The sequence below is a fragment of the Corvus cornix genome, chromosome Z (genome assembly GCF_000738735.6).
Source record: "Corvus cornix cornix isolate S_Up_H32 chromosome Z, ASM73873v5, whole genome shotgun sequence".
NCBI classification, from domain to species: Eukaryota; Metazoa; Chordata; class Aves; order Passeriformes; family Corvidae; genus Corvus; species Corvus cornix.
Genome location: NC_046357.1, coordinates 22,347,319 through 22,418,889, shown reverse-complemented (window position 1 = coordinate 22,418,889; position 71,571 = coordinate 22,347,319). Strand labels below are relative to the sequence as shown.

The 71,571-nt window shown below is 41.3% G+C and overlaps 1 protein-coding gene across 6 annotated transcripts; it reads left to right on the top strand.

The window, feature by feature from the left end:
• The first annotated feature begins 16,023 nt into the window (after positions 1-16,023).
• SMAD2 (SMAD family member 2) lies at positions 16,024-66,474 on the top strand. Of its 6 annotated transcripts, none has more exons than XM_039567196.1 (12): positions 16,024-16,158; positions 27,022-27,314; positions 49,344-49,433; positions 50,573-50,766; positions 51,252-51,386; positions 54,925-54,999; positions 55,922-55,984; positions 56,568-56,621; positions 57,694-57,906; positions 59,656-59,793; positions 59,950-60,094; positions 64,462-66,474. In XM_039567196.1, the coding sequence occupies exons 2-12, from the start codon at positions 27,079-27,081 to the stop codon at positions 64,583-64,585; spliced, it is 1,467 nt and encodes a 488-aa protein (XP_039423130.1). In that variant the 5' UTR covers positions 16,024-16,158; positions 27,022-27,078; the 3' UTR covers positions 64,586-66,474. The 6 variants fall into 6 exon arrangements, with proteins under 6 accessions (XP_039423130.1, XP_039423132.1, XP_039423133.1 ...); XM_019292005.2 differs by lacking the exon at positions 16,024-16,158 and adding an exon at positions 16,528-16,594; XM_039567198.1 differs by lacking the exon at positions 49,344-49,433.
• The last annotated feature ends 5,097 nt before the right edge of the window (positions 66,475-71,571 follow it).

The window sequence follows — 71,571 nt, the reverse complement described above, 5'->3', positions numbered from 1 at the left end:
TCTGTGCTGTGGGACTGCACTGAGTGAGGGGCAGAGCTGCAGCCCCTGACACCACTGGCCAACAAGGTGCCACACTGTGCTGGTGGGCTGCAAGAAAACCCCAGAGGGCCTCATGACCCTCTTCACAGAATTACAGAGTGGTTTGGCTTGGAAGGCACCTTAGAGATCATCTCATTCCACCTCCTGCCATGGGCAGGGACACCTTCCAATAGACCAGGGTGCTCCAAGCCCTGTCCAACCTGGCCTGGAACACTCCCAGGGAAGGGGCATCTTCAGATATGCTCTGATTCCCCTTCTTCTGATTACTCCAGAAGTTGGTCTATGTTTGTGCCCAGGCATAAGCAAGCTCAGCCTTGTGCTTAGCCGCTAGCAAAGTATCTCCCACTTTCACTGTGTGTATTGGCCCTCAGATGGAATTCTCAAGTGCTGCCTTGCTGGAATGGCTTTAACAGCATCTCTGGACTATGTAAGATCAGATTCAAGGTGTCCATCGGAAAGCTGGCTGCTACAGCCTCCACCACAACTCATCTGTGTCCCTTCAAAACTTAGTTGCCACCTGGAATTCTCTGAAGCAGCCAAGTTGGCAAATTCAAGGACAGAGCTCTAGTAAAGGAGCAGCTGGGGTTACATTAGCACCAGGCTGTACAGGAGGAAGTTCCATTTCGGTCAACCAAGAGAACAGATATTTAAAATTCAATAGTTAAAATCATTGCAATGTAAAGTAATGTTCCAATGAAAGCTCATGAAATATATTTATTCTGAATGATATGAAGGAAAAAAGGGAGTAATTACTTAGCTAAGATATAATTTCATTCATTGTTATTAAGTGGGTTTAGATTACTTGCTCACTTGAGATTAGAGATTTGAAATACGTGGCTGAAATCCTCTTTCTAATCCAGAATTGCTAAATCCTTGGGTATTTCTCCACGATACTTTGATTTGCATCTCTGTTGATGTTCAGGACATAATTTCAGTTCTCTGCCAATTATTTGTTCCTTTATTCTCCCCTAAACACAGTCCTTGGCTTTCCTGATAACAAACACTGTAGACAAACCAACAGCACCAAGGTTCCACAAGGCTCTCACCATTCCAGGCCTCAGCAGGGTCTTGTAATTATAAACTAAAAGCAAAAGAGAACAAAAAGTTGAAACAAAAAGTGACAACAACATGAAAATACTTGAAAATGTGATTTTATTTTCTTTTTTTAAATTTTAACAAATCTGTAGGATCATAGATTGGGTTGAGTTGGAAGGGACCTTAAGGATCATCTCATTCCAAACACCCTGCCATGGGCAGGGACACCTTCCATGGTCCCAGGCTGCTCCAGGCCCCATCCAGCCTGGCCTTGGACACTGCCAGGGATCCAGGGGCAGCCACAGCTGCTCTGGGCACCCTGTGCCAGGGCCTGCCCACCCTCACAGACAGCAATTCCTTCCCAATATCCCATCCAGCCCTGCCCTCTGGCAGTGGGAAGCCATTCCCTGTGTCCTGTCCCTCCATGCCTTGTCCCCAGTCCCTCTGCAGCTCTCCTGGAGCCCCTTTAGGCCCTGCCAGGGGCTCTGAGCTCTCCCTGGAGCCTTCTCTTGTGCAGCTGAACACCCCCAGCTGTCCCAGGCTGGCTGCAGAGCAGAGGGGCTCCAGCCCTGGAGCATCTTGGTGCCTCCTCTGGACTGGCTGCAGCAGCTCCAGGTCCTTGTGCTGTTGCAGTACACAGACTTGACAAACCTTTCTTGGAGTGCAGCCACCAGAATTCCAAACCCTGTCTCCAGTTGCTGGGTCCCTTTGGCTCTGCCTGCCCAAGAACTGTTGCTGGGCATGGGGATGTGTCAAAGGAAGGAGAAAGCAGACAGAGCTGGTGCTCCAAGAAAAAGGAGATAAACCTCAGCTGGATGACTGGGGTGGCTCCCATAGTGGCAACAGGGTTATGCCAAGTTATGGTAGGGAAGGTTTCTTTGGTCCTTCATCTTTTTGGAAGGGGATTTCTAGACCCTACTGGCTCTCATTAAGCCATTTCTCTTGGTGTTAAAGTACTTGGGGAACTCCACGACGTGCTGCCTGTCTCCCTTGTCTTTGTTAGGGGAAGAGGTGATTATTTCTGGGTGCTTGTGTGATGTGAATCCTTGGTGAGGTGGAGTAGATGGTGATTTCAGGCTGCACAGTCAAGGGGGAAAGGCATCCTATCCCATGACTCTGCTCACTGAAGATTCACCCATGGATTACTTTGGGACAGTAGGATGTCACTTCATGTTCACTGCCAAGTCCTAGCAACTGAACCTCACATCAAGATAGGGAGCAAGGAGTGGTGCTCAGGGACCAGCTCTGAGGGACACTGGTTAGGCAGCTCCTGAGCTGTGGCACTCACCAGCCTGCTCATTAGTACTGCTGGAAAAGGCATCCATATTTTCCTATGTAAAATAAAATAAAATAAAACCAAGAATTGTATGAGGAGGGGAAAAAAACCCAACCACATTTTGTCAGGAAAAAAACCCAAACCACCAGAAAACCAGTCTGATGGAGATCTACCTCCAGCCCTTTTGGTTTTTAATCAGCCTAAATAAATGCTTAGGGTGTGAGTTTGGGTGCTGCCCAGAGCTGTAACCACACTGGCTGATGTTTCAGTCACGTCTGGTTTCTAGCTGTTACCTTTTCTCACTCAACTGATTTTTAACTCGCTCGGCATTTTCCATGCGTGCAAGATGTTTGATTAGATCCCTTATGTTGCGTGTGTGGAAATAAAAGGCCAGCTAAGAACAGACAACTGATTAGGCATTAGGTGAGGTATAATCCTCCCTAATCACATTTCTAAACGTGGTAGTTGGAGGTGGGATTAGAGTTATTAACATGCGGACAATAAAGCATATAATTTATTTAACAATTACTGGCTCTTTGTGAAGGGGGTCTATGCGAGATGCAGCCACACACCAGCTCCTTCAACTCATGCAGGACAGATCTGCTGTCAGTGGCAAACTGGCAGATATGGATGGCTGTCCACTGACAGGAAGGGCAGAAAAATAATCAGAAATCCCCTCACAGAACCCCTAGGCAGTCCCACAGGAGAACACCTGACATCTAGATATTAAACTGTACAAAAATGGAAAAAAAAGAAAATCAAAAGGTGAAAAAAATTCTACAGAAGTTTCTTAGTCTTCTCTTCCTGAACACACTGGAATGCAAACATACAATAATCTAAAAAGCTGCTTAAAAACTTGTAGGATGAAGAACAGGAAGCAAAGGCAACAGCTGGCAGGCAGTCATGTTGTGCAAGGTCAGCAAGGAAGGGAATTCCAGAGCTCCCAGATCAATCCCTGTCCCGACCTTGTCATACAGTTTTCCCAGCTATGCTGGGCACTATGGTGTTACACCAGAGATTTACATGCCAGATAGAAATTCTGGCAGTCAACAAATCTGTATTTTAATTCTTGAGTTTATCATGCCTGCCTTTGGCAAACTGAGACTACATCTTGTGATTGTGCTCAGGATTTTTGGGACAGCAAGGTTTTTTCTCAGTACGTTAAAAAAAATCAAAACAAAAAAATCCCAAACCTAACAAAACAAACAAATAAACCAAAGCTTGAAACCTTTAGAAACACCAAAAACCCCAACTCTGCACCCCAGCCTGTTGCCTAGTATATGTGTTATCCTACTGAAGGGTAATTTCAAGTTGGTCCAAGAAGGATGTCAGGTCTGCTCTGCAGCAGGACAGGATGCCAAAGCCTGGGGACAGCTCAGTCTGACCGCAGCACCAAGAAGAAGCAGATGAGAAAGCCCAGCACACAGAGCTCCACTGTCCATGCTCTCTGATTGCTGCAGTCCTGGCAAAGGCTAGGCCCTGGGCCAGTTGCTCTCTACAGACAAGTTTTGGGCATGGTTTGGGATGTAGGTCAGGCCAGGGACCATTTGCAGCAACGTCTTCCTCGTGCCCGCCCTGTTTGGAAAGTGGAAAATCTGGCTCTCTCTGGGTGTTGCTGGTTCCACACTGGCTGCAGTACCTACACCATGCTCTGCTGATCTGCTCACACTGCTGCAGGAGGGGGAAAATGAGACTGCTGTGGCCAGCTTCAGACCTGGTTCCAGGTTTAGACCCTGCAGGTTTAGACCCTTCATGCTCTGCTGTGTGTCTGGAGCCAGGCTTGCAGACTTGAAGCAGCCAGAGGTATCTAAAAATTAAGAGGCTGCTTTTAAAGCCAGGGCAGAAAGAGAGAGGGAATTCCTATAAATATTCATCTCATCCTAAAATCGGCCAGATGAACTGCCCTCTAGAAACTCCAGGGTGAGTAACTTGGACCTTGATGTCTAACTTCTAACGTTTGGCGAAGTGCATCCAGCCATCTGTCCGCTAAGATTTGGTGTTGGATATAGCCTCAAGGTACCCTCAAAAGCCAGCACAGACCGGGGCTGTAAATCCCACAAATGCACTTATTTTTGGTATATATTATAGAGCAAAACCATGTTACAAATATTCTTTCATGGAATGAGGTTGGCCCTGTTCCCCTGATCTTCCTTCTCAAGGCTTTGTTCTTGCCACAGACAGCGGCCGTGCAATGCAGCTCCTGGCTCAGAGCACGGAGATCTTCCACGTAAAGCATTCTGTGAGTGACCTGGCAGCCCCACCAACAGCTGAGGCTGTAGCTGGGTCATGTCACAGATTTGAGCCATATCAGACGCCAGTAAGTCTTTGTGCTCAGAAAAGGGCAAAAAGACAGGAGAGGGGAACGGCAGGATTCATTCATGGGGACAATCTTATCTACCTGAATCATAAATGATGCAGGGATAACTCTCTCACTCTTCTCTGCTCCTCACCCTTTTGCTGGGGAGCAAGCTAAGAAGAGATACTGATGTTCTGTTTAAAGACAGATTTTTTTTTTCCAAGCCATTAGCCTTAATTTTTAAATGTATGCAGAGTGTAAATTGTCACGGATTTTCTTCTGGCTTTATCTAGCAGCAGGAGACCACTATCTACTGACATTAGCTGTTAAGTAAGTGCAAACTACCTGTAACTGCAGCATTGCATGTGCCTGGGGAATTTGTGTAAGCCTGAGCTGATGACAGGGATGGACTTTGGAAAAAAAGCCCTAAACCCTAGAACATCTTAAAGAGGCAGAGTTGATTCATCAAATTGTATCTTCATCTGAAAATGTTGTACTTGCCACTGACACAAATAACCTCTGAGATCATGACTGAAAGAGGATTCACGGGGAAAATATTCTCCCCTATCATTTTGTTAACTCTGTGCATTTGACAGCACATCACTGCGTCTAGACAGTTCCACGGGTAGGCTGACAATCAGCTGTCTGGCACTGACACGTGGTAGGTGAGACACTGCAGGTGCTTTGCCTCCCGATCAACTACAGGAGAACTAGCAGGAGCATCAGCTGAAGGATGAGAAGGTAGCATCCAGGAATGGATGATCAGAAAGAAGCCCAAGTGACTGGCTGTCACTTGTCTAAGCATTTTCAGGAGAGGGCAGTTCTCACACGGAGCATTGTGACTGCCAGTGCCCATCAGCAGAATCATTAGAGCTTGTGCCGGGCACTTTCCTTGGGCAGAATGACTGCTGGACTCAAACCCGCTCCAGGCATGTCTCCACGGTATTTCTTAAGAATGGACAGAGTTCAAACTGACATTCCCTGACTCTCTTCCTCCCCAAACAATGTAATCATCTGCCAAGCTTGGTGCATTGCAAAATCCACCAGGGCCTGGGTAGCCAGCCAGCCCTGAACTCCACACTGCGCTGGTTACAGAGCTCACAAACCTTGAGATACTGAGCTCGATCAAGAGGTTTTCAACTCTCATTAAACTACAGATGAATCCTGAAAATGGCTTTCCAGATGATTCTTCTGTTTTCTTTAACTTCTAAGGGGCTTTTTTCTCACTGGTGGGCCAGAGTTCAGCTCAGCTTCATACACTAAACTGAACAGGAACAACTGCACCTAATTCAAGGTCCTCCAAAGCATTGCACTGTGATAAAATCACCCACCAGGAGTGCTTGGGCCAAAATTCTTAGCCTCTGCCCTGCAAACCACAAACATCTATCCCCTTTGTTATCAAAGGAGAAGTCTGTGGTTACACTGAACACAGTTAATGTCAAAACTACACACAGAGGACAACGTGGATCCTTGAGTCCAAAAATTAAAAACTTGCCTTAAATCTTCACTTAATCTTTAATTTAGCTTTTAAGTTTTTGAAAGACACTTGCATTCATTCTGCAAACGAAGACATAATGTCCTTGGAACATTTCTCATATAATGCCTAATAATGCTTGAGGTGCAAACTGGTTTTTTGTTTTGGTTGGTTGGGTTGGACTTTTTTGCTTTAATCTTCAAGCCAGTGGATGAGACCAAGATGCTCCTTCTGAATGCTGTTACTGTTTTTCTTCTGTTGCTGTAGACTCCAAATTGCTGCAGATTGCTCTTTGTGCAGGCTTGGAAAGCAATGTATCTTGGAATGAACACATAAAGCAGGATTATTGAATATTAGCCTCTTCCATTTGTTTCTTGCCCTTTGCAGACCACTGTTTCTATTTCAGATGCTGCTTCTTTTTATTGTCCATGGTGTCATCTCCCATGTTTTCCAAGGTTTTCATCTTTTGTAGCTTGTTCTTGCCCCGCTCCCTGCCATGACACATATCAACAGGCTGATTAATCCTGAATCTGACTTTTGCAGTCTGTATGCAGTGATTTCCTTATCTCTGCTGTGTAAAACTATATGACCTGTAATCTGTTTGCCTGCAGCCATGTCAAACTTGCATGAAGGATCTAACTCAGCCAGACTGCAGTTCCAGGTTTCGTTTGGTCACACCTACCAGAAGACATACCTCTCCATTTCCATTTCCATTTCCACCAGCAATACCACTCTAAAGCATTTAAGTTCTCATTTTTGTCTGACCTTTCCTCACCTGTAAAGCGTGGATGTCTGAAAAATCAAAAGATGTCCTTGCCTGTGGCTGGAAGCAGGGAGTCTCTTCTTACTGCCATGTCTCATAAATATTGACAAACTACTTTTACAGACCAATCTACACAGTGCAGTAAATGTAGTCACTCAGATTAGTGTTTTTAAGACAGCTGTCTGAAGGAATAAGGGCTGCACATCTCAACTTGAAGAGCAGGGACTGCATTTGGGAAAGCAGTGGCTTTAAAAAAGGATTTACAGGTCACTGTATCTATTCCCAGTTTTACATAGTAGCCTAGAGTGCAAAGCGGCCTTTGAATGCATAAACAGAAGACAACTGAATAAAGGCAGAGAACTGTTATACCACTGTAAATGAATTAAAGGGCTGTTCACGGCTTCAATGTCCATACTTTAAAAAGAAAATTAAGGAGGTAAAGGGACTTTGGGATAAACATGGAAGTTTGGAAATCCTCCGTGCAGGGAAAGACCAAAGAAACTTGGTTTAGATGTTTATTTAAGAAAAAAAACCACTGAGGTGTTTCACTCCCAGTTGCCAAATACTTACATGGGATAAAGATTTCTATGTGAAGACATCAGTGTAACAAAACAAAACCAACAAAAAGGTATAATGAGATCTAATGGCACGAAGATAAAAGAGAGAGGGCCCCATTTTCACCACACCAACGTACCAGGCAGATAGAGGATCCTTCTCAACCCAAGTTTGTAATTGAAGCCAAGCTGCCTTTTCTGCCACAGCTCAAAGCTGCAAAGGTTGTGGACCCTAAAAGGGATTGTTTGGGGGAAGTTATCTGGTCTTTGAAGTGAGTAACATACAGTAGATGGTCATAATGATCCATCTTAGTCATAAATTTGAAGACTCTGGTAAAATGTTAATTTTTAACCTCTGGGTGCCTTGCAGCCAGAACACAGCATGAGGACAATGACTGCCCACATATTGGTGAGATCTGGTGTGTGTTGCCAGCAAAGTACTTCCTAAGGGTAAAACAGGGCAAAATTTACTTTTGCAGAGTGGAGTTTGCTGTGCTGAGAGAGGACACATGCCCAGCACCAGCTTCTTGCACCAGCTCGATCCTACACTGAGGGAGGACACAGCCAGCTGACTCTTACACCGACCAGCAGAGCCAGGGATAACAACTCCAGTTCTCCCCATCATCCTCATAAACACAGCTGCAGTCACAGCATTGCTCCAGGGCTGTCCACAGCAAAGAGCTCCTTCTCCTGCCACCCCAGCCGAGTAAACCAGCCCCTGGTAATGTGGAGTGCCAGGGATGGAGGCTCTGACACAGGCTTCCCTGGGGATTACAAAGTAAAAGCTATCAGTTGGCTGCAAGCACTGCAAGAAGGATAGACTTTTTTTTTGCATCAGTTATTCATCATGATAAATGCCAAGAGCTAAAATAAACAACATGACAGCTTTGTAGTGATAAAATCCCACTATATTTTTTAGGCCTAATTTTTTATTATGGCAACATTTTTATTTTGTGTTATCTTCACCTGCTTAACAGTAATATATGTTTTAAATCTCTAAATAAATCTAAGCAAAAAAGGATTTGTCAGGTCCCTTAAAGTCCTGCTTGATTTATTTGGTCCATCAGAATAAATCTTTTAAGATTATAACTTTTAATCAAAACTTTTAAATTGATATTGTCATAAATCACTAGTTTTTGAAAACACAAGGAGAATGGCCAAAATCTCTTAAGTAAAGGTCTGGTAGACCAACAATAACAAAAAGAAAACTTCTACCTCAAAGTGTTCTAAACACTTCTTCAACTAGTACAAACAATATATACAGAGATCACTTCCAACTCGGCTACCAATCTTGCACAGATGGTGTAGAAAACTGGGGTAAATCTCATTGAGACTAATCTATACAAACATATGCTTAATTAGCATAGTGCATCTTACACGGTGTAAAACAGAAACAGACTGTATTGCAATAACTGATCACAGCATAAATTGGTTTATTTTGATCCTTCCTACGGAGGCACAAACTATTTTTTCTTGATTATTTTCCAGATTTCAGCATAATGAATTAATGTCAGCTTCCTGGAAAAAGCACACAGAAAAAAGAAATGAAGATGATCAAAAAATTAATCATACCAGGTTTGCATTTATGCTGAATTTCGTTTCTATGACTGGTCCCACTGGCTTATTCACTGCACAGATTTAAGCACATACCCAAATCCTTCCTGGACCAAGGCCTACCATTAATTCAGAAACAAAGCTATTGTCCCCCAGGCCTACCCACAAATTACACTTGTTTATTTAAGTCAATAAACTTGTGTAAATCTCTTTGTAAACAAGGCTATTTCACTTTAATGATGGCTTATCTGGGGTTAGCATAAATGTGTTTCTAATCAACTAATCCAAAATAAAGGATGTAGGCAGATGAATGGTGCAGTATTTGGAAGAATAAAAAAGGACAAAGGAATAATCTGAGGAAAAACAGAAATGCTGGCAACATGAAAGGTTTCTAAGCAATAAAAAACAGAATTGGGGAAGGAAAAGCCAGTTTCAGTGCACGAAAGTTTCCTGTCAATTTCAGCACAAAATCAAGCAAGTTATTGCAGCAAAGGAATTAAAAATTCGAGTGTCTGATCGTGCCAAAGTCGTCTGTCAATTCATCATGCTTTTGGTTACTCACGGCAACTGGGTTTACGTGCACAAAGGCACTAGGAATTAAGGTAAGTTAAGGCAGTTAAATAATTTACTCATCAAAATTACACAGTGTAAATTAAGAACAGATATGTAAGTCTTCTCATTGTGCTGTGAATGTCTCAAGGGGGATGTCACTTCTAAGGACTATGTCTGACTCCATTCCATCTGATAAAAGCCATGTACTTTATATCACAAACACCAACCGGTTCATGCGATGATGGGTCAGAAAGGCAGAACTTTGCTTTTAGAGTATTATTTTGAATAGTGGTTATTTCTTAAGTCTGCTTTGCCAACAGGATAGGACAGACACAGCAGGCTTACATCAAGAGCTGTCAAGTTTTATTTTTTGTCAATATTTTTTTCACTGTGGAACTGATTCCTCTTTTTTTTTGGCTTTGTTTTGAAATCTCCCAACAGCCCAGTCTGAAGTGACAGTGATTTGTGTAATATTGGAAACATACTTCTGCATTTCAGAAGAGGTAGTGAACAGATCTGAGTTTCAAGGTTTCAGAAGTTATTAATTTCATTACTGAAATAATGAATAATTTCATTATTGAAAAGATAAGAGTAACAGAAATATGCAATGCCTTTTTTATGTATTTTGCTGTTATTCTCAGCCCTAGGTCAAAGCATTTTTTTTTAAGTTTAAGAAGTTTTGTGAGTATTTAATTTGTGCTGGTATGACTGAGTTAAGTTGATGTTTATTTTGGAGATTTTTATCCCTCATGCAATGGCTTTATTTAAATTTATGATGCTAAAGCTCTTCTCTAGTCACTTTTTAATGCAGTGCCTGTTTTGATGGTATGCCAGACATTACTTGTCTTGAAAATCAACTGACATGTTCCTCATGATGTGATGGGGAAAGCAGAGTGTGGTTTTCTCTTTAACCCTCTTTGTGCTGCCAGAACTGATACAGCGTGAAGCTGTGTGCAAGCTTGATGAGATACAAGGAAAAGGGGTTTAAATCCATATTTAACCCTCTGAGGGAGACACAATCTAAGTCCCCCAGGAGTTTTTTTATGCTGGTACCAACAACAGGGGCAGTTTTTGCCAGTGTTGTACTGTTTCCCCCACGGCAGGCCGTCCTGCAATGGCATGGACAGGCTGTTTCCATGTTTGGCCGTGAAGTAATGCAGAGCCAAAGGGAATCTGTCCCTTTCACAGCTTCCAGACTCAGCACCATTCCCTCTTTCATAATCTTTTGCAGATTTGTGCAAGGGGAAAGTTACTTCCATGTAAGTTTGGAGAGAAAATAATGTGCTCGGATGGCATTTAGAGAAAGCAGGGAAGCAACACTGCAGCCAGTGATGCAAGAGACAAAGCACCTACTGAATTACAGGACAGTTCTTTAATAGGATGAGCTAAGAAATCTAGGAACATTCAACAGTGGTTTTCCATGGATTTGTGGTTGTTTTTATACAAAGAAGTAAACAGTATACCGTGACTTGGATGGGAACCACAAGGATCATGAGTCCAGCTCCTGGCCCTGCACACACACCCCAACAATCCCACTCTGGGCATCCCTGAGAGCATTTTCCAAACACTCCTGGAGCTCTGGCAACCTCAGGGCTGTGACCATTCCTTGGGGAGCCTGGGCAGTGCCCAGCACCCTCTGGGGGAAGAACCTTCTCCTGATATCCATCCCAAACTTTCCCTGACACAGCTCCAGCCATTTCCTTGGGTCCTGTTCCTGGTCACCAGAGAGCAGAGATCAGTGCCTGGCGCTTCAGCTCCCCTCATGAAGAAGCTGCAGACCAGGGTGAGGATTCCCTCAGTCATATACTGTTTCCTGTCTTGAACATGCTGGCTGATCCTTATGTATCACAACTCTGCTCAAAGCTCTTCCATTTTTTTCAGTTTAACCCATCACTTTGACATGTTGGTAATAATGACTTCTACACACAAACTATCTGCTCTGCCGCCAAGACCTGTCTCCCTGGCATTGCACTTCACACTTGTCTCCACCTCCATGCAGTGATATCTCCTAGTGTTGGGTCATTCAGAAATCCTAGGTGTCTTTGAAGTTATCTGATATTGATGTTGTATTTCTTTTACCTCTTACAGGATTTGGTCACAGGCTTTGGAAAGTCAATGTGTGTCCTCTGTAGAATAGCACAGCCAGCTACTGCTTCATCATGTTTTTTTAGGTCCTAGGTTATTTCATACAATCACAGAATGGTTTGGGTTTGAAGGGACCTTGCAGATCATCTTGTTCCAGGGGCAGGGACACCTTCCACTAGACTAAGTTGCTCAACCTCCTTTGTTCTTTCTAGCAGACAGATGACAGATACCACTGACCTGTTGCTGTCTCTGCACATGAACGTCCTTTGTGAGGATGTTGAACCCCTCACACACATTCAGAGACCTTGAGGGAGATGTTCTTGCACTGAAGCCTCAAATCCGCACGGGGCTGACAGCCATTTGTACCTAACTGCTAATGTCCAAAATATGCTGAGCTATGTGGTTTGAGAAACTTGTGGACCTGGAGTGAGTCCAGAGGCAGCCACGGAGATGCTCCCAGGGCTGGAGCCCCTCTGCTCTGCAGCCAGCCTGGGACAGCTGGGGGTGTTCAGCTGCACAAGAGAAGGCTCCAGGGAGACCTCACTGAGGGCTTTCTGTACCTAAAGGGATCTTATAAAAGAGATGGAGAGCCACTTTTTACACAGCAGATAGTGGAAGAACAAAGGGGAATGGTTTTAAACTAAAAAACGAAAGATTTAGATTAGATTTTTAGGAAGAAATTCCTCCCTTTGAGGGTGGGGAGGCCCTGGCACAGGGTGCCCAGAGCAGCTGTGGCTGCGCCTGGATCCCTGAAGTGTCCAAGGCCAGGCTGGACGGGGCTTGGAGCAACCTGGGATAGTGGAAGGTGTCCCTGCCCATGGCAGGGGGTGGAATGAGATGAACTTCCAACCTTCCAACCCAAATGACTCTAGGATTCCGTGATTAATTAATAGGATCTAGCAATATCCAGCTTTGGAGTCAGGGATTGAGTTTTGCAGCCTGTTTTACTACATCAAGTACTATTTCACAGAATTATAGAACAATTTGGATTTGGATTTGGAAGAGACCTTTAAAGGTCACCCAGTCTAACTCCCCTGCCAAAGGCAGGGATATCTTCAATGAGATCAGGTGTCTGAAAGCTCTGTCAAACCTGACCTTGAATGTTTCCAGGGATGGGGCATCCACCACCTCTCTGGCTAACCTGTGCCAGTGCTTTATCACCCTCATCAAAAAAACTTCTTTCTAATATCCAGCATAAATCAATGCTCTTCCTGGAGGTGCAGGTGTGTGGCTGGGAGTTCTTTTTAGAGCAGATACACATCCTGCCTGGCTGCCTTCTCCACAGCCACCCTGCTTCTCAGGTAACTTCTGGGCTCTGGGATTTGCAGCCCAGATGTTGCCTTCTTCCATTTGCTTTCTTCCTCTTGCTGCTTGCAATTTCCTTTCCTAGAGAAAGGTTTATGCAATGTTGGATTTGTGGGGGTGCGTGTGTGTGTGTGTGTGTGTGTTAGGGGCCCCTGGAGGAACTTGCCAACTTTTTGACTGATTTCAACCACACCTGAAAGAGAAGTAGAGCTTCTGGAAATACAAAGTCTATCGAGTTTCATGGCAAACAGCGGCTGCATTAGGAAAGACACATGTTGTTAAGTGCTCTGCCGGGGAGAAAGGCAGGGAGAGCTCAGCCCTTATCAGCACTGCTTGGCTTCCTTGGCAGTAGATAATGGCCAGGCAGCTGGCCAGCCAGAGCACACACATCCCTGAACCAGGCACGGCATGTGCTGCTCCAGACAGAAGGCCAACACAAGCAGGCTGCGGACATAGAAGGGAAATTTGGATGTATCAGGAATCAGCCTTGGAGATAGGAGGAGAAGGAGCCATGAATCTGTTGCAGAGGAGAGGTGAAGGGAATGTCTGACGCAAATCCATATGAAAACTGAGCTTAATTAACTTGCTGTTCATAGAAAAAAAAATTTCTCTCTGAATGCAGTGAAACCTCCACAAAGCAAGTGCTGTGCTGGCTGAATAGCCTGTGCCTGTTTCCAGGCACAACATGACTGGAACACCTTATCTTTCAAAAACATGATGGCAATCTCTCAGATGCTCTGCTTTGTCTGCAGCAGGGGATCTTCTCCATTTCACTTCGCTGTTAATTTCACGACCAGCTTGAATCTCAAACGTTTGCAACTGGGTGAAAATGCTACAAAAAAATTAAGCCACATTTCTGCTTCAAGCTGGAAAGATCCAAACACAAAAGAGGCAAGAGGTGGATTTTTGTGAGTCCACATGTACCATTCTGTAGAAGGGCTAAATACTGTGAGGTGTCTCACCTGGCTCCCGGGAATACCAGCCCTGTTGAGATGGGACCTGTGCCCAAGACACTGAATCATAACACCTACATCACTCAGTGCAGAAACCCTTCCAGTCTAGAAGATGAGCATGACTATGGGGAGACAACTGCTATGTTAGGGAGATGTGACCTCAGGTGTACAGGAAGAGGCTTGAAGTGGAGATATATAATAAGGAAAAGTATCAAAAAGGGAAAAGCAATAAACCAGAGGATCTCCAACAGACTTACAGCAAACCTTCTCACCCCCAAAAAAACCCATTAAACTCCCACCTTGTGGCTTCCCACTCACAGAATCATAGAATGTTAAGGGGTTGGAAGTGACCTTAAAGTTCATCTAGTCCTGACCCCCACTGCCATGGGCAGGGACACATTCCACTAGAGACCAGGTTGTCCCAAGCCCCATCCAACCTGGCTTTGAGCACTTCCAGGTTTGGGACATCCACAGCCTCCTTGGGCATCCCGTCCCAGTGCCTCACCATCCTCACAGCAAACAATTTCTCTCTAATATCTACCCTAAATTTCCCCTCTTTCAATTTCTACCCATTCCCCTTTGTTCTGTCACTGCAGTTCCTGACAGAGAGTCCCTCTCTGGCTTCCTTGTGGGCCCTTTTGGATACTAGAAGGTGCTGTGAGGTCGCCATGCAAACTTCTCTTCGCTGGGTTGAACAGCCCCAGGGAACCTGCTGGGCATCACTGCAAGGGTCTCTGCACACAGAACAGCCATGGGTTTCACAGACTGACGGGTGCCCAGACATGCACTGGCAGGCAACAGGCTCTGATTCCTTTGTGGTAACCCTAGGCCCCTGCTTAGGCACAGGTATTTGGTAACCTTTCACCATCACCACAGGATGGGTGGTTAAAGCTTTGCAGAGTCTACTGAAGGCAGCAGCTAAAAGAAAAAAAAACAACATGTGAGGGGAAACTGCTGTGTTAAGACTTACTGAGTTTGGGGGGCAGCCCGGCGTGGGTGCAGGCAGCAGAGGGAGGTTGGGAAGGCTCCAGGGCTGCCTCATGTCCGTCTCACACCTCGGGACCCCTGGCCTGGAATGTTGTGCCATTGCGGGAGATGGAGCTTTGGGCAGTTTGAATCTATTTAGAACCACAGAATCGTTTAAGGTGGAAAAGCTTTCCAAGACCAGCGAGTCCAACTGTGACACCGGCACTGCCAAGGCCACCACTAGCCCATGTCCTCAAGTGCCACACGTGGCTTTAAACCCTTCCAGGGATGGGGATGCCACCAGTGCCCTGGGCAGCTGTGCCAGGGATGGACAACCCTTTCTACGGCGGAATTTTCCTCATTATCTCCAACCTCAACTTCACCTGAGGCTGTTCCCTCTCATCCTGTCCCTGTTCCCTGGGAGCAGAGCCCGACCCCCCCGGCTGCCTCCTCCTGTCAGGGACTTGTGCAGAGCCACAAGGTCCCCCCTGAGCCTCCTTTGCTCCAGCCTGAGCCCCTTTCCCAGCTCCCTCAGCCGCTCCTGGGGCTCCAGCCCCTTCCCAGCTCCGTTCCCTTCCCTGGACATGCTCCAGCCCCTCCATGTCTCTCTTGTCCTGAGGGACCCAGAGCTGTCCCCAGCACTGGAGGTGCCTCAGCAGTGCCGGCAAACGGGGGCGATCGCTGCCCTGGTCATGGTGTCACACTACTGCTGGTATAAGCCAGGTGCCATTGCCCACCCGGGCAGGCCCCAGGCGGTGTCCAGCGGCAGTTCCTGCCGGGAATCGATGCACTTTTTCCCGGCTCGCACCGTGCCCGCCGCGGAAGGATACGGCTCCGGGGCGCCGCACTGCGGTTGCGCTGCTGCAGCTCACCCAAACCTCCGATGCTCCCCGATCAACCTCCCGCAGCGAGCGCGCGGGGCTGTGATTGGCAGCCCATCCAACCAATGAGTGCCGCGACCTCGACCAGCCTCCCTTCCCCTCACGCCTGTTTCTTCCACGCCCCTTCCCTTATCTCTTTTTTTTTACGCTGCGGGCATTCCATTGGTGATTTTAACTGCCAATCAAAGACTTGGACCAATTGCCGCCCGGCTCCTTAAAGAGAGGATAAGCGAGGCCAATGGGCGACTTCTCCGCCCAGCGGCGGGGGCGGGGCGGCGTGGGGGGCGGGCCCTCAGAGGAGGTAACGCTGAGGGAAGAGGCGGCGGCCGCACAGCACTCGGGGAGACGGAGGAGGAGAAGGAAGGGGAGAGGAGGAAGAAGGAGAGGAAGGAGCGGTGGCTCTTGGCGGATCCTGGTGGCTCCCGGTAGGTGCTAGTGGGTGCCGGGTCCGGGTCCCTGCTCCACGGGCAGGGTCGCTCCGCTGGCGCTGCGCGGGCCGTGGGGAACCGTCCGGGCCTGGTCCTGGCGGGGCCGGGGGCACCTCCCTACGCCCTCGTCCCTTTTGTTGTGTTGGGACCCGAGCTGGGTTACCCCGCTCCCGCCGGCATAACCCCCGGGCTGGGGTGGGAGGGCCGCGCTGTGCCGCCCGTGTGTATGTGTGGGTGAGGGGAGGGGGGAATAAAGAAGTTGTGCTGCTCCTTCTTCTCTCCCCCGCTCCTTCTCTCCGTTCCCGGTGTGTTCTCCTTGCAGGGGTCTGCAGAATATTTCGAACTGGAAGGGACCCGCGAGGATCATCGCGTCCAGCTCTTAGCCCTGCACAGGACACCCCCATGTGCCTCCTGGACGTGCAGTCAGGGTTAGGTGTGCCAAACTCCGTGGAGTTCTGGAGGAGAAAGTTAGGAGCAATGTGGGGTGAGGAGTTGTGTTTGGAGCTAGGAGTTTGCGTTTGGGATTGCGAGGCTTCTCCTTAGCCTTTTGTCTGTCCCCTCTCCTTGTCTGCAGAGCCGCGGGTGTAAAATACACACAGCCCGCCTGAGATAGGACTTGAGATTACTGGTTTTATTCACGCCTTTAATGCTGCAGCAACCTGTGTGTTGTCAGAGGGCACGGTTAGGTGGGATACTGGGGAGAAATTCCTCCCTGTGACGGTGGTGAGGCACTGAAACAGGTTGCCCAGAGAAGCTGTGGCTGCTCCCTCCATCCCTGGGTGTTGTTTGTAAACAAACATAACCTGGTTGGTGTCTCATCTGTCTCGATAAGTGCACGGGGCAAGTTGTGTCGTGATAAGGGCAAGTAGTTGGTGTTGTTGCTGTAGAGTTGTGGAGTTCCTGTTTGTAGTTTGGTTTTTTTTCATTTTGTGGAGAGTCGAGGGGAAGAGAAGTGCAATACAGCGTGGTCTTTTAGTCTTCACTCTGCGGAAATAAAAGAAGGCAAAAAAGTGTGTGAATGAGTGAAGAGCTCTTGTGATGATTGTGGAGAGCTGTTGAACAGCTGGGATTCAGGCTGCAGGCTGGTCTTGTCTTTTTGGTTGTCCATCACAGTTTCTGACTGAAAAGAACCCAACATGTGTGTTGTGCTTTTTTCAAATGCTTTGCGAGCAGGATAACATTAGGGAAAATTTTACTTACTGGGCTTACCAAAACAAGTATCCCCGAAAAACTGCAACCTCTGTGTATTGTGTGTGGAGCTCATGCTATCACAGTCCACAGGCATAAACGAGTTAGATTCCATGGGTAGCAAGAGGTTTATAATAACAGCGTGTTAGGAGACCGCAGGTAACAGCAGGATTGTCTTTTCTGAAGTGTTCTCTCTTAGCCCGGAGAGCAGTACTTTCAGGCTGATTCATGACATTATTTCTGTGGGGGCTGGACTCTGTAGCGCGGGACTGATTAGTCCTTGCTCTGTTCTCTAGGCTGGAGAAGAAACACCCTCTGGTTGAGGTGAGAGGCCAGCAGAGCGAGGTTGCTTGTTTAGCTTTTCTCGTGCTTTGTCAAGGTGTTGGCGTGTGAGCAGGTTGTTTGTGTGCTTGTTCTGAGGCGCAGCTTTCAAATTTCTAATGTTTACAAGCTCCAGCGAATTCGAGGGGCATGAGAATGTGAGTAAAGGAGGTGTTTGTGAAGTCCCTTCCCCCCTTTGCTTAGCACTATCATGATGAAAGATAACATTAGTTACAAATGCCTTTAAGAAGGGGAAGGGGAGGGTCTTTTTTAAGGTGGCTTCTACTTAAAGATGAGTCTGAGCACATATTGAACATCATATTGGGGTGTTGAGAAGAGTAACCTGGCAGCTGATTGTTGTTCTGCAGTTGTGTGGGTCAGATACACCAACAGTCACCAAAATGAGTGTAAGTGTTTGAAGATCCAGTTTTCTTTATTGAAGAGGCTGGACGTGCGTGATAGAGTCTTGGAGAAGAACTCATTGGCTTTCCTGAGGTTCTGTTTAACGGTAAAAGAAACAGCACAGTTGAAAAAAATGAGGTTAAAAAATTGGTCTCTGAACTGTTCTCTTGTTTTCTTCCACCCAGCAGCTACATTCACCAAAAAAATCAAATATGCTGGAATTGCACAGCAAATCTCCAAATGAAAGGCTGTCCCTGGGTCCTCCTCCATCTTCCTGTTCCACTTGATCTTTCAGAAGTCTTGAGCACCAGTTGATATAATTGAGTTTATTGGAGCTCAAAAAACCTCCCTGCTACTGAGAACAACTTTAAAAAACAAACCTTGTTTCCATCTCTCTAATCCCTTTCCCACAAAAGTACTGGGAGAACAGGCTTTGTAGTAGGTTCTGGGTAACAATGAATCTGAGCTCTGCTTGAGACTGAAGCAAATTCCTAAGTTTTGTTTGTATAAAGAACAGTACGCAAAGTTTTAATTATTATAAAAAGTATTCCAGAGTTTTCAAATGTATTCAATGCTGCCTTAATGGTTGTGCATGTAAATGCCCTGTAATTGAAAGCATCCATTTATGGGCCTGACTTGCTAAGTGAGCTGTAAATTCTGCTTTTCAGATTGGATTTAATGACTTTTATCATAAAGCCATAAACTGGTTGTGAACTGTGCCGAGAGGCAAACAATACCTAAGCTTACTTTGCCAAAATATTTGTAATTGTTGATTTGTTAAACTGAATTGCTGCAGGTCATGCGATGGGATTAGGTTTTTGTAATAGAATGGAGAGTATGGGCAGCCCTGTGCTCAATACTCTCTGGGCTAGAAGAAATTGGCTACTGCAGAAAACCTTCCTAAACATTCCTCTCCACTTCCAGTAACAGAAGCTCCGATGCAAACAGCAAGCCTTCATTCCAGATGACTTTTTACTCTGATTATGTGTTTGACAGCTACTGTGCGAATTAAGACAAAGCAGAGACTGCAAGAGAGCAGCTTCTGGGTCTCCCATCAGCTTAGTCTGGGGCTTGAGTTTGGTTTAAAACACTGGAGCATAAGAGTTTAACATCAGATACATGGCACAGTGGAACCCTGCTTATCAAGGGGGTGGGGGGATGGCTTGTTTGTAGTAACACTAGGCCTGTATTGAAAGCGAACTCATGTTAACTAATTGTTAAATGCTAAGCTATAAACTGAAACAGGTACCTAGGTAACTGATAGCAGTTCTGTGAATATTCCTGTCAAATTTAGCCCAGGAGTATTTATTTTCTAAAATAATGAAGCTGACACTTGCCTGTTGCACATAGAAAATTTTAGTCAAAATTAATGAGGTGAGAAGGGCTAAAGTACTGTGGTTTGGAGTGCTTATTCACTGCTTTTCTGGGGCTGTTAATGTCCTTTGAGTTTTAAGAAGCAGTACTCTGATGTTCTTCGTAATACTAAATAAGTGGAAGAATTTTGCATCTTTGTAGAGACAGGTGGATTGGCCAACTGCAGTTGTGGTAATTTTCCTCTTCTGCAATTCTAAGAGAGTTGCTAAAATACATTCGTCCCTCCAGTAGTTTAATCAAAGGTCAGTAAAATTAACAACTCTTCCTTCTCGTGTCTCCTGTTGCAGGCAATTTTTGTGTGCCGTGAATTCATGTGTTAGATGGAGTGCTAGTTTTTTAATAGCAATACACCTTTTCATTACTGCATTTGGCTGCAATTTGAGGTAGCTGTTAGTAATTGAAGAAAAATCTACCTTCCCAAGCTTTTTTAAGATCATGATCATGCTTATTTAATTTAGTATATGAGAAATTTGAGTTTTCTCATTTGATTCATAAATGAACTTCGTGGAGTGAGCAAGAGGGAAAGAATACACTGTCATAATAGGTGAGTAATTATGTTTTCAATGAATACAGTTATGTCGAGTTTCAAGATGCATTGCAATACTAGAGCATGGTAAACTTAAAAATGTGTAAATAGAGTCTCTGTAGAGGCATGTTTCAATTTATCACTCTAAAGCTGGCCCAGAGGAGGAAATCCCTTTGCTCCTCCTGCCCTCCAAGATCACAAGCATCATGCCTTGAACTTCATCAGCCTGTGTCAAAACAGAACCTTGGTCTTGCCCCTCAGAGCTCTGGTCTCTGAGCTGAGCTGGCCAGAGCTCCTTGGGAGGGGAACTCCTCAGAGCCACCCCCCTTACTGGCTAATTGGCTGAAAACCTAAATGAGTCTGAGGACATTACTCAGTAGGGGCTGATCTCCCCTTTCCTCAAAGAAAAAACCAAAACAAACCCTACCACCCAAACCCCAGTAAGGGAATACTGTCCTACTCTGACCTGAGTATGAGGAGGTAAGAATGAGCACCATATCGCTTTTTTTTGGTGATTGTTCTTCCAGAAAGGTATCACAAAACCAGGTATCCATTATTCATTTGTAGGAAATGAAATAATTGGCCCTTTTGGAATCCTGAAAAGCAGTTTTTGGAGGAGTGGTGGGTGCAGAAGACTTGTCTGTTCCACCAAGTGATTTAAGCTAGAGTGTGTTGTCTAAAATGGAAGAGACTGACTTTTGATTTTAGTTTGAAGTTCATACTGAATGCAGGTGCATGTTGTGCACTTGGTGAAATTGATAAAGAATCTTGTCCAGCTTCCAGGATTAATGAAAAAATCATTGCCTTTAAAAAAATCTCAAAAATGGGACTAAAATAGGGAGGAAATAAGCTTGTAGACTTTCTCTCAAATACCACAAATTATTTTCCTCGATCTTCTTTCCTTGGGAGCTTAACTTCTGTCCTCTTTATTCCAGAAGAGCTCTTAAAAATGAGATTTCTGTAAGCCAGAATACTTCTAGTAAAACCAGGAGAGATCAGATTTCTTTATTTCAAGTTTAAGATGAATAAGCAGACTGATATGAAATATGTTGCATAAGGCTTTAGAATAAATTAGCCAGAAATCACTTGATATTTTTGGTAGCACCAGTGTGTTTATAGTATGTTCCAGACACTCAGGAAAGGAAAATTTCCCTTGAAGACTTTAGTCTGCTAGCGTGCTGCCCTTAAGGTTTTCTTCATCTTTTATGCTTAGTTATTGCTGGGATCATGGGCTTAATATTTAATACTCGTTCCAGAGAACCACAGTAGAATGGAATAATAGCAGACATGACTCAAACTTTGACTTTAGAAGTTGCCAACTATGACAGTGTTTGACCAACTATAGAAACATGTGTGCATCAGGGAGCAGAGATATGCTGCGGGGGCAGAGATGAAACAAATACCACCAAAGTTAGGCAATTTGTAGCTTTTCCATTCTTAATCTGTTGGGAGTAACAGCACATGCTTTCTGTGTTCCAGCAATCTAAAGGAAGTTTTGTACCTTTCTGGGTAACAGGGAGTACTCCCTGAGTATCCAAAGCTGCAGTTTGAAGACACAGTCCAGAGATGGACTTGGGATGGAAAGGGATGCAGTGGAAGTTTTCTGCTGTGGAACACACTGCTGACTTGGTACTACTAGTTCAACTACAGTTGAGCTTGGAAAGGGATCTTGAAAATCTCCCTACGGTTACCCACTGAGTCCCTGAATCTCAGTGTATTGTAGTGGATATTGGAGATAGTACAGAGGAAGGAAAAAAAGATCAGATTTGGCCCATGCCATTGCGCCTCAGTAAAGGAGAGCAAAAGGGAGATGGTGCAAAGAGTAAGTGATGGGGAAGCACCTCTGAGCTCCTTTTAAAAGCAAAGGCTGTGAGTACGCAGCTTTTTGAGGCGGTTGGCTGTAAACTACAAGAGAATCACAAAACATTTTAAGTAAGAGGGGACATTACATATTCAGCATGTATTTAATCTGAGGCCGTTTCAGCAATGTGGAAATGTTTTTTGCAGCATTGGTAAAAATTGTTTTCTGTGTGTGTTTCGGAGAAGAACATACTTTATTTTTTTTTTTAGCAGATAAAGAATGTGTACCAGGCAAAAATCTAGAGGAGCATTTTTGGCAAGAGGCAAGTGTCAGCAGCGGCAATGTATGCAATTATTGTTCTTTAGGAGATCAAAACTTCTGTTACTGTATCCATTTGAAGGTAGAAGGTATAATTGATGAATAGAAATGGGATGTGCTGATCAAAAATGAGCTTTAACAGTGGCTCCTAAACCCGTTAGTATAAACAAAGTGTTTCTGGTACTCTCTGGGTGGGTACAGTTAGAACCCAGCACAGGTGTAGGGCTCCATATTTTTGTTTGAGCTCCTGACAGATGTTCGGCAGCAGACATACACACCCTGCCTTCTATCTCCAGTTTTTCATGAGGTGTAAATGTCTTTGTACTTTAATATGGCCAAAGGGATAAGTGCAAAGATAACCTTAGGCTGATACTTTTTTTTCTATGGTCCTTAGATTAGTCCTTATGCAGTGTCTTCAAGTACTTGTAATTTAATTGAAGAAGTAAAGTTTTCATGCTTGGCATCTGTCCAGAGGAGCATCCCAAGCTGGGTGAGCTGTGTTCAGATAGTTTCTTTGTGACAAGAGGCTGAGAGCCCTCTTATTTGAGGGAGGGACGTGATTTAAGTGTACAGAATCATGAAGCTTGCAGACCAGATGAGTATCAATGGTTCTTCAGCAAGGTGTGCAGTGGTAGAACAAGAGGGACTTTCTTAAACTAGGAAGGGAATAAATTAAATTACTAAAAGCAGTTCTTTTAACGGTGGACAGTTAAATACTAGTGCAGTCTGCCACAAGAGGTTGTGGAGGCATGTTCAAAAGGTGTTTCTAGTTGGGTTTGTGGACAGAAAGTCCATAAATTGCTGCTGATGGGAATAAGTAGCAATGTAGCCTTTAATTTTGTGTTGTAACAGTTTAAATTGCTGAAGCATTATGAGGAGGGTGGGCTACAGAAAACAGCCAGATTCACGTGCTTTCCTTGAGTAGCATGTCCTTTTGCCACCCTTGGAGCCATTGGAGCACTAGGCTGGGTGCGCCATTGCTGCTTCTTTGTTGCAAAATGTGCATTTATCCGAATTGCTCGTAATTCAGTCCAGTCATGCCTTGCAGTTTGCACTGTCTTCTCTAGGCTTGGTGCAGAGTGCCTTTTTTTCATAAATTAAGCTGTCTGAAATACTCTCATGTGAGTACTCATCACAACTGGCTGAAGTATTAAGCTGAATGAAGTCCTGTCCTACTTGTGTCACATTCTCTCTGCTCACCCGTTGAAAGATACAGGGCCACTACTGGAATAACTTACTGAAATTCTTATTGATAACTCCTGGCAAATCCCTGACACGGCAAAACAATAGCTAGAAGGAAGAAGTTAGTTTAAGCCTCCCAGACTCCTTGTCTGCAGCTGTGGTGTATGTTATGTTTTTGTTAAATAGCTGCTAATCTGCAAAAATCATTGTTATAAAGGGCTGGCTCTTCAAATGTGTGCCTTGGTGTTTTGGGGTTTCTTACAGCTAATTTTCATGGAGGTAGCAGATCAGTTTGTGCTTTTTGACATCTTTTGCAGAAGATGGATGAGCAGCTAGATCTGTAAGGCAACTGTATAAAATTAAGTATGGTATCTGGAAACTTCTGATTAGTTAGGTCTGAGCCTACGGTGTTTTGTAAATGTGAAAAGAGATTTTTAAAAAAAAATTATTTTCCTCTGAGTATGTCAAAATAATGAGAGTTCAAATACAGAGAAAAACTGAAATGTATGGAATTTTGAAATGCTTTCCCGCTCTAAGACTTAAGTCACTCAATGTGCATTTGAAGCCAAAAGGCAAATCTTTGTTTAAAAAAAAACAAAAAACCAAACCAGACTACAAAAAATTACGTATCATTCTTAAGGGAGAGAATACTGCAAAATTGAGTACCTCATCACAGGGAGTATTATAAAGCTGAAAAATTGGATAAAAGTTTTGAGAATGTTTGGAGGGCCTGGAACAATAGGCTCTGAAAGACGCTATTTACCACCTTGGTGGTAAATGAGACCTTTCTGAAGTCTGCGTTTTTTAAGGCTGACAGTCAAAGGAGTATTCTGTGGCACTGAAAGGTGTCAAATTTGAAACTAAAGAACAGGAAATACTCAGATAAGGATAAGAATTGGTGTGTGGGTCAGCAATGATTGTGCTACTTGATTGCCTACATCTGTCAGCACTGAATTTAATGTTCAGATATTACACCATCAATTGCTACTCTTTGAAACAGGATCTTGAAAGCCAAAGCGGTTGTCTCCTTTAGTTCAGTCTTTCTGAATTTCTTGTGTGTGCTTCTGAAGCACCCAATGTTGGCCTTGCTGAAAGGTTGAAGTCTTTTTATAAAGCTCACAGTGACTGCTGCTCCATGTTTTAGAAACCAAGTGTGCTTCTTCAACCAGTGGAGGCCATGCAAGCTTGCCTGTTTAATCTCTGGAGCTACTTGGTGTACTCATTAGGGGTCTAATGTGTCTCACTGCTGGACCCTCAAATGGTTCAGAACATGTCAGGCTGCTTAATTTGGCTTTGTTACCAAAATGATTGAATTTAAAGCACATTTGCAGCTATGCAGTCAACACTAGCACTTCAACTGAAGTCCAGGGCTAGAGTTCTCTTTCCACACTCCTGTAACTCATCTGACATCACCTGTAGTACATCAGTACCATGTGTGAGCAGCTTGTTAGCTTAAAAGAATTAACTTGGCAAAAAACCCACAAAATTGATCGGTTTTTACTCCAACCTGGCTGAATTTTTGTGGAAGACCATTAACAATGGTGCTGAGGTGGTGGTGCCACAGGAAAGAAAGGAAGCAGAAGTGGGCTTCCTGTGGCAAGAAGCTGTTGTGTTGGTTTGACTCCTTATGAAACTGTACCCTGAGTGTCCTTGTCAGTGTTTCATTAAAAATGTCTATTCAGTTTATTTTTCTTGTTTGCTGTAGCCAGGCCTCCAATGCAATGCTTTTGCAGTCAGCAAAACCTGCAGTTGGAGTTACTGAGAACAATTTGGTAATAATGTAACATTATTGGAAGAATGAAAGTTCTTCATAGTCTTGTGTGAAAATAAATGCTTTGACTTTTTAACAGGGTCTCTACTGACAAAAAAAGTGCAACAGTTTAAAACTGAGAGAGAGGGTTGATCTGGGTTGGGTATAGGGAAGAGATTCTTGCCTCTGTGGGAGGTGAGGCCCTGGCAAAGGTTGCCCAGAGAAGTTGTGGCTCCCCCATCCCTGGAGCTGTTGCAGGCCAGGTTGAATGGAGCTCTGAGCAGCCTGGGATAGTGGAAGGTGTCCCTGCCCATGGCAGAGAGTGCAACAAGATGATTTTTAACAGTCCCCTCCCAAACCACTCGGTGATTCTGTGATTTAGGATGGAGTATTTGGAATGACTTGCATAAAATTATCAGTGTTGGTCTTGGTCCCTGTTAACTGGAACCTCTGTCTCCTTGACCCCAGAAAACTACATTGCTTGGTTCAGTCATATTTTTGGATGGTCTGAGAAACTGGTTTATGGAAGTGTAATTTATTTGAAACTGAAATGTTATGCCTACTGAATGTTCTGTTTTGTGGAAGCTGCAAAGTTATGACTTAAAGTTACCTGTAGAATATAATCTAGTGTTTGTTGACTTGACCCTCACTGAAACTGCAAAAATGTGACAAGGCATAAATTAGCCATGAATGCTGTAGCCTGAATTACCTCGAATCACGCTGTTGTGCAGGTGGGAGACTTCAGTAAGATGAAGTTGGTATATTTTGGATAGATAGGGGGAGTGTGCCCGTACAGGTTGGAGAGGCACGTAAGCTGCCTTCAAAGCTCAAATCAAGTAGCCTGAAGGTAGCACTAGCTTTTAGCGAAAACAAGGTATTTTCTGCTGACTGAACTAACTTACACAGCTTGGGAATATGGGAACTTTCTGGAGTTCAAATACCCATTTGTTGCCTGGCGATAGGATCATTTTAGACTTCAAAGCTATGCTTCCATCTGTAGGCCCATTAATGTCCTTGAGCAATTTCTAACAGCTGTCTGCCTGTTGATTTCAGGTATTTTATTTTAATACCTAAAACTGGCCTAATGGAAGCTGCAAAAGCAAGCTGCCTTTTTTCTAAGTGGCTATCATTTCTCTTTCAAATGATTTGAAGTGCATATTGCAGTGAATGCTAAACATAGCCCCAGTTTCAGCATCCCTTTTAATATTTCATTTTATATTAATATCCTGATCAGGTAGTTATACTGAATGAAAGGCTATCAAAATTGAAAACAGACAGTTCTACTACGCTGGTGCCTGTAAACTAAGATTTTAACTATTCCTTTAATGAATTTTGAAAGACTTGATTTTAAGGGCTGCCAGTTGAGGGAATTCATTATCTGTAGGCCATTGAATTTTAGAGGGGAATAGGCTTATTACCAGACTTAGAGGGAATTTGAAATTGGTGTCCCCCATGGAACAAAAATTGGTAGTTATTTAAAACAGGACAAAATGAGAAAAGGTTTGCGAAATGGCTGGCTGTTGGAAGATTTCTGTCAAGCCATAATGACTAAATGACCTTCCAAACACAATTTTGCCTGCTCAATTAATTTGGAGATGGGCAGAACGTGCGTATATATGTGTGTAATTTGCCTGTCACTTGTGGAAAATATTAATAGATTACTTAAACCAGCTAGCCTAGGTGCAAAGCTAGACTCAAGTTACCTTCTGTGTTTGCTGAAGTTTGCTTTAGTCAGGAAAGACTTGAGAAAAAATTAAATTTCTATTGCAACAGTAATCTTGGTCTGTGTTAGCTGTTGAAGAGTCTACAGCGCACTTGATCTTTATTCATGAAGTACCTAACCGTGATACAGACTACTTCTGAGCTGTTTATCTGTGTTTTATTTTGGGATGCAGTGTCCTGTGACATTTGGCAGTGAAAGGTCCTAATGGAGATAGGTATTTGTTTCATGTGAAACCTCACTGCTAACGTGTCTCTTGTTTTTGTTTGTGTTTTTAGGCGTCAGACGGGAATCTCCATTTTATTGCTTGCTGAGTGCTCTGTCTGGTGAAAGTCATGTCGTCCATATTGCCATTCACTCCACCAGTTGTGAAGAGACTTCTGGGGTGGAAGAAATCCGCTGGTGGCACTGCAGGGGCTGGTGGTGGTGAGCAGAATGGTCAGGAGGAGAAGTGGTGTGAAAAAGCAGTGAAAAGCTTGGTCAAGAAGCTAAAGAAAACGGGACAGCTGGATGAGCTTGAGAAGGCAATTACCACTCAGAATTGCAATACAAAATGTGTGACAATACCAAGGTAAGTGCTGTTGTGTTTGAGATTGTTACAGACACTTAGGAAATGACTAAATGGATGCTCATACCTCCTGTGGACAAATGACTAGAAAAACAGTTGCATGCTTTTGATTCTTTAAAATTATGTGAAACCTGTATTGGATTTATATAGTGCTTACTTATAACTGAGTCACATGCTTTGTGAAGTCACAATTTCTTTACATTTCAATTTTCATTGCTGTGTAGGTTCCTGTTTGTCTGTATTCTGGTGATGTTTAACACTGCTCTTAGTTCTTAGCACTGCCTTATGCTTTTATTTAATAACCCTGTCTATACTTGGGGAGGGGGGCATACTTGAGGCAACACTTTCACTTTAAAAAAAACCCAAAAGACTAGTTTTTCCTTGGTCAACACTTCAGTCATCTAATTATTTTCAGTTATATCTGCTAGTTTAAATTTTACAAGCTGCCTCCATTCCCCCTTTTGACGGGAAATTTTATCTTTGGAGGCAGGTTGTCTGAAGACCAGCTTATTTACTGTAATTATTGTTATCATTTAATGAAAACACTTTTGTTTAATAACTTGGGGTATTTCTAGAATTACTCTTCTGCTCCTGATACATATAAACATTTAGATGAACAACTTGCATTCTACCCCTTTGACTTTCCCAGCTTAATTCATAGCAACTGCTGTGCGAGAGCAAGGGTTATGTTTGTAAGTATAATGCAGTCTGCTCTTGATTCATGTTGCACTGAAATCCCACTGGGGTGCCAGGCAAGCTCATTGTGTGTGACAGAAGTATCAAATCACTTCACAGGTGTGGTTTTTCCCTGAAAAAGTTAGAGGATCTCACTTTTCCGGGCATTCGACACTAAAATTATTTATAGGGAAGAGGAACTACATCTGGTATATGAACTTCATTTCTGTATTAGCACATTCATCCCAGCTCCTTTTAAACTTCTTATTAATCATAGTGCAAACTAGATTTGACTGATGTCACTAATGATTCTGTATATCAAATGTGTTGTAGCTGTTATCTGATAATGGTTTCAGCATTCTGTTTCAGATTTGACACAGCTGTCTGGGAAGGTCATGAGTATGCCCTGAATGAATGACTACTTTAATTCTTTTTTTTTTTTTTCTCTATTCTGTTCACCTTTTGTTTCTAATGCTGCCCTCTGCTTGTATTTTCTTCCCTAGAATATACCCAAAATTTTCTGTCTTTCCCTTCTGCTTTTTTCCATTTGCCAGATGGAAACAATCAATTAAAAAACATTAGCACTTTCTTATCTTAGTGTATTATCAGCAGACTAAGATTGGAACCTGTAAGGTTATATATTTCTTGAGATGACTTTATGTATTTAGCAAGTCTTTACTGTGACTAAGATGAAGTGCTTAATTGGAAGGTGTTACATGACAGAAGTTAAACACACTTGATATAAAATGTGTATCTATGTTCTAGAGCTTTTGGATTTTCTAAAGCTCTCCTGCAGGGACACTGGAGCAGTAGATATTGCTACCTCAGAAGAACAGATGTCTACACTGAATTTTGTTAGAAGATACAAACAATATTCTAATACATCATTATTTTTGAGTAGACTCTAGTCTGCTATGAGTATGCCTGCATAACTGTTTGTGCTAAAGTAGACATAATAAATAATTCTTTAAAATGGAATACAAATGTTCTGGGACCAGCAGTTCTTGCTGTTCTTTATCCTCGACTCAGCTGTAAAAAGGACTGGACCTTGATTTTACTCCTCCTGAGTACCCGAGGAGTTAAGCCAGAAAGAGTTTTTCAAGTGATGTTGGCTATTATACAGGGTTTACTTTTAAAATAAAAAATGGCTTTGGCATTAAGGGGCAGGGTGATATCAGGGTCACCAGCAGTGCCATACAGAAATTTTGAATTTCATAGCTGGGTTTTGTATTGTTGATACTACTTCACTTTGACAGCAGTAGTCTGGGTTCCCAAGAAATAACAAACATCAACTCAGTACTGTAATGACTTCTTGGAGATTCTGTTCTTGGATTTAGTAAGTTAATGAAACCACTGCTTGAGACCCACTTTAATGAATGTCTTAAAGATCTGCAGATCAGCAGGGATAAATAATAAAATGCTGAATTTGAAACTTTTTTCCTTACTAGTCAGCAGGAAGTTTGTGGTGCCAAGCTGCTGAGATGCAGTTCTGATGTGACAGCTGGGCTAGCTTTCCAAATGTTGTTCTGCTTGGGGAGGGTTTTTGTGTGTGTTGGTTTTTTAGCTAGCTTTAGTCTTACTTAGTAATGCTCTTTTATTTGCTGTAGATACTGACAACCGTTGTGGGATGCTTCTGTTTGCCACTGTTGCATTATTCCCTCAAGAAAACTTCCAGTTGCAATTTCCCAAGTTTCTGGTCCCCTCGGAGATTTCCAGAGAGTTTGATACAGTGTTTAACTCTAGTATACTTTTTCATCTTTGAAACTTAAAGCATCTAAACTCCTACAGACTTTCTGCAAAACTGAGGAGCAGCTTGAACAAAAGTTGTGTTAAATCACCTACTCAGAAATCTGCATTTCTTACTGTGTATTATCAATAATCACGTGAATCAGGTTTGTTCTGCTCCTGTGCTGTTTGTCAAGGTGACTGCACACTAAGGGAGGCTGATCCTGTGTGTACTACACAAAAGCTGCTCATGTGGTAATTAACACAACTTCTTAGGAGACTAATGGAGGTTCTGAGAAAGCAGAAACAAACAGATGGAGTGGGTGTTGGCATTGCACAGCAGGACTTCTTAGCTCTCCATAAGTGGGTCAGTAATCTAGAGCAGAGGCTAAATAAGTACAGAAGTCCTTTTGACACCAGCCCTCTAAGTAATTTGTAGTTATCTCACTGAATCCTCCCAGCAAGCCAGTGGGATTCTAATCAAATAATCCCTATGTATTCTGAAACTAATGTTGGCACATGAGTTCACTTTTCTAGAATACATAATGAATTTGGTGGCATTTAAGAGCTTGTCTTCATGTTCTCCCTTGCAGTTTTGACATGGGCACAAGGTGCAGTCAGTGAAGAAACAGTGTGAGCATCCTTCTTCTGATGGAGCAGTTTCTTCCTTCTTAGCCTGGATTATTCTTTTGAATCATAGAATCTTAGAATAGTTTGAGTTGAAAGGAGCCTTAAAGATCATCTAGCTTCAACTGCTGCCATGGCCATGTGCAGGGGCATCTTCCACTAGACCTGGTTCCTCAAAACCCAGTCCATAAATGCTTTGTAACTAGTGACAGCTAAAATCCAAGCATTTAACGAACCAAACCATGCCATGTAGTGAATAATCAACTGGCATATTGGTAGTCTTATCTTCATTTAAAAAGTTGTTTCAGTGGTAACAGCACAGAGAATTGGAATCCAAAGTACAGAAACACAACTAGTTTCAGCATCCCAATATTTTGGTGTGATAAGTTAAGTGGTTTTTCTGTCTTAAAAAGAGTAAAGATACGCTTCATGCTTTATTTTTGCTTCTTTTAAATGAGACCAAAAACCAGTTGCTTTGCTAAAATGCCTGGTAATGTACAACTAATAAAAGAATTTAGTTGGGTCAGGTTTGGAATAATGTTGACTGGACTGTTGTAGTTCCTATTTTTGCAAAATTGGAAATAAATTTTTAAAAAACAGCTAGAGGAAGGGAAGCACTGAATTTGGACAAATTTTTTTGACATTAACAGCAGTAGTTATATTACAGTTATTATGTATAGTTGTTTTTGGTACTGTATGTGGAACAGTAGTTAACAGTTGAATCCCAGCTTTACTTCCTGCAGAGGAGGTAAATTTTACTGCTGCTTTATATTAAATTGCATCACAAATGCAGAGCAATGTGGAATGTTGATGTAAAGCAATCTGACAGATTTTTGGCTGAAGTAAAGTTTTAAAACCCCAATTTTCTGAAATAGCAGCTTAGAGATGTTCTTCTGGGGTGCTGGTTCCATGCAGGTGCTTCAGAGTCTCAGGTGAAACGCAGCAGTCGCTTCCAGAGCAGAGCGAGGGCTAATACTCCTGTCAAGCTCTTGCTTTTCAGCCTGCTTTGCCATTAGAGTTTTAGTATTATCTGGTGTTACATGTGCTCTCTTTCTGTCATTTTTAACATGAGGAGAGCATCTCTGTGCTGTGGCTTTTAGAAGCTTATTTTTGCTTGCTTTTCTGCAGCTTCCCAATTTTGACTTCTAGAATGAGAGTAACAATATAGATGATTTATGGAATTCACAGTCCACAGTTAGATTTCTAGAGCACCTGCATTCTACTTCCAATATGAGTTGAATTTTGGTTTTTTGTACCATTCAGAATCAAAGAAAAAACCCTGCTATGGGTTCCATGGTTTTGGGAATGTGGAAGATTGTGAGGGAGTGTTGGGAATGTGAAGCAGACAGCTACAAATGAAATGATTGGTTGGAATTACTGATCAGCTTCATTGACTTTGGTGTTTCTGTGAGTTTTTTAGGATGAAGTAGTAATATCTCAAGTGTTTTAAAGCCATACTTGTATGGCATTTACTTCATCCGGTAGTGAAGGCTGGTAATCTTTTTAACTGCTGCCATGGAATTGATCACACCCTGGTTCTGTTAGGGAAATAAGGTGTTGTTATTTAAGCATTGCATTCAGAATACCTTCTGATACTCTTTTCTAAAGAATATAAAATAGAGTAGCATATCTTGATTGCATCTGAAGGCTGTAATGTTTTTAGGTTTGGTTGTTGTTTGGTTAGGGGTTTTTTTTGTCAAGTAAATATCCATGTGACTTCTGAGCCTGAAAGACTGCTCTTCGTGCTGAAGTGAACAATGCTATTGACAATTGACTTCTTCTCTTAGACTTGCTTAAAGTATCAGGGAAATAAATCCAGTATATCTTAATTTTTTCCTGTATTTCTGATGTATTCTACAATGGCTCAGTACTTAAAACTGCAGAATCTGATGAGAATTTATCGAACACATGAAAATGAGGCCATTTGACATGATCAAAATCCTTTAAAAAACCCTGTGTTTCTCTATTATATAAATGTTATTCCTTTGATTGCCTGCCCTGCAGCCCTTTCCTCATTCCCTACAGTGAGTTAGCACTGTGGGTAAGACAGGGAGCCTAGGCATGGTTTATGGCATTTGTTAGAATTGTTTTCTGAAGGTTGGCTCTCTCTGTTAGTTACTCTGAGCCTCCATATGTGGAACTTACAGGTGTTGATATCAGTCTCTACACAAGAGTGTACACTGGGCAAAGAAATGCCCTTTTCAAAGATGGGACAACTGGCATGTAAATGCTGTTTGAAAACAAACAAATCTTTTAAAATTATAGCTTTTTGATGCCTTTTTCTTCACATAAATGAGTAAAAAGTAAATTTGGGTATAAAGAGCACAGTTCTTATTGGAAAAAAACCTCCTCTTCTAGCAGTTAGCATGTTTTCTTGGATTTCTTGGGAATATTTGGCAGGAAAGTGATGCATGCAGTAACCTAGTTTTAGGAATGCTTTTGATCACCAGTAGAGCAGAGCTGTCAAGCTGATGTGGCTTCTAGAATAGATTGTTTTCAGGCTTTAATATCTTTTCCCAAAATAGATTACTTCAGAGGACAGCAATACAGGTACTCCTTTGTTCATTCTCGGGTTAAAGCCATTGTACATGGGTGATTTCAGCAAACAAACTGGAGAGTAGGGAGAGTTTCACTGGGAACTGTTCTAGGAGAGTTCCCAACATCTGCTAAGCTATGAGTGAGTTAGTGAAGAGGACAGCAGTAGGCAGTTGGGTTGGCATAGTAGATCCTAAAATAACATTGCAGTCCAGACAGAGGTGAAGCCTGTTTTCCCAGAAACAAAACTTGGCACTGTCCGATAGTTTGTAGCAGAGCTGGGGTAATCCAGTATTCAAGCTGGGGATGGACACTTACTCTTAATCATAGTTTAATATATTAAAAATGTTCTCAAACCGTGTGTTTCTCAGTCTGGATGCATTCAGTTAGATGTAAATTAGTTCTCTAAATGTATCAAAACTATAGTTGAACATCTTAAGCTTTCAAAAATACGTATAGATATTTAAGACAATGCATCAGAGTTCACTGAAGTATCCTTTTCATTGCTGAGATTACAGGAGTAACATGCTTGTAAATTGTTTGTTGATAAACTGACTCCCTTTTCTCATGACTCCCTCATCTCATGAGAATGAGGCAGACTCCCCTCTGCTTTTCTCTTGTTGGAAATTCGATAAAAACAATTCTTCAGAACAAAGCCAAAGAAATCTTTTCTGGAAGTATGGCAAGAAACAGCTGAGATTTTGTGGAGGGTTAGCCAAGATTAGCTTCATAATCTTGTGCTCCTCCTTGTGATACCTGGTGGTGTGAATACTTCAGATGTGTTCACTGGAGAGGTGTAGCAGGAGGATCAAACTGCCCCTACTCTGCAGTCCCATAATTAGGGTGGCACTTCAATATTGTTCTCTGTAAAAGACTAAAGGATGTGCTTATAGACAACAGGATACTGGCCGTAATTATGTAAAATGACATGTTCAATCTGTAGGCTGCAAAACACCTTTAGATGCTGCATGGACCTACAGTGGGAAATAAAAATTCACATGAGGTTTGACTTCAAGTCTCCCTGAATCTTAATGTCTAAACTTGAGTTTAGCAATTAATATGGCAGTGTTGGTAATGTTACCGTGTTGAACCATGTTACTCCTTCTTTTATTAACCCTTTCAATATAATTTCCACATTTTTGCCTAAAAGCTAATTTTGTTAGTTTTCTCCTATTTGATTCATGATGTTGGTATATTTCATGTGTAGAGAAGGACACAGGATTAATATGAGCACAAGGTAATGCTTTTTTCCCTCTAATAGCTTAGTTTTCTTCTACTGCCACTTCCTACTGGAATAGTCTCTCTCCAGGGATGCCTTAGAACCCCTTCAGGTACCTTAAATGGGCTCCAAGAGAGGGACTTTGGACAAGGGCCTGGAGTGACAGGGCAAGGGGGAATAGCTTCCCAGTGCCAGAGGGCAGGGTTAGATGGGGTATTGGGAAGGAATTCCTATCTGTGATGGTGGGGAGGCCCTGGCACAGGGTGCCCAGAGCAGCTGTGGCTGCCCCTGGATCCCTGGAAGTGCCCAAGGCCAGGTTGGAAGGGGCTTGGAGCAACCTGGGATAGTGGAAGGTGTCCCTGCCCATGGCAGGGGGTGTTAAGACTAGCAATTGTGTTCAAGTGTAATTGAGTGAGGTTTAATTACAAATACTAAAACATAACTGTTAACTTGTTTTGTGGCACAGCTGTGGCTAGTGGTGAGGACTGAATTGCTATAGCTGAGGTTAAGCTTTAGTGTAGACATAGCTCAGGTTACAGCATCTTACAGTGATGTCATCCTGAAAAAGGAAGTCTTAGAGTATTAAATAAAGATACTTAGGGCTGCCAGTTTTAAGCTCGTGTGAGTCAGGAAGCCATGTGACTTAGCCACATAATTTAGAGTTGGTGTGCCAGGCAGAGAGTATTGGCATGTCATTTGAGCTAGGTCAATGTGTAAAAATATAAATGTGTGAGATACTTAGCCAGTAGCAAAATGGCTGTATAGTTCAAAAGCACTTGTCTCTTGAGTCAGGAGGAAAAAATGTTGAATTTTGAGGATGATATTGTATACTAACTGAAACACTGGATAAAGGATTGGGGAATGTGGATTCTGGCCTTGGCTCTGCTGCTTTTTCCCAGGTAACCTAAGCTTTTAATTTGCTGTCATTTCTCTGTCTATAAATGGAGATTTTTTTTCTTTTTTTTTTTTTTTTTTTTTTTTTAAGGATTGTAATAAGGCTACCTTCACTTCACTGGTATAAGGCATATTAATTGTTTAGGGAGTAACCATAAAGTATGTTTTGCTGTTGGAATATCAGTGATGTGAAAGCAAATTTGGGGGTGAAAATGTGAGCGGTTAGAATTTGTGAAAATTTTTGTTCAAGTTAGTGTTGTACTTCATTAGGATTGCCTTAACGGTAAGAAGCAGGAAGAGTCTGAAACAAAAATAGGTGTTAAAGCTTGCTTGATTTTTTTTTTTTTTTTTTTTTTTTTTTTAATATGCAGTTAATTATCAGGTTAACAACTGATACTGGGGCTACTTGTGTTACTTTAGCAACTTACCTGCACAGTAGGTTCTGGTAGAAAGCTCTGACTAGGAAGAGTAATACCTGCATCTTGACAGTCAGGTCGTGCTGTCATTAAGACGATGTATTAGTCACTCCAAAAAAATACGTTGACTGTGCTTTATTGTCAATACTGACCCCAAAATTATCTTGTAAATAGTTGTTATTTTTTCTCTCCAATAAAGGAATTAGTCTTTACCCAGCCCCAGTCAATGCTGAACTATTCCATAGCTTGCTGTGGTAACTTGTGCCTTTGTATCTGGCCAGCTATTCAGTTTGATGAAGATTCCTCTCCTCATTATATTCTTCTGTAGAAGTCAGCCATTTTAATTTTCTTGGTACTGTAACAAAACACCTCAGTGCTGTTTTTACTAGTGTGACTGTTTTATGACAACCCGCCCAATTTTACAGGAAAAACTTCCCAAATATGTAGCTCAGGCTATTAGCCTAGGAAGAATTTATAGGCTAAACAAGATACTGGAGTTCCTCTACTGCTGCAGCTTTGAACACAAATAGCTTGTTAATAGGCTCCCTACTGATTTAATCCTGCTTGTAATGTACACCTGCTAATTTAATAAAAGTAATTTCCCATGTCTTGTTTACTGCTTGGGGTTTGCTTTTTTTTTTTTCCCACTGACTCAGTTGCACTGCTGATTGGTGGAAAGCTTCTAAAATTTACTGTGTGAAGTGCCATAGTCTCATCATGAACAGCTTTCTTTGGCTTCTGTCACACTGCATTGTTTGAGGCTGACTGGCAGGATACAAGAGAACAATCGGGAGCTGTAGTAACTTCACATCTCGCTGCATATGCTTTAAAATTGGCAGAAGAACAATGAGGTTGGGGAAATCCCCTTGAACAAGTGCTGCACAGTAATCTGACTTCAGCGTTTGTGCAGGAAAGATCCTCCAAACTGTCACTTTCCATTACAAAATGTACAAGCCAGTTTTAGAACAAGAGTTGAAAATTTTCACTTAGAATCTCTGCTCATAATTGTAGGTAAACAGACCCCTTTTTTGGGTACTTCCTTTGTTCTTTTCTTGAGTACTGGATAGAGAAAAGCCCAGTGCAAATGAAGCATACTCAGTTTTGCTTAAATGCCAGAATTTCAGAGTTACTGTTTAGTTAAATTAGTGAGTTACCTCCCAGAACTGGTCTTTAGTTTTCCTTAGTTTTGTGGAAGGCTTCAGGTTGAGTTCCTCTGATACTTGAAATAATTTCAACTCATGCTGTAGTTTTGAAGGTAACATGAAGAAAGGCTTATACCATCTGATGTGGAATCTTGCAGCTTTATGACACAAGTCATGTTTGAAATGGTTTTTGACTCAGGTGTTTGGCTGAAAAAGTCTTGTCTCTTTAATAGATTATTCAAATGTTCATCTCATGGACTCCAACTACATTTTTCAGGAGTGGCTTCTGAACCTTGCTGTGTTTGCATAAGCCTACAGCAGCACAGCGTCCAGTCACCCAAGCTCATTGATAATTCTTTACTCTCTTTATGTCATAAATATCCCCTTCTGCTACAGTCAGGGGAACTTGAATATAAATTCAACAGCCATACCAGGGAAAGGAATTCAAATGTGTCCCTACCCATAAATTCCACAAAACTAATAACAAAAATGCTTTTTCAGTTCTTCTGCATTTTAATTTTGAATGTCTAATGTTCTGTTTGTCCCATGTACCTGTCTTGCAGTCTGATGCCTTGTCTAAACAGAGTTAGTACCCAAAAATTAATGCTTTGCTGTCCACTGTTATGTCTCAATTAGATGAATGTGGGAGGAAAGCAGAAGGGCTCTACCTAGTGCAAGCTGTATTAATGGCAGTCATTTAAAAAATTCTGTAATTCTGTTCACTGATGGGAAGACACTTTTACTGGAGTTGAGTGCTGATGTGTTTTTTGATCCTCTGGGAACCCCTCATCGTTTTGGCCAACAACCACAGAGATTCCAAGAAGGATTTAAGCAGCTGTCCTTAGAGAAAAATCCATGTAGTTGTTAAGTTCAATGTTAATGTTCTTTGAGCCTTTGAAAATCCCATCTTTTTGGCTGCCATAGGACAGAGAGAGAGAGAGAGAGAGCAGAGCAACTGGCACCTCAGCAGAGGGCAGGTGGTGGTAGATCAGGGCTGACTTCTGGTAGGTGGAGTGAGGAAAAGAAACTGTTGGATGTCCTGGGAAGGTGCTTTACCTGTTAAGCAATTGGATGTAAGGCAAAAGGACTTGTGGGCACAGTCTTCAGATGCATTTTGTGGGTGTGGATCATTAGCAAGGTGGTGAAGACTTCAGGACTTGGCCAAGGTGTTAACACATCCTTTCTGCCTAAGCTCTAGTCAGCAAAGCTCAGGAAGTAGCTTCGATTCTTATTCTAGAGGTGTCTCCTGCATATTCCAGTGTTCTGGTTATAGTATCTGCTGTGGGGTCCCATCTTCTCTTCTGGGCCTGAGGAGAGTAGAGGCCTCTAGTTAGGCACCTTTGCTATTACTTTCTTGATTTTGCCTTATCAGAAGCATATAATGTAATATAATATCTAAGCAAAGATGCAAAGTGCATTTTAGAAATAAAATACTGCTTGCTTCTATCTGAACAATTCAACTCTTCAAGGCTTTTTATGGCTTCCTTGCTAGCTGTGAATTGTCTTTAATAAGGGCATTGTCAGTGTGGGTGATGTTATTTTCAGGCATAATTTTGTATTTTTGTTGGCAAACAGTGATGTCACAAGTATCATTTGGTTCTCTGCCATAGTGTGTTGCTTGGGGAAGCGTTCTCTAAGCGTTCATTTAAAATTCCTTATAGGAAACATTTATGCTTTAGCTATATAATAGTTGGTGTTTCTTAAAGTTTTCTTAAAGACAGTCTGTTGTTTGGGATGTGGATCAAGGTCAGTGTATTCTCTGCTTCACCAGCTGTCTTCCAGGTGTGCATGGCTTGGAATGCAGCAGGGATTGTGGTGGCCTCCTTGCATTGAGCACTTCATAACATATAACCTCTGTTTTTCTTCTTGGGTTTCTCAAGATGGGTGTGTAATTCATAGGGGTTGTCCAGAGGAAAGTTCAGTTTGAAATAATGTATTAAAAGATCCTGTAACTGTTGTTCTAGGAGTAATCTTTTTGCCAAGTTAACGTACTTTTTGAGGACTGTGGACAAGGGAAATATCTTGCAGAGCTAATCTCTCCCCCTCACTACCCCGAATACACAGTAGTTTGGGAAGGTTAATCAAAACATCTCATGTTTTCTCAGCTGTCCATCAGTTGCAAAACAGCCCACGCGAGTGGTAGCATCAGCCACTCACCCTCTTGGAGGATGACGGACTACTCGAGAAAAATTACTTGACTTGGCCCTTGCTTGATAGCTGTACCTGTTAGCTTGTGGGGGAAGCTTTCACCACCCCTACTGTGACTAATAGTGGTTAGAGAACTTGAGATAAAGGTCATTTTTTAATGTCTGTTGAAAGTATGATCTTCTGTGAGATTTGCCTGCTGTTAACAAACCAATTTGTTGTGAATATATCAGCCACTATTGTCTTGGATAGGTCTTCATGTACAGGTACTTTGTCCTTTGATATTTCTGAGTTTCAGGTCTGTAAAGAATTAGCTGTAAAGAAATAGCATTAACCTGTGAAAATGCACTGAGTGTCATCTCAACCCGCTGCCTGATATTATCATAGAGTAGTTTAAGTTTCTAAAGATGAGAAACTGCAGCAGTTAGAAAACCTTTATTGAATATAACAGTGTAACGAAAGCAGTGTAGGAATTCAAAGTTACCATTTCAAGAATGCCGTCTTAAAGCATAAACATCCCTGTCCTCAGAGCTTGTTGGATTCACACGGTAATAGGTTTTTCTTTATTGTTGTTGTTTTTGCTTTTTTCGTTGGGTTCCCTCCACCCCTTGGTTAGTCTTTAGGGAGTTGCCATTGTGAATGCTGTTGCACGCTTGTCATCTTCACTAGATACAGGGCATCTAGGAGTTATTAGTTTTGATGGCTGTTTTTGAATATGTGATTGGGGGCAGTTTTTCTGTGCTTAGGTTCTTCTTACCTCCGGTTAGACTGCTTCAGTGTTTGTGAGATGCTGAGCTGCTGAAAGCTGTGGTGTTTGGTGGAGAGTAGGGAACTGCAGGGCAAGTTTCCCAGCAAAGCTGTTAGCTCATGATTTCTGTGGGCTGCTTTTGGATGCTCCACATCCTTGGTCTTTGAGCATAAGACTTGTGGCCAAGTCCCTGCTGAGTCTTGAAGAAGGCTGAGCTGCATTGCATACCTTTTATTTCTGAGCCCTGACACCACCTCTGTGCTGCTTGACCTTGCCATTTAGAAGTTTTCAGGCTCTACTCCCCACCTGCCTTTGAACGCCGGGTAGAGACTCCTTGATCAGATCTGCGTTTGAACAGACCATATGGATAATGAAAAAAGAAAGAAATATTTTACTTCTGCTTGGTTTCCATGGTATCCTGGGAAAATTGCTCTTGAACTTTGAGGTGCTATCCTTCCAGGATCTCCTAGCATTGAGAGAAAAATAAAGGTAGCAGTGATTTTTGTCAGCTGCTTTATTCTGTCTAACAGCACTGGGCTAGCATGTCAGGATTTGGGAGAAGGGAGGATGATAAAGTGCTTTGAAGAGCCTTATATCTGTATTTTTCCTGTGTAGGCACTTTGTTGCATATGTGACCAGGAAGAAGTGTGCCTTTAGAAAAGGCAGCAGGAGCCTTGAGTGTTCATCAAGATCACTTGTTGGCCTGGCACTCAGCAGAGCTAGAGAAAACTAGCTACTGGCCCTGAAACAAACACTGGGCAGCTCACATGCTGGGCTCTAACAGTATCTTTTGTACATCATGTTCCACTTTTGTGTCCCCTGTGGACATCCTTGAAGTTTTAATCTGAAGTAAATGGGAGTCATTGAATGACTTTTTTCTTTTCCCACAGTGTTAGAGAGGTTAATTGCATCCTGTGCCTCCTGCTTTTCTGGCTATTTTGATGTGTTAATTTTTTTAGCATACATCCATTTATGAGGAAGGTTATTAAGTCATTTTCCTCAGTTCAGATGCTGCATTTTGTATTTGATGTAATGGTTTTGAATATACTTTATAAAATTCTATGTAAACTTTATTTGTCGAAGCATTCTGAAAGGTGAGAGGTTGTGTAATGGTTCCTGATTTATATTCCACTAAATATGCACATACATAAATGTTTTTTCTTGGCTGTAGTGTGTCCTGAATGTGTATGTGGGGTGGAGGGAGGCAGGGAAATAAGGTGCAGTTACAGTTTTCAGCAAGTAATCTCTGTCTTCTGCTTGAAGCATAAAGGTCTGCTTTTGGATTCTGGGGCGGAAGGCAAACAATTTTTTTTTTCTTTTTTTTAGTAACTGTGTAAGGCCAGTTACTTAAATAAGTAAATCTGAGGGGTTAGAGACACTTGAGGAAGCATTCCTAGTTGTAGGAGCTCAGTGCCCAGCTCACACTTTTACTCTTGTTTTGTTGAATTTATACTGAGAGAGAAATCTATACTTTCAGTTCTGCAAGAATATTCAGTCCAGGGCTTTTTAAGACGTTACTTAATATCCTTTTCATAGACTTGCCAGGCTCTGTTTCCCCTTTGAAGAATGGGGGATTCTGGTGGCAAACAACCTGTCCACCTATAGTTATGTGTAAATATGTGTAAATTTTCATTTACTCTGGTTGCTAATACTGCCCTTTAACAGAACTTTTTCGGGGGTCTGCTTTTCTACCCCAGGGTCTACCACAGAATGGTCTCAATGGAAGAACCTTTGTCCAGCTTCTCTTAAAGGCGAGTGCCACCACAGAGCAGTGTAAATAATTTTCAGGAAGAATTCATACCTGTGGTTTTTATTTGACTTTTGTTAACTTACTAGCTCATCCCTCTAGCAGGTGATTGGAAGAGAAATCAGTATTTCATACTGAATTACATTTCATACTGAATCTTTACGTTTTCTGTTGCAAGATAATGAGATCAGGACCTCTGTAACTTGATGTCATTGACAAGCAGGAATGAACTGCTGTAGCTTTGAGTCATTCCATTTGATGAATGTGTATGCCTGGTTCTGTACACTTAGTGAGCAGATGACATTATGTCACTGTAAGATGGGATGCTGGAGATGCAAGTGAAAACATTGATCAGTTCTGCAGGGATGCAAAATGATTCGAAGGAGGAGTATGGTAGAGATCTCATTAAAGGAGCTTATCAATAATGTCCTTTTTGCAGGTTGTTTTAGTCTTTCCTAAGTGAGCATAGTGCAAGTAACCTTTCCCCTGTCACCCCCAGCATGGGGAAAAGAAACATAAGCAACATCCATTTCAGTAGTTGAGACACTTAGGTCGATCAAACTGCATTTTAGAGCGTGTTTGTTCAGGCTATACAGCTAGCTGAGGTGCTGTTTGGAAAGACAGGTAATACAGTTAGCATTGCTCCTCTGGTTTGTTGGCATTTTAGGCTGTAATAGGGAAAAAGTGCTAATTGTCAGTGTATAGAAAGGACTATCAAATCCGAATATAAAAGCAGCTACACATATTTTCATTTGAAACCCAGAATTAAGGAAACCATGATCAGGCAGATTTGGTAGGAACTGTCTGTGCTGAATACAATACTGTATGTAAGCCAGTGAACTTTTTTAATTGCTGACTTAGTTTCATCTTTGTTACACCTAAGCCATTCAATTCAGTTTTTCCTATTACTGGAGACTTTGAGACCCTCTCTGAACTACCTCCAAAGGCTTGATATATCTCCTTAGCTGTTCTTGAATCTCAGTTGCATCAGGAAGAAGATAACTGGTATGAGAGGGAGAATTCTGTTCTTCTGTACATCAATTCACTGGTCCTTTTCTCAAAGATAGCGTCAGTGGAGTGTAATGGGAGTGTATTCGCAGGAGTGCAGCTTCAGTGTAGCTACACCAGTGAGAAATTGGAGGCTAACTCAGTGTTGTGGTGTTCCTGCTTTGGTTTCCTGCTCAGTGTATTGTTCTGAAGTCTTGGATTGAAGATCTTACATAGCAAGATGGATTTATTTTTTTTAAAACAGTATACAAGATACAGATCTTGAGTTTGCATACTTCAACCTGTTTTCTCAGGTCAACTTTACAGAAGCAGCCATGAACAATGCTACAGCACTGGCATTTGCCCATTTGTTAAGAGAAAATGGGATTCCATAAGTCTAGTGGCCATTTCTTACTGCTCTAACTCCAGTTTGGATGGCTTGATTTAGCTCCTGAAGCAAATTTTCTGCCTCTTTTCTGCCTCCTTGACAAAATAACAGTCAAAGTTGTAAGTGTAGTAAATGTTAGGCTGGTGTAAAGGTGCTTGCGTGCTTGTATAAGTAACTTCTCTAATTCAAGGGAAAACCTGATCATTTTTATGTTCTTTTTGTTGTGTTTTTTCTTGTTTAGTCTTTGAGTAAAAACAGAGTGAAAACCAGCGTCAGGCTCACTTCTATAGGGAAGACTTTGCATGAGAATTCTAGAATTGGAAAACTGACTTTGATTCTCATCTCACATTTTAAAAGAGATAAGTGGAGTACTGTCACAGATTGCTGAAATTATTTTTCATGTCAGCCACAGCTCCAGCACTACAAATGTCTCAGAAAATGTAAGGGCAGACAAATCAGATTCAGGGGAGAAAGGCTCATTATTAAGATGGAGGAGAAAGGCAAATGGAGAAGATTGCCTTCAACATGAACTTGGCAGACTTGTTAGTGGCTGCAGATTCTGAGAGATGTGAGAGATTCAGGAAGGATCTTAGAGACTCAGTGTAATACTTCACAAATAAGCAAATTAAATGTCCAAGACCATTTCTATAATGTTTTCTTTATAATGTGGGCTTTGACTACCACATGCTATTTGCATTTCAGGTTTTATTTGTCATATTTCTAGTGCTACCACTTCAGGTGAAGAGGAGGCTGTCGACTGAATGCAGTGCCTTCTAGCTCCTTTAGAGCTGTTCCACCTTGCAAGACTTTGAAGAAAAATATATAACTGCAGTTATATATGAATTGTGGCAATATTTAACAACTTCTTTATAGGGTTTCTGGCACTTCATATGTGAATATCTTTGAAGTGGTTCTGCCTACTTTCATCTGATGTTTTACTTGTTGAAAGCACTTCATTTAGTACAAAAAGTACCTTGAGCACACAGCATTTCCAACACTGTAAATAGTGGTAGGATAGTTATTTGTTGATTCTGTTCCTCAGCAAAAATTGGTAATAATAATTGCTTGCAGCCCAAGCACAGTGTGTAATAGTTTTGGTGCACACAGGATACTGTTTAAAGCTCTGCTGGCTTCTGGTTTTTCAGCTATAGCCTCACATAAACAGCATCTCTGAAAAAATGAGTATTATTGACAAGACTGACCACCTTTATCCCTGGTTGTATCTCCTACTTTGCAAATGCACTTGGGGAAAGCACAGGGATGTCTTGGAGGATGTGCAGTGCCACGTGTAGATGCCAGCTTGTTGATGCTGTGGCCATGAATATCTGGACAGTACTTGCACATACTTGCTTGGATCTGCAAATGAGTACATCTGGCGTTTAACTGCGTTTAGAAACTGATCCTAATTAAGCAGCCTATGCTGAGTACCAAAAGGCTTTAATAGTTGGCATCTGGACATCAGTGAGGGGATTGTGGATTGGTCTGTGTATATACATCTCTAGCTACTGATGTTTCTAGTTTAGAGTTACTACTGCCGCAAGCCAAGATGCAAATGTCTTTCTGTATTCACTGAGATGAGGTTGTGCTGTCACAGGTCATCTTACCCTGTTCAGCCTTCTCCTGCAGTGTCCTTTGCCACCTAATCATATCAAATACAAGAACTTGTTTTTGGGCGGTGTGTTTCTGTTGATATGATGTCTGTGTGTATTTTTGTACTCAAGAAGATCACTACAGTGTGTTTCTTTAAACTATTTCATTCATGTAGGGTTTTTTTTTTTTGCTGTTGGTATGGATTTTGATAGGAATATTATTCCTCTGGTAGAGATACATTACATTAAAACAATTTTATTTCTTACTCATGAGTGTAGCACCAACTGTTTGTCCATGTTCATTTTTCATGGGCAGATCAATAATTTATCTGTATTTGCACCAGGATTTGATAGTCCAGTTTTTGTAGTAGAGTTACAGTTAAATGTTATTTCACTAAGGTAGTGGAATAATGACTGGGAACATCATCCATGTAATGCAGATAAGGCAATACAAATACTTTCAGGTTATCTTTAATAGTTGGGGTTTTCCTGTGTCCACATTTTTCTTGTGTATGTCAGTTTTTTCTGTCTTACTGAATAAAGACAGTCAGTTTTGGCATTTTGTCTGAAAATTGTGAAGCATTGCTACAGCTCATTGCTGTGTAGGTAATTTCTTGCCCAGAGTACAGGTTTTTTGGAACTCAGATTTTCCTGTTAAAGGAAATGATGAAATGGAAGAAGTGAAGGCGTACTGTGTACTGTTGCATGCTGATAGCCACATTAAAGATTCTTCTTGCCAGAATTGCACGGTATCATCTGAGATGCTGCTCCTTATAAGCAGATAAAAAGTCAAGTTGAAACACCAGCTCTTACAGCCCTTTCCTTTCAGGGAAAGACTCTGACAGAAGTAGCTTTGATTCCACCATGTATTACCTTGTCTGATCCTTTCTTCACCACATCAGTGCCCTGATCAGTCCCAAACCCCCGTTGTCCCAGGTTTAGTGTGTAGCAGCTTAACCAGATACCTGCTAGATTTGGACTTTTCCCTAAAAGTACCTGGGTCTCAAAGAATAGTTCTTACTCCTTCCAGGTTTATTTTCAGCATTTCTCCTTTCTCTAGGAAATAGTTTTCTCTTGTTAGACCTCCAAATCATCTGGGACACTGAGCCAAATTGGTGCTTTATATCCCTGAAGTCCCTTCTAATGAATTCACTCACTTGTGGGATCTGCAAAAGTAACAATCTACTGTTCAAGCAGGGCATGCTAGAGGCCACAGAACATGGGGATCTGCTATTCTGAGCTAATGTTGAAAAGATAAAAAACTAGCTTTTGTATTGTTGACCAGATGTTGACATCTCTGTCAACAAATTGTTTTGAGAACAGCAGTGAAAATGCTCTTCGGAATGAAAGTGTCCACTCAGGAGAGAGGAAATACATTAGCTTTGAGCTTGTGTTTTGGAGTTTATTGTCTGCACAGGAAAGATTTAGGTACAGCTTGGACACAGAAGCCAAATTGTATTTTGAAAACAATGATGGCTTACCAGTGATAGTGTACAGTGAGTTCAAAACCAAACCCCCTTGTCTGGTAAAATACAAAGCCTGAAGTGTGCTTCCAGGCTTCAGCTGGAGTGCTTACTGAAGGTGAAATGGTGATATGTCTTGGCTGCCTCCCTCCTAATAAATTAGATGTGCCTGGGAACATTCCAGGCACCACGTCCAACTGGCTCAAAACTGCCTTGACCATACTCTTCAACCCTTAGCTAGTAGAGCAGGGGAGCTGCATCTGAACTGCCCAGTGTGAGTGGGTCCTGATGGTGTGCGGCTCACAGACCTGGAATTGTGTGGGAGAACAGTAATTGGCATGGCCTAATGCTGGGGAATGTCCTAGCTGCTTTCTAGCCTACATGATCATGTTCCAGGGCCTGGAAATACTTCCAGACAAGGCTTGACTTAAGAGTACAGATGTTAGTCCTTGATTCCCCTGAAATCTTTAGGGACTAAGGCATGGAAAGGGCTGTTCACATTGGATGGGATTTTGGATGCTTCAGAAAGGTAGATTTAGGAGTGAGTGATCTCTGTTTATTTTGAGGCAGTAATTCTGCACTACTAAAAATCTGTACCTCTGTCCTACTTTCAGATGGTTTTAGTGGTGGTTAAAAAAACTTTCAGAATTCAGTCACCTTTCCAGTGCTACCTCTCAGGGATGAGTAGACATTGCCTCTGTCAGGCAATGGCTTGTGTATGAATGAAAGTACTGTGGCCTTTCATGGAAGTACTGTGTATGAAGTATGGCTTTTAGGGTTGTGAGGAATTTTATTTTGATCTGGTGCGCGTGTGTGTGAATATTAAGTGTCTTGATTTATTGCCTGGGTGACGTGGTGAGGGGATGTTCTTGCACCTTGTAGGCAATGGATCTTTTATGTCAGCGGGAAGTGGAGAAACCTCTTTATTTCTTTGGATATTTCTTTCAGCAAACAGTAAAAGCTTTGTTGAGCTGACTTGATTGATCATATAAAATGATTTCCTGCAGGCTCTTCTGTGTTTGATTGTGCATTATTGGAGTTTAAGTATAGTCCTAGTGTAGATGAGCCAGTAAAACACTGATACTAATCCCAGCTCTAAGCAGATACGCGTCCCAGAAGATAACATGTCGTGTAAACCAATGACTATTGGAGCAGTTTTGCTGCTCTAACTGATCACTTTTCTGTGCCTCCTGGCCTGTCCTTCCTCCATGGTGTTTCGAGCTTCATTCCAAGCTGTGGCTCTGTCACACAGTCTGCTTCACGATACTGTTTGTCTTTCTGTAGGTTGTGGAATATGCTGTCAGCTTTGATAGTTTGAATATTTATAGAGAGAAGAGGTTAGCAATATAAAATACTGTTCCTGTTCGTTGTGTTTTGTCAATTTTACTTCTGCATGTGCTGTCTTAAAAGCCTTGTGAACCAAATGCATGGCCTGTCATGCTTACACCAGTGATGCACCCCACAGTTTTGGGAACATGTAATCTGTGTGACAGTGTCAGCTTTGGAGCACTGCTTTGTATGAAAGATCCATTGCTCAAAGGTAGCGAGCTGTCAGAGCTCACTATGTCAATTAATATGCAGCAGGCTTTGTGTCTGCTGATTGTTCTTCTAATTGCATGTACAGGATGATCTGTCTTACCAGCAGTAGTGATGCATATTTAAGGACACAGTACAGTGCAGAGATGCTCCCTGGTGTCCCACAGGCTGCCCGTGTGTCTTCAGGGCAACTACTTCAATCCTTGCAAAGCTTCTGGTGGCCCACTGTTCTTTCAGCATCTTAGGAACGTGGAAAAGAGAGGCTACAGGCTCTGCTGATGCAGCTATGGGCAGGATCCCTCTTTGTCCACTCGTTCTGGAGAGCTGTGATGCTGCTTGTGTCCGACATGGATGCAACTTGTTCGGGATGGTTGGCTTTTGTGAAGAGCTGGATCTATGCCAGAGAATGGGCCTTCATCTCTGGCTCTCTGCTGCTCTCTACTAAGCAAAGTCATCTAGTACAAGATTTTACTATTTTACTTGTGTCTATAATCAGTAAAATATCAAAAGGCTGCATTTTATTTAACATATTTATTTGTGATAAATGCAGGCCATTGCCACCCACAATTACATTCTCACTTCTCCTTTGTAGTGCTCGTATAACTACAGTGAATAGAAGAGATCTGCCTGAAAAGTAACTCAAGACATGTATTTTCAGCCGTATTTGTTCGGTCAATAGTCAGTTTATTGATTTGGGTTACTTCTCATTGGCATGGACATTTCAGCCTCCCTGGGATGGCGTTAGAAATGAGGTGTGTGGTAGAGGCAAGAATGGAGCAAGATGCATTCATTCCCTTCACCAGTAGCCAACACTTCGGTTTTATTAGAACTCACTGTGGAGTTGAGGTGGTTGTCAGCCCTGAAAGTGGTTTCAAGTCCAGTGCTGTGCTGTCTGCTCTTTTGTTTTGCAATGCTAATGAATTTTCCCTGTGTAATGAAGAGAAATAAAAACACCAACCTCACTTTTCTTTTCTGAAGCACTCAATCCAAACTTGAGTGTATTGGCTAAACTTGGTAATTTAGATTTCAGTCATAGCACTTATATTTAAAATCAGAAGTTTGGTGATCTTGGGCTCTTCCTTTTGCAAATTTTTCAAGCCTGTTAATTTTAAAGGTAATGTAGCAGCCAGCCAAGCTTCAGGCTGCATAATTAGGAAGCAGAGATTCAAGTTTCTTGTGAATCAAATTCTCTTCATTTCTGAGGTGTGAGGTTTAGTTGTATGTTACTTCTATAAAATAAACTGTCTGTTTTCAGTGGTCACTGAGCAAGTATGTTATAGAACTGAGCTTCATTTATGCCTCTGAAAGTCTGCTGCCTCTTTACAATCCTATGTTGTTTTCTTGCTTTGTTTAAATCTTCCTCTGCTTTAGTTTGTGTCTATGACTGACTATTCCTTTATCTTTGTTGTCGTGATCTTCTCCTTGAACCAGTTTGGTAAAGACACAGTTGTCTTTCCTTTTCTCCTGCTTGATTTAGCAATTAAAATTGTTACTCTGTAGTTGAATCTCAAAGTACTACACTGTAAAACTGTGTTAAACGTTCTATGTTTCATATACTGTGTGAAAGAATATTTAGCTGTTTAATCAAGGAGAGTACAGAAAACAGTGAAGTATCACCTATAATGTGACTTCTTCAGTGTCTGAATTTTTTGTTTTTTGGAATAGCAACAAATTAGTGCGTGAATGGAAAATGAGATTAATGCTGAAGTGGTGGTACTTGAACTTTAGATTGTGATGTTCCGTTTTGGATACACATGGCCTTTGTTTCAAGTCTTAGGGCAGTTTATGTTTAGAAACAAACAAAAACAAAAAAAAAAAAAAAAAAAAAAAAAAAAAGAAGAAAAAAACAACCCAGAAACTACCTTTTAAAATTGAATTTTATAAAGAACTAGGCTGAGGAAGTTTTGCGTGTTTTAAGGAACATTGCAACTGTATCAATTATTTAAAACCGGAGAACTTGTTCACCTTTAAAAACATTTATCATTTACCTTGAATCACTTGTTCCATTTTGATAGCCTCCTTCATATAGAAAATATAGCATGAGATGTCAGTTTAAATGCCAGTCTAACAGTGCTCTATCTTCTATGTGAAAGGAAGTATTCTGTACATTTTTCCATGTTTGACATCATGGTGTTTTGAATAACCATGTTCCATATTCATATCAATTTTTTGTTTTTGTTTTCAATTTATGCACAGCACTTGCTCTGAAATTTGGGGACTGAGTACACCAAACACGATAGATCAGTGGGATACAACAGGCCTTTACAGCTTCTCTGAACAAACCAGGTGAATATTCTGCCCTCTCTCGCATCATAAAAATCTTGTGGGAGGGATTGGCTTTGGAGGGTCTGTAATGGGATGCTTTAGCTGTAAAATAGACTAAAATGATTCCTAGGCCTCTCATGGTGCAGCATTTTGAAGTATTTCCTTGCCAATGTAGGAATCAGTGTGTTCACAGCTGATGTTTTGACCAATGAAACTCTTAATTCTACAATTACTCCTTTTTCATGCCAGTGCTATTGAAAGAATGGGAAGACTTGTTAAATGCAAGCTCTAACATGATTTGGTATTAATATTAACAAAGTTGGAAAACGTAATTCTTTAGACCTAATCTTACAAAGTGTTTAAACTGCTTTGTATGCCACAAGCTTTCTGTTAAATCTTGCTAATTGGCTCAGATACGAGCTACTAATGAATTGTTTGTAAATTCTTTAGTAGTTAATGGTGGGCAAATTCTAAACAGGGTCTTTATTTTTTCATGTCACATTACTTGATTTGTGTATTGAGGTTTGTCTCCCATCCCATAACAATCATAAACATCTGCATTTGTGTAAGCATATGCAGTCTGTCTTAAAACTAGCAAAACGTTTTCAGCTGGTAGCAAGGCAGATGAAGTGAAGAAGATAAACTGTACAAGCCCTTACAAGATGTGCATTCATGTTTTTTTGCATTACCGTTATACTGCCATGTGGATCACTTGGGCAGCTGACTGCTTATAGGCTTATTTGCAGTCCTGTGGGAATTCTTATGCTTAAAACCATAAAGCATCCATGCCACAGCAAAGCCTTGAGGTGCCTTTAGCAGTGGAAGGGTCCATTAAGTGTGTGATTTTATTTTTAACAACTGTCTTCTGCATTTAAAAAAAAGTATATGAAGCAATCATTCTAAATACTTGGTTGGATGTAAGTGGCTTTTAATGAACTCTAAATTCACTGGCAATAATTGGAGCAGCTCAAAAATAAGTTGTCATTGCTTGATACTATCATTTTCATTGCATTTGAAGCCTTTTAACTAGAGTGTAAATGTCACTAGCAGAGTCAATGCACTGAATTCTGAGAATGAACTAGCCGTGTGTGTGCTCTGTTGCTCGAGTGACCGAGGCGGCACGCAGTCTGTAAACGCTTCTCAACATCTTTCCCCTGCAGATCTCTCGATGGCCGTCTGCAGGTGTCTCACCGCAAGGGATTGCCACATGTCATTTACTGCCGCCTGTGGCGCTGGCCAGACCTCCACAGCCACCATGAACTTAAGGCAATTGAAAACTGTGAATATGCTTTTAATCTTAAAAAGGATGAAGTATGTGTAAACCCTTACCACTACCAGAGAGTGGAGACACCAGGTAGGAGGACTGCTTCCGACTTTCTGTTGCAGCATCTGTGTGTGCTTGTTCAGCATAGTGTTTTAAATGAAAAATAAGAGAAAGGTCCTCTTGATAGAAGTGCAAGATTCTTAGAGATACAGTTTTGAGATCATATCCCTGAAAGTTTTTAATAGTAAAGTTACTGAAAAATTCTTACAGATTTGTTTATATAAACACTTCCAAGACTGCTAGCAGTTTCCAGCTGGCCAGGTGCATTTCAGACTGAATAGGACAAAAAAGTTGATTTACCTTTGCTAATGTGGAATAGTATTACTTAAGGCACCTCAGGAATCCCATCTCTTCCAGTAACTAACTGTGCAAATGTAGTATTAGCAGTGCTGAGTTCCAGAAAATGTCAAAACATCTGACGAAACTGTTAGGTCTTTTAGATTTGTTTTCTTCCCTTTAGCTCACAGAGTAGTGTATTTTGACTACCAGTGCTTTTTTGAATTTTACTTTTCCAGTCTTGCCTCCTGTGCTTGTGCCGCGCCACACTGAGATCCTAACGGAGCTGCCGCCTCTGGATGACTATACTCATTCCATTCCTGAGAACACTAACTTTCCAGCTGGGATTGAACCACAGAGCAATTACATACCAGGTATTTTCTGAACTCCCACAGCCTGTAGACAGTGTGTTCTCACGTTGTGCCACTGGAACAAAGATGGTCATTTCATCCTTGTAAGTGATCAAATTAACTGAAATACACACCAGTAAATTAGATTTAGTTGATTTTGTGTATTAATTCCAATGGAAATACCTAAACACTGTTGTTTGCAGAACATGATCCTGTGTGAAACCATATTGCTGTCATTTCACAATAGCTTACTTGGTTTCATTAGCTTATTTAAGATTCAGAATGCTAATAAGTGCAAAGTAGATCTTCACCTTATGCTTTAAGCCTCTTCCACAAACATACAGGGGTTGCCAAATGCTGTGCATTGCAGGTTGAGTAATTAACTGATGCTCGATCTCATCATATGTAATATGTGGAGAAAACCTTTAAGTTGCAAAGCAGTGACTTAAAAAGTGTCTTGATCTGTAGTTCACATCAGTAATGGTCTGCTTTAGCTTTTTGTTACTATTGTGTGCATACAGTTTTGTCTTTTTGGTATGAAAGAACAACCTAACAATATTGAACTATTAAAGAATTTCTCCTCCCCCTCTTTGGCCCTTTTTCCACCCCAGAACAAACACCAATGCTAATCTGCTGCACCCAAAACCTTGTTAACCCTCATTGAAACATAAAATCAGTGACCTTTGTTTCCTGCCCCAGCTTCCTGTTCGTATCTCTTCAGGAAGTTGCCTGGAGTGTAAAACCAAGTAAAGCTGAAGTTTGCTCATAAATGTTTAATACATTCATTCATGTTACAAATAAGCTGAAAATTCACATCTGGAATCTCTGAAAGAATGAGATGACTGCCCCAGAACTCAAATATGTGCAATGTAAAAGTTGTACCTACAGGTGTTAAGCAGAATGTTGCTTGTGTTTTCTTTAAATATATCCAAGAATTGAAATGGCATTAGACAATCAATTAATTAGACCTTTCTGTTTAATTTTGGCCACATGTGTTGCCACCTTTATAGAGCAATTTAAAGTGCTAGAAGTTGGTGTTGATTTCTTGTGTGTACTTTTTTGACTGAAACTGAAGGGTTTTGATAACAATTGCAAACAACTTACTGGAAAGCCACCTTTTGCAAATCCAGTGCTATGGAAATGAGCTAAAGTAGTTATTTCCAGGAAGTTTGCTCAGGGTGATTGTAGGAATTCACATGATCTTCACATGTTTATGCAGGTGATGCCATGAAGATTTTTGCCTTTTCTTTTATACCCCTGTTATACCTTTTTACAGCTTCTGTATTCCTAGTGCTTTTTGCCTACATTCTTGGACTTGTTTGTCAAGCTGAGAGACTAAACACTTTAGAGGCTTTGTAGGTAGGGGTTAGTGTGCCCCAGACCCCAAGGTCCTCTCCAGAGCACATGCTGTAAACTAAGATAGAACCATCCAGGGGAAGGTTCCTTGGGGGGGGGGGGGGGGGGCCTCATTCAAGCTTCTCATTGGGGAATTTTTGATAGATATGCTAATTAGTAAGACCTATAGCGTTATACCAGATCTTTTGGGGATGTGCATTTGACCTGGACATAGTGCACCTAAGGATCCTTAAAATAAATACCAAGGTAAAATCCCTTTTCCCCTTCTAACTGTGTTTGACTCCTGATTTTAAGACCAGGAGAAGGCATCACAGGTAACTACACCTCCTTCTCTTTGTCACTGACACCCTCCTTTTGCTCCTATCGTGGTATCTTACTTTATTTGACCTTGCTGACTTAATCCGGAACACTTGGCTGGGCTCTGATAAGCCTTATTTCCTTGACAGCCTTCTTCAGAGAACCATTTTCTTTAGCTGTAGGGCAGGCTCACATCTGGTATTTGCACCCCAGTCCTGTCTCAGTACCTGATCTGCAAGAGAGCTTGGTGACCATGAAAGGTGCAGGATGGCCTTTGGGAGCTGCATGTTCCAGTTCAGGTTCTGGATGGGCTGAGCTGCATCGTCCACGCTTCTGGCAGCGCTCAGGCTCTACTACAGATTCTTAGTACCCTACCTGAGTGTTCATTTCCAGCTGTGTGGTGCTCAACCTCTGACCCTAAACTATTAATAGTACTAGGTGGAGTAAATCTTCTCTGCTCAGGCAGAGGCTAGACAAGGAAAATAATCCGTGCCAAAGAGCCTAGATTAGCAGCTGGAAACAGGAGTCATGGGCTGGATTGGAAATGTGTATTGACTTTTTGCCACAGCTGTGGGCTTAACTATAGCAAATGATTTGGAGAAGGGTGGAGTCCCTTTTATCACAATGAATGCTGTAAAAATCTTCAAAATGGGTATGATTTTTGTTATCGTATTTCGTACTAGTGAAGATTTCCCTTAATTGTCCTTTTAAATTCTCACTTGAATTTTGTCACATCTATATTTAGCACACAGGATGAATCAAAGATAAAATTCTCTCAGTTCATTTTAATTTAATCAACTGCCTTAATCTAGTTTCCTCTCACTAATTTCCTTCTGATCTCATGATATTGCAGTACATCTCAGACATGATGTTTGTTATAATTTTATTTTATTTCTTAAGCAAAAAGGCTTTATCTTTAAATTTCTGCTGTTTGGTAATAATGTAATTAAAGGTGTTTAATCCCTGGAAGTTTCAGGGACAATTCTAAAGTGATTGTAGAGATAGTTAGCTTCAAACACTTTCACTAAAGAAATGCAGGTTCTGCCTTTAATATGTAGGAAAAGACATTTTCCCAGTTCAAAGAAAATTATTTCCTGAAAGGCAGTTGGTTAACTCGTTATCTGGATTACAAAGAACATTTTGAATGGAGAAGATGTACATACATACTCTCCTGGGTTTTGAAGATATTTCTGAGGAATTAGACACAGTTTCTGGTATCAGAACACTTCAAAGTTGGTACTGAGTTTACTTCAGTCTGTGAAATTCTGTCTTTAAAGAAAGCTAGTTAAAAGAATTAATGGTAGTTTTAATAGAGTTTAGAAGTATTAGTAGTAGTAATAATAGAACTTGTGCAATGTTCTAAATTAATATAGTTACAAATGAGTCAAATCAGCAGTTGGGTATTGAAGAAATACATGTTTGGGGACTGAACTGAAAAATAACCTTTAAATTTAACAACTTCAATAAAGTGTGGGAGGGTATCTGATCTGATGGTTATCCTACATAAAGACAGCTCACATTTTTTTGTGGAAGTCACCGGATGGTTTTCTTGATTTGTAATTCTACTAAATACTAAATATGAAAGCTGTTGATCACAATTGCAAAATTATTACTCATTGTAGTGACAGTATCTTGTCTTAAATGGAACAAACAAGGATTCTGGTAATTATATAACACATTTGAGCAGTTGAGTGACATACAAGTGAAGATACATTTTACATACCAATAAGGCAGGTAATGTGTTTGAAGTCCTACTTGAAGAAAAAAGAGACAGCAAAATGACATTCTGATTCAGTGTTCAGGTGTTACAGAGCTCATGAAGATGTGATGGCAAAATGCGCAAGAGTTAAATCTTACAGAAGTTTTCCCAGTCATTCTACAAATCGGTGGATTTTTCTTTTTTTAATAGAAACACCTCCTCCAGGATATATCAGTGAAGATGGAGAAACAAGTGACCAGCAGCTGAACCAAAGCATGGATACAGGTAACATTTATTTTTCATTACTTTCCAGGCTTTGGATTACTAGCTGTGATTCCTCTGCATAGGGGCATGAATTCAGCCCAAAAGATGGTCACAGTTTTCCTCTGTAAAACCTGGTGTTTTCTGCTTAAAATACCCCTTTCAGTCCTTAATGAACAAAACAATTTTTTGCCAGAGAAATGCTTTTAAAACATTCTGTGACATATTAAGTGTATTACATTTGTTTCGTAACAGAAGTATACAAGTCTAATTAAGACTTCACCAGAAAGCCTTAAAATAGATTTTAATAGCTAATTGTTTTCAACCATTCCCCAGTAAACAGGTTCATTGAAGCAAAATGTCTGTTGGCCTAAACAAGTTACAGACAATCTGTGTTCTGAGAACCTGTCTCTAATTGACAAACTTACCACTTCTGCCATTAATTCTTGCATGGAAGGTTCTATGGCAAAAGTAGCAGCATTTGTGCCTTTGTATGTAAGAGTTTCTAGATAATGTGGTTGACCTTAGACTTGGACAAAGCACAGTTAATGTGCTGGGTAAGAACCTCCTGCTGAGTGTTGGCAGACATGAGTGTGCTTGGTTAGCTAATGTTAGCAACCATTTTCAGTAAGTTGGAATCAGCTGCACCAGTTTCTGTAAGAACTGGAATATTTTCCCACTTATGTGACAATAAATACCTTAATTAAAACAGCCTGACATCAGCAGTCACTGTAGGAATGTTTCTGTGAAAGTCTGTATTTTGCTGCTTTGTATGCAAATTGTATTGTAGGGTTCATGTTTTTCTGAGTTTTTAATCCTCCTTCTGGGAAAGAATTATTTCCTCAAATGAGGAAATCTAGCTTGCTCTTTTCTGGAGATCATAGAATCGTAAATTACAGAATGGTTTGGGATAAAAGGTACCTTAGAGACCCTCTCTTTCCACCAGGGACACCTTGCACTACCCCATGTTGCTCCAAGCCCTGTCCAGCCTGGCCTTGGACACTTCCAGGTATGGGGCAGCCACAGCTTCTCTGGGAAACCTGTACCAGGGCCTCACCATCCTCAGCATAAAGATTTTTTTTCCCAATATCTAATCTAAATTTCTCCTCTTTCAGTTTGAAGCCTTTCCCTCTTGTCCTGTCACCACCTACTCTTGTAAACAGTCCCTTTCCAACTTTCTTGAAGGCTCCCTTCAGATACTGGAAGGTCTTTCTCAAGATAAACTTTCTCCTTTGAGAACAGATATGTCTTCTCTCATCCTCTCTTTCTTACCTGCTTTTTCACTGAATTTGGGAAGACACTACCTTCTCACTGGATAAGTGCATAAATAATGTTAAAGAGTGTGCACGAAGTGAGAGTTCTACCAAATACAATGCTAAGTTAATTGAGTCTTTATGAGGAGGGGTGGGTTCTCAGAAGTCTGGAAAATTGAATGAAATCCTAATTCAGAGTAAGTGTGTGATATTCCAGAAAACTGAGGTTTCTTACTCTGAAAAACTTAAATGTAAACCTGATTTAGATAATGGTTATGCCTACTGATCTGAAATAATGAAAACCATTTGCTCTGAAACCTGTCTGTCTTGCTTCAACAGGATCTCCAGCAGAGCTGTCTCCTAGTACTCTCTCTCCAGTTAATCATAGCCTGGGTAAGCTGGAAATACTTACAATTATTTCTCTATGTGTGGTGACACTTCATTATGTATGTAATTACTTTAAAAGTGAAAATGCACTGTAAGAAATTAAGGGCTATATTAAGAGGTGACTGTTGGGTTGGCTTCCTGATGTTAAGTATGATGGGGCTGGGTTAATCACTTGTTAACAATTACTGTGTTTCTGTACCTGTTGAGCTCCTAGCAAAGAGAAGGGGTGATATTTTTGTGTGTGCAAGAATTGCATTTATAAAATAAATAGTTTAAAGGATGTTTGCCTGTCCATAATGCTGGCTAGACTTGCTGTCTCCCTTGTGTGTGTGCTCTGCTGCTCTTCTCATGTACTGTTTCACCTATAACCACAACACAGTTGTTGCTCCCACATTAGTAGCCCACCTGCTTTGATCCGGTGCCATTGCTGTGTGTCTGTGTAAGTGCCTCAGGAAGATCAGATTGCCATGGGTTTGTTTAAGGAATGGTGACAGGATGTGACAGGAAAATGCTGTTCAGAACGCTGAGTAAGTAATTAGGGTAGGTAAAAAGGGGAAGCAGTGAAGAAAAGACTGGAGATACACTGGGAAGATACTGCACTCCAGCAGGGGACAATGAAATATCTTAGAAGTACCTTTATCTAAAGAGATAGTGTAATACAAAAGAACGTGATTTTCATTTTTTTTTTCCCCTTTTTGTTGTTCAGTGTTTGATAGTTTAATCTTTAATGCTGCCAGAATGTTTGCAAGCTATAGAAAATGCAACAGGAATGTCTCAACGTCTGGCGCTCAGAGCACCATTAGCTTAATCATTTTGCCGAGCAAAATGCAAGTACTGAACTAAATGAGCTGTGGTCAGATTAGATCACCCCTTCTTCCCCTCCTCCTTCCTTTGTGTGGAAGATTGAATTCCATTCTGTTTACTGAAGTAGGTAAAAAGGACAGCAAGCAAAATATAGTTTAAGTAGTTTGAGGAGACTACTGCTTTCATTTCTGGGAGAGACAAATAGCAGGGTAGATCGATCTACATTCAGCCTCAAAATCTGTGTTAAGCTTGGTTTTTAAAATTTTTTTTTTAGACTTGCAACCAGTTACTTACTCGGAGCCTGCGTTTTGGTGTTCAATAGCATATTATGAATTGAATCAAAGAGTGGGAGAAACCTTCCATGCATCTCAGCCTTCCCTGACTGTAGATGGCTTTACAGATCCATCAAATTCAGAACGATTTTGTCTAGGTCTGCTTTCCAATGTAAACAGAAATGCTACAGTGGAAATGACAAGGCGACATATAGGTAAAGATCTCTGATCTTTTAACTATTTAATTTCATTTTGTTGGTTAAATTATCTGGAGTGATCCAGGTAGGATGTGTGTTGGGTTCCTTTCACCCTTGTGCAGCCAGCCATCAGCCTTATATTGTATCTCAGGGCTTGTCAAGGATAGTTTGGTCTCTCTGGCTGAGAACAGAAGTGGAAAGACACAGAGTCACTGCTTCTGAAATTAGGGAGAAATGTGGCATCCTCTGCCACTGAAGCCAGTTTAAATTGGGAAGAGATGTAGTGATGTCTGGAGCTGAAAGGAGCTGCCTTTCCTCACTCAGTAGCCCCTAAGCTGGTGGCAGCAGCAGTCACACAGCTGTCACGCTGAGAGCAGCACAGGAGGAAGCCACTGCTGTATGGCATTCCTGTTGCTCACGTTGCTGTTCTTGCCTTCTGGAAAATTATGATGCACCAAAGCATCCTGGGGGGCAGATTCTTGGGTCCCAGGCTCCTCAATGGGCTGCTCTGCCCTGGGCAGCATTTATATTCAGAATTGAAATTTAAGCTTTAATTACAAAATATTAACATGTTGCTTAGTTTATTGTAGTTTATAAAATGCAGAATGGACACTGACAGGATGAAATTCTGAATTCTTTTCTCAAATGGGAAAAGCTGCTATTGAGAAAAAACTATTGTTGAGAGCACATTGTTTTGACATGATTAAGATTTTCTTTGTAACAGTTAATCAAGAATGTTGTTTTCCACAACACAGTGTCTTGACTTTGGGTTCTTCAGTAAACTACCTTCATTCTTTTTTTTTTTCTGGATACTTTCATTAGCAACACTTATGAGATTTTGTTGTTGTTGTTGTTGTTGTTTTTACTTTCAGTAAAATTTCAACCTCTTCAGTAGAACTGAACCTTTTATGCCAAGTCCAAATGCCAAATCCAAATGCTCATCTTAATAAAATTTTACATGTGCAGAAATGCAGGCTGTGCCTGTGCTGACTGGTCAAAATGATCAATGATGGTGAAAAGCAAGAATCTCATGAGCCCTCACTCTTTGATAGAGGAGCTCACATTTTGTTTGAAAAATTGTTTTAACAAAAAAGGCAAATGGAAACTACGGGCTATAAAGGGTCTGTTAATTATAAATAGTTCTCTCTGGGAGATCAATTGCACATTATTTACTTTCTGCTAGAAATAAACCATGCAGATTTTTTTCCACTCAGAGGGACAGAACAAAATAACAATTTAAAAGTGGGCAACTAGGGGTTTTTTCTCAGGGTTTTTTTTTTTTGTAATGGGGCTAAATGAAATCATACCGTTTTTGTATGGGGGTGTATGCAGTAGGTTGTGAAACTGTGGGTGCATGTAAGCAAGAGTATTGCAGTGGTGATCTTGTGTTTTCTCTTTTGACCATAGTGGCCTGTACTGCTTCACATACAATGCTTTAATATTAGCACAAGTTTTAATTCTGTTTTAATGAACACTGCTTCTGAGCTTGGATTTCGTTACAAGCCATTATTTGGCTGGAAAATTCTCTTTCACTTTTGACCAAAAATAATTCTGCTTCTCCTTCATATATTGTGCATTCGTGGGAGAAAAGTGCAACTTAATTGTGTTCTGCTCCTGCTACAGCTGTTAGCACAGCAGTGAGGTTCTGTAGATAATTGATTTCTGTTTTTGTTGTAAAGAAAAACCTTGGCCTTCTCTGAAAAATAAACTCCCTTTTTCCCTAATCTGCTAGTGTCATAACTAGAGTTCCTTTGGATTTTGCTACAGGGAGGGGAGTGCGTCTGTATTACATTGGCGGAGAAGTTTTTGCCGAGTGCCTGAGTGATAGCGCGATCTTCGTTCAGAGCCCCAACTGTAATCAAAGATACGGCTGGCATCCTGCAACTGTGTGCAAAATTCCACCAGGTTAGTAGCCTACCAAAAGTCTCGTGTGAAAGTACCCAGTGGAGTTATTCACTGAAGGACATTTGCGTTACTTTTTTGTAATTTCTTCATTGATTCAGTCTTCTGTGTAGCAAACACAAATGTATTCACTAACTGTACCTTTTTGACTCTTCATAGGATGCAATCTAAAAATCTTTAATAACCAAGAATTTGCTGCTCTTCTGGCTCAATCTGTGAATCAGGGCTTTGAAGCAGTTTATCAGCTTACTAGAATGTGTACCATAAGAATGAGCTTTGTTAAAGGATGGGGGGCTGAATACAGGTAAGAAAAGAAAACCCTTTGTTCTTAAATTTAGAGTTAGTTATTTTTGTTCTTTCACTAGTATACCATTTCTGTCTGGCTTGAAAGCCATACAGAATACTTACACACTTCTTGCTGCTATTGTGGATATGCTGTCTGCAAATTGAACCCATATTTTCCTTTTTTGTCTCCCTCAGCTATGGAACCGCTAAGTTACAAAGTCCATAAACTGATTTTAGTGTTGCATTGAAGCCAACTGTTGAGCAAGGAGTGTTGTCAAAGTTCCGTTCCCTTGCTCAGTCCTGCTGGCTTGCATGTTGTGGTGAAATCCATGACAACATCTTGAAGTTTCACAGTTTGTGCTGTGAGATTATTTGCTGTTTGTTAGACCTGCAGTCAATTTGGTCTCTGTCCTGTTCTGCAATGTAGCATGAGTTCCTTAGGTTTTGATGCAGGATGGGGTTGGTGGTACCCAACGGAGAGACTTGCAGTGCCTATTGCAGAATGAAATAGCTGTGGAGAGCATGCATCTAAGGGATGGCAAGTATTTTGGAACTTGTAGTGGAAAAAGCTTTGCAGGAGTAAGATGACTATTTATGTAGTAAAACTTCTAAAAACAGTTCTTTGAGTGGAAAAAATAGCACTCTATCTGCTTTTGAATAGATTCCAATTGTATTCTCTATTAGCACAAATAAAAAGCTGTAGTTGAGGACAGTGCCTGTTTTTAATGTAGTATGGAAATTCAGGAAGAAAAGGAATTGACTTCTAACTGAGCAGTTTTAAAGATTTCATTATTTTGGAGAACTGTAACTGAGGTTTTAAACAAATCTCTTAAACCTCTCTAGAAACTGTCCTCTGAAGGAATGAAGTCTGACCTGTCTGTACCCTAATGCAGTACATAATGATTTTTTTAATGCCGTATAATTTCTGAAGTTGAATAATGGCATGTAGGCTCCACTTGGGTTGATTCCTTTATCTGCTCTTGAAATACATACATGTAAATAGCAGTGCCAGTATGTGGGGGAGGTTTCTCAGCTAAATGAAGCCAACTTTGTAATAGTCTAATGAGATGAAATGAGAAATTTGAGTAATGGAATAAATTGGTACCTCTTTGTTAGGAAGAGGTACACAAAAAATCTGGCTCAGGTTTAAAGAGCTATTGGATTTGGCTCTGGAGGAATATGTATACACTTAGACATAATTAAATACAACATTCAAATCTGAGCAGAAGAAAGGCTTAATCAGGCAGATTATATAGAAGCATCTTGAAGTGAACAGAGTGTAAGTGCTGGTTTAAAACTGTGGGGAGGCTTTTGTTAAAGTTACTTCTGAGTGGGGAGTATGTTGGTGGTTGGTCTATAAACTGTTTGTAGACCATAGGATTGAAAAAGTGCAGTAGTAGCACTGCCAAAATAGCACAAAAACTGGATGCTGAGTAATACTGAACTAGTTTCTTTGCAGCTCTCTTTTAGATGATGCTAATAAATTACTGATACACAAAGCTTGTAAATATGCTGCAGTTGGGATTAGAGCAAGAAGAGGTAGCTCCAGCAAACTCAACCTTGAATTTAAATTAACGTAGTCTGACTTGTCAAAATGGACCAAAGAACACTGTAAACCCCATCACTCTTGTTAAAACCTCCATGCTTCGTTATTATGTGAAAGTGTTTCTCATAGAACAGGCTTGGACAAAGGCAAAGCATTGCTTGCACTTTAGGCATATGTGCATAAATGTGCAGGTATGGCAAGGTAATACGTTTTATAGGCTTGGTAGACAAAATACCTTACAAAGCTTTTTGCTGTGTTACATGTTGGCCCAAATTGGGGATGGTAGAAGTTTAGAAGGTCAGATCACCAGTTAAGTGTTCATGTTCGTGCAGGAACTATCCAGATCCAGGATCATCTTTTAGAGAAAGTTCAGTAGAGGTAATTAGTGATCTTTGAACTGGAAGTCTGTGGGCTGAAGAAGCTGAGTTTTTAGCTTTAAGATGGTTGCTTAGTGACTGTCAGTATTTAATCAATTTTTACCAGCCTAGTGCAAAGCCAGGGTTGTTGAACAGACCCAGTTGTAAAATTTTGAGGAAGTGTGTTGTGAAATACATCGTAGGGGAGTTTACAGTGGTGGAATAATGAACTTCCTTTTTTGGGAGAGGATTCAAGAGTAAATGGAATTATATTTCCTGTGGTTCAGACTTGTTTTTCTGTTGTATCACTTTGTTCTGGCATAGGCATTTGGGGCTAAGATAACTGTTTTGTAGAGTGCTGAAAGAGCACAGACCCCAGCTGCTGTCTTCTCCTAGAAAATGTGAAACTTTTGAAATCAATCTTCACTGTCTTAATCTTTCTGCCTTTTCAGTTCCTCTGTTTATATAAACATCTTTCCTTAAAGCAAAGGACTGCAGTGCCAACTGTAAAAATGAAGGAGCTGGGTTTGTGTCTGACTAATCTGCTGCCTTTGAATCTTGGGATAGCTGGAATTACTAGGAAAAACTGGCTTAGCAACAACAGTCTTGCCAATCTAGTTAGGGAAAACTCCCATGCCTGGAGTGGGTGCAGTGAAATAACAGGATTTCTCAGTCAGAGTATGTCCAATACTGATTTCTTTACTTTGGAGATGAGAAGGAAGATGTTTGAATAACAGGTCTCTGAAACAAAGGAACATGGGAGAGAGAATGAAGCTTTCATGGTTGTCAGTCCTTCCAGTCCTTACTGGAAGTTGCTATATGGTGTTTAATTAAGGGCTTCTATTGTGGAAAATTATGGGCAAGTTAGTATAGAAGACAAGAGAAACACAATATCTGCTTCAGTTGTTTGTGTGAGGATGTTACAGTACAAAACACATACAGAAGTGTAAGATTACAGGAAATCAGAGATAAAGTTTGGTGTTCTTTTGAGATACTGTCAGTTAGCAGAGTATAACCACACACTGTGTTTTGATACAGTGTTTCTGACAACATCTACCAATTTCCTTATACATTTGTCATGTCATTTTCTCCAAAAAGCCAGACCTTATGATCACCATAGCATTGTGCTATTTTGCCACCTGGCAGTGCAGAGCCAAGGGTTTTTATTCTATATTTCTCAGTAGCTGTCTGTAAAATTCAAATCCAGTTATGCATGCAGACTCCTGGAAGGTTGAGATACAGCTGCACACAGTTGTTTGTGGTGTGAACACTGCATTGGTTGGACAACCTTCATTTCTTAATTTCCTTTTAGAAGTAAGGCGCTTGGTGTGGCACTTGAAGGAAATACTGCTGTTACTATTCTCCAGAGTGGAATATTCTCTTGATGTATTATGGACAAACATGTAATTATTGATGTGTCTTACATAAGTGAAGTGCTTTGGAGGTTGAGGTTTTTTTTTTTTTTCCTGGAAAAAGTTTAGTAACAGTTATAATAATGGTTACAGATTTTTATATCTCTGTTTTTTCTCTGAAATGTATTTATTCATATGATGCAGAATTTGTGGCAGCTTAACCTGCTTTCTGGCTGTAGTGGGTTGACTCTGGCTGGATTCCAGGCAGCCACCAAAGCAGCTCTCTCACTCCTCTTCACAGCTGGACAGGGGAGAGAAAATGTAGCAGAATGGTCGTGAGTTGAGATAAGGACCGTGAGAGATCCCTCACCAAATACCATCGTGGGAAAAACAGACTTGAATCAGAGTTATTGAATGAATTTATTGCTAACATAATCAGAGCAAGATAATGAGAAGTAAAATAAGACTTTAAGCACCTTCCCCTCCTTGCCAGCTCTTCCTCCTCCCCCAGCTGTGAAGGGAGGTAGGAATGGGTGTCATGGTCAGTTCCTCACATGTTGTTCCTGCCACTGCTTAGGGAGGAGTCGGAATCCTTCCCCTGCTCCAGTGTGAGGTCCCTGCCATGGGAGACAGTTTTCACATGAACTCCTCTGGTGTGAGTCTGTCCCATGGGCAACAATTCACCATGAACTTCTGCAGTCAGGTGCATCTCTGCATCCTGGTGCCCTCCATGGCCTCAGGGGCACAGCTGCCTCACCATGGGCTGCACCAGGGGCTGCAGGGGAATCTCAGCTCTGGCACCTGGAGCAGCTCCTGCCCCTCCTCCTCCTGGCCTGACCTTGGTGTCTGCAGAGTTGTTCCTCTCACATGTTCTCACCCCTCTCTCTCTGGCCACAATTACAACTGGGCAACAACTTTATTTTCTTCTTAAATTGGTATGCCAGAGGCATCACCATTCCTAACTGGCCCAGACTTGACCAGCAACACATCCATCTTTGCAGCTGCCAAGGATGGAATCTGCCAGACATGGAGGAAGCTTCTGGCAGCTTCTCACAGAAGCCACCCCTGCAACTACCAAAACCTGGCCACCCCAACCCAGTACAGTGACTTTTCCCTATTCTTTGTTTTCTAGGCGGCAGACAGTAACAAGCACTCCTTGCTGGATTGAGCTTCACCTGAACGGGCCTCTACAGTGGCTGGACAAAGTATTGACTCAGATGGGTTCCCCTTCAGTTCGCTGCTCCAGCATGTCCTAAAACTCTCCTCTCTCACCAGTGGGCTAAAAATCGAGTCCAGTCAACAGACTTAATATAACAGCTCGTCTGTCGTAGTATTTGTGTGTGGTCCCCATGAACTGTTTACTATCTAAAAAGGTTTTTTAAAAAGAAAAAAAAAAAAAAGAAAAAGAAAAAAAAAAAAAAAAAAAAGAAAAGGAAAAAAAAAAGAAAAAACAGCACTTGAGGTCTCATCAGTTAAAGCACCTTGTGGATTCTGTTTCCTATACTCTGATACTAGATGAAAATTTAGTGTATAGAAAAGCCTTCTTCAGAAAGAAGGGACAGTTCTAAAGACTCTTTAATGGTGTTTTTTATTGGGTATATAATTGAGTGTCCTAATGGTTATCAATAACATGAATAGCTAAGTATATATACAGATAATGTATCACAATCTCAAATATCACGGTATTGTGCTGTTCTACATTTTAGTTCCCATAAATAGTCATTTTGGTTTTTTGATTGGGGCAAGTATCCCATAAAATTCCAAGACTTTGCTCCCTTATTCTTTTATATTTTTTTTTTTATATAAGCAGGTTTTCAAGTTGTCCTAATCATAAAAAAACTTTCCTTATAGAAAAGCTTAATTTTTTGCTGCGTTCTTAAAGAAAAAGAAAGTCCCTCCATTGGAAGGGAAAGAAACGTCTTGAGATTCATCTGTGAAGGCTTAAGACACTTTATATACTTAATGGGGCCTAAAGTGAATTCATATTAAAAATTCTGAGTATCCATCACACTAGCAGTTACTTTTTGATACCCATCTGAGTTGATGCATCTGTTGCCAGCAGTATTGCTGGCAGTGCTGTAATTTGGGACTTTTTTTGTACCTTGAATCATTGAAATGTGTGGTTTTTCTCATGGAATGGGAATTTACCATGGCTTTGGATATTTGATTAAGTGCACAAGGTTATTGGCTTAAACCTTACATCTGTATTTTTTTCATTGAATAAGTCTTACCCCTTCCTATCTGTATTTTTTTCATTTTTTTCATATGTCACTAAAAATAATGGGGTTTAGTTTTTGGAGCCATATACCTTGAGAAATCATTTCCTGGGGTAAGCTAGACTCTTTTTGTTTAGGTTTTAAATAGATGCAGCTTCTTAACATATTTCAGTAACAGAATTTAAATTTCTTATCTGAGTCGCTTCTATAGTTTACTTACACACCAGATCATATGCATTCATTATGTCATAATGGGCCTTGTTATTAAAAGTAGTTGCTTCTGCAAAACCTCTAGGATAGTGGTTGCTGAGGTATGACCAGCGAAGGAGGACTTCCAGGTTCTTCATGACAGTGCATGTTATTGTGAACCCTTGGACACTACAGCTGCACCATATTAAAAATATTCTGAAATATATTCTACAAATAAGTCTGGGTTGGGGCTGGGTTGGGAAACTGTATAGAAGGGTTATTCTGACTTGAAAAATACACATCTTACTAACAATCTTGTGATCTAGCTGTCTGTCATTCTTTTGTTATTGTGGCAGTAGCAGGATTGCCTTTGTCTGTTTTTTTCCATTGTTTCATCAATTACACTAGTTCTGTACTTCGTAAGTACAGCTAGTGATAACTTAGCTTTGAGAACAAAAATGTGGCCAGTGTTACAGCTTTTAATCACTTGACTGAATTGATGATAGTGATGGATATTTTTATGCCATAATGACTAGGGCATAGAAGCAATACCAAAAATCAAGCCTTGAAAAAGTGGGCCAGACACCTTTCAAAAATTGGCAAAGCAGTTACCAGTTTGTGCTAGTTTTACCAGTAGACTAATGTATTGGTAGAACTTGTGAACCTAAGAGATAAGCTTCATGCGTGTTGCATTTGCCTAATATGTGAATACACTAATAAAAGTTTTAATTCTCACAATGGCTGTTTGGGTTTTTGTTGTTTTTTTGGGTTTTTTTAAAATTAATTAATTGCTGTCTATTTTTTGGTTGAAGGTTAGAAGTTACCCTAACCCACCCAGATAAATGACACAAGTGTCCTTCATGTGGTGGGTGGAAAGGTAGAGTTTAGATATTAATACCACTTTCCATGCAGCTGTTGTGGAGGTTCTGGGTCTGTGTGTGTTTGGTGGTGCAGACTCCTACTCCTGATGGAGTTTATTGAAGCAGTTGCTTTTCCCTACCACAATCAAATTGCATCCTACTATCTCCGGTGTTTACTTTCACCTTTGAGACAGATAAGAGCAACTTGTCTGGGTCAGACTCACGTTTTTGAGCAGGTTGCAACTTGAATCAGTTGGGTGGCCTAATTCTGTGGTCTCCTTGCTGTGGATTTCTGAATGTGCCCAACACCGTGGCAGTGTTAGTTGCTTTGCCTTGAACATTGTAGTAATCTTGACTCTGCCTCCTCGTGGTGGGTGCTTCCAAGGAGAGTGCCAGGACCCTGCAGACATTGCCTGTGGTGCTGCCTGTGTGCAGGACCATTCTGGTCTGTGTTGAAGTCACTGTTTTTGACTTCTGCTTGTGCCACTGAAATGTTCTGCCATTGCTGCCAGCCACAGATTAGAGGTACAAGGGAACTTAGCTGTATTTGTAATGTTTGCTTGTCTGTGTTCCATTTAAATGCCTTTGGCAGTTCTTTACTAACTTTAACCTACCCCTGTTTCTTAATCCACTGCCTTTCTGACTTAGCCAGTGCTGTTATGCTCTTCTTCAAAATCATGCAGATGACCCCAGCATCTTAATGCAGAATGCCCATTGTATCTAAGGAATGTGACTTCCTCCCTCTCCGGTTCTGCCAAAGTACTGACGTCCAAAATACAAATAAAAAGTTAATTTTTTTTTTCAGTGAGGCTATTTTATAGAATATAACACATAGCAAGCAGGGAGTACTCGAGTGGAGATGCTTTCACTAAAGTATGGGTAGCCAGCTCCTTACCTGTATCAGAGCTGGAAAAACTCTGTACAGACTCTGGGTTGCATTGACTTTAATTCCATGAGCCTGGGTCCTGATCTCTTGTCACTAGCCCTGCCTGAGCTTGATTTTCATAGTATTGCCAAAGCCAAGTGACCAAACACCAGGTAGTTGATGTAAACATCTAAGCCTAAAAATTACTTTTGAGTTGCCTTTTGTCAGCTTGGAGGCACAGAGTTGACTTTTCTGAACTCTTCCTCCAAAGAAAAACCTGATTTCGTTTATAAGTTGTCTCAGGGCTGAAGCTGTGATAGCAATGTCAAATGCCTGGGCTTTTGCAGCTTTAAACTGTGAGAATTGATAGCAGAGTCATCCCCCTTCCTGTTGTGCATGGTTCCTGTTTAGGTGGCAAGCTCCCTGCAACAGGAATTCTCTTGTACTTCATGATTTTGTGTGGGGTCCTTTGACTTCCAGGCGGTGCTGCACAAATCCAGAACACCTTGACAGCTGTAGTGTTCTCTTGTTTTTATTCAGAATATTGTGTTTAACCAGAACTTAACCTCCTTGAGACCAATTGCAGGCAAGGAGAGTAAATAATTTAACTTCAGACTCCCTGTGAAATCGACAGGGAGAGGTAAAATCTGAATTTGGCTGTCTGGTAGCATAGGCTGTTGGCTGAGGGGCCTGTTTTAAGTGCATAAAGTAAATATAAATATCTCCCTTAAAAGGTTCTCTGAAGCTATCAAAGTAGTCAGCTAAGATGTTTAGGAATAATAGGTTTAAACTAATTAACACACAGCTAGAAATCACAACTACTATACTTCACCAAGCTCTTTATTTTCATATGTCCAACTTCTCATGTTGAAGTGGGAGGGTGTGAAGTTTGGGGGTTTGATAATCATCTGCAGCTCTGAATAGCTGGCACAATGAACTGTGTTTTGTTTTAGCCTTCGAACTTGTCACACTTCGTTGTGGTTACAGCTTTTTTTTTTTTTTTTTAGCATTGCAAACTGAAAGCTTACTGCAGCTGGGTTTTGAGTTAAAATACTGTGAAATACAGGATTTCACTATACTCCACCCACACAGTGTTCTACTTGAGTATGAAGCACTTTTCTTTTTACCAAAACAAGTTTGACTTGCCTAATTTTGGGGAGGCTGAAGCTTCAGTGCTAGCTCTGAAGCATCATTGAAGTACTGTCTTTGTTAAAAAAATTATAAAAATAGCAAATAACTTGCCAGCTGCATTAGTAACTGCTTCTGGAAGGACCTTCTCAGGGATTTAATTTGCAGCTGGTCTGAAACTTTATCACTATTAAGAAAATATTAATGAAATGTGTTTTCCCTGACCACTTTAGCTTGGCTAGTGAATAACTGTCATAAACCATATTAAAGAAGGCCATTTAAAAAACCCTTCAGTCATGTTGGCCCTCTTTTCCATCTCTCTTAGGTAAAAAGCTATCTGAGTAAGGTTGACATTTCTTCTCCTGGGAAAGCACAGTGTGTGGAGCAAGGTTCTAGTCCTGGATTGTCACAGCTACAGGTGCTAGAACCAAGGCTTCAAAGCTGAGAGCAGTCTTTGATGTTGCATTAGCTGTTGTTTCATTAACTGTAATCAGGATTAAATCTAGATAGCTGGCAGAAGAAAAGTGAATGACAACAGATATGTAATGATGTCAGACCTTGGTCCTCTTGATCCTTCTCCGCCGTGTAGAAGATTGAGTCAGAATGGATTTGATAAAGCCCAGTTGCTTATCCTGTTCCTTTTGGAATAGGACCCAAACTGTCTATGGGCATAGACATTCTGGCCCTACTGTTTTCCCAGCAGGGGAAGGTGAAACAAAGCAAGCTTCTGACGCTCTTGATTTTTCTGTTAGCAGCAGAATTTTTGCTCTATTTGCTTGCCTAAAACTATAATAAGGTATCATAAGGAATTTATGTCTCATGAATTAATTGAGCTTATGAGTAATGCGTACCTGAGGCTGCAAATTCAGTTTGATTTTAAAACTTACTCTGCTTTAAAGTCTTGTTTGCTTGCCTTTTCATTTTGAAGTAAAATTCCAAGAACAGCTGTTGTGCACTTAGTGTAGAGGCTTATTAAATGTAGGTTGCCAGCAGTTGCAGTTTATCTTTGGGTAATCAGTTATATATCATAATATCAGTTCATATTTAATCTTGAAGAGGAGTTGTTTAGAAGATGGTCACCTTTGATTAAGGAGTAACTACACAGGGAGGCTGGTGCCTCAAATGTGCATGCAATTTCTGAGGAAACTGGAGTAGAGGCCGGTCAAGGTGTAGAGCCAAGTCCTGGACCAGGGAATTGCGAGCACCCCAGATATCTGCCACACACTTAGAACTCTTCAGAGATACCAAACAGTTGGACAGATACACTGGAATTGTCTAGACCCATTAATGACTTTGAAATGACACCAATGCATAATGACTTTAGAAACACTTCAAAGTCCTGTCTCCTCTTCCATTTGTGTTGCATGTCCTTGAAGAGTGGATCTTCAGAATTCACAAAGTGAAGCTGAGAAAAATGTGTGTGTGTGAGCTGGTGAGATTCATGTGGGGGTTACTCAGTGCAGATTCCCCGGTTCTTTCACACCTGTGTGTTGGTGTATTTTTTTTCCCCATGCGATCACTGATGGAGTCTGTGGTTAAGAACAAAAAGCCTCAGGCAGCAGAGGTGAACTTCTTGGGAGAGGGGCAGGACGTGATTGTAGTGAAGCTCTGGGAAGAATCACCCTGATCTTGCTGCGAAGAGATCTGTGAGCTGCAGGAAGAATTACCCTGCTGGGTAACACCATGTGAAGAACAGTGTACTGTCACAGGGCCTGTTGATTCAGGTACAGGCCCAAGTGAAACTTCTTACAGGCCTGAGCCAGGTTGTTCACAGATAGAATTAGTTGTGCTGTGTGCCTGTGCTGTGCTTCCTCATGTGCTTGGTTCCAAAGCTGGCAAAGGTGGGGGGCCTGGGCTGGTCTCCCCTGCAGGCATAAATGGGTACTGATCAACAAGATCCACTTGAGGGCTGAATGAATAATCACTACCCAGGCTGCTGCCTAACAGTGGAAAAAGGACTTTTGCCATGTGTTTTTGTAAGTGGTCTGATGAATAGCAATGGGCATTAAGTTTGGTAGAGGAGGTCCTGGAAGAAAAAAATAATTGTAGTGAGGAACAAATTAAAATGTCTTTTGGATGAAGAGTTGTCAGGCATCTGAGGAGCTCAGCAGCATGTCAGGACTCTCAGGCACTGGGGCAGGCTGTGGGTTGGGAAGCACTGTGGTCACTCTGGAGAGTGTCCACATCCAGACTGGACATTCCTAACAGGATCCAGTTTTGCACAGGAGATGCATCTCCATCATGGAGGTGTATGTTCATAACCCAGCATCTCTGTTGGTACTTAGGCCTGGGAAATGATAACATTAATTTAGAAACAATAATTTCCTTGTAGACAAGTACACTTATCTTTTCTTCTACAGCTTCAGAAGTCTAAGAGTCCAATGGGAAGAAAAACCACAGCAATTAGCAACGCTGCTGTTAGTATTGATGGGAGGGAAAATGTCTTCGTAATGTATTCAGACTTTGAGGTTTGTGCAGCGTACGAAATTAAAATGGGCAAAGAGCCAAGGCTGAGAAATACTAAGGTTTAGTAAAACAGGAAAAGTGGTGGAGCTGAAAAAAAGAATGAGAGGGTGGCTGATGCTCAGCCTCAGCAGTGATACGTGGCCACAAAGGCACTCTGGGCAGCTCCCTGAATGCTCGTGATAGGCATCTGCTCGTTAAAGATCATAAAACTCATTTTCCTTTTGTTACAGCACTGAAAGAGTTGTTGGAGCACAGGAGCAGGTTAAATGGAAATGGGGCTGAGGAGCACAAATCCAGTTTTGCTTCTCTTATTGTCAAAGATAAGGCTCAGCATCGTCTCTTCTGGAGCAACTTGAGTTCAAGACGGAAGAACCGACAGGACTTGTCCTGTCTCCCAGTGGTGACCTGACTACGAGGATAAGCAGTCTTATAAATAAATTATAGTAAATACCCCACAACCTCTGTGGGAAGAGGTTTTCTGTAATGTCTGCATTAGTTTTTATTCTGAAAAAGACGTT

Bases quoted from the DNA above. Each gene is read 5' to 3' on its own strand.
- SMAD2 (XM_039567196.1), top strand. From the start codon at position 27,079: ATGTCGTCCATATTGCCATTCACTCCACCAGTTGTGAAGAGACTTCTG. The intron at 55,000-55,921 runs GTAACATTTATT...TCTTTCCACCAG, and splicing joins GAACCAAAGCATGGATACAG to GGACACCTTGCACTACCCCA. The intron at 57,907-59,655 runs GTAAAGATCTCT...ATTTTGCTACAG, and splicing joins AATGACAAGGCGACATATAG to GGAGGGGAGTGCGTCTGTAT.